The sequence below is a fragment of the Indicator indicator genome, chromosome 4 (assembly GCF_027791375.1).
Source record: "Indicator indicator isolate 239-I01 chromosome 4, UM_Iind_1.1, whole genome shotgun sequence".
Classification (NCBI taxonomy): Eukaryota; Metazoa; Chordata; class Aves; order Piciformes; family Indicatoridae; genus Indicator; species Indicator indicator.
In genome coordinates this window covers 20,530,339-20,602,427 of record NC_072013.1, presented here as the reverse complement: position 1 = coordinate 20,602,427, position 72,089 = coordinate 20,530,339, and the positions used below count along the sequence as shown (strand labels likewise).

The following is a 72,089-nucleotide window of genomic DNA, read 5'->3' as shown; positions in this document are numbered from 1 at the left end:
GTGAAAGAAACATGCTTCAGACACCATAATGGCCTTTCTCCAATCCTTTACTTACTGCCACAGGTAAGGAAGATCATGTGGGACCTGAACAAGCTGAGAGCAGTATTTAGGAGTCTGAACATAGGGCAACAATATCCTCTCTGCTCTGTCAATTCTCAATGTAGGCCAGAACGAAAGTCAAAGACCCCACAACACTATTAACAGGCAGCAAACTTGTGAATAGAAACAACTGAGAGAAATAAGGAGCCTTCCATTTGTATTTGACTATAACATTTCTCATCCATAGGCTGAGAGATTTTGTAAATTACACTGTTGTTTTCCCTGTTCTCCAGACAGATGAAAAATGTGACTTTTTCCAAGTCCTTGATCACCTCAGTAGCAATATCAGGAGACCAGATCTAGGAGCAGCAGTCTTCTGGCCAAACTGCTGAAATCCACTTGTTCCTCCTCAAAGAGTGATTTCTTGGCTATTCTAATCTCAACAGTGGACAAGGTCTCTGTGCTCCACACAGCACTGCAAAAAAAGCCTCAAACAAGCAAAGCCAGAAAAAATGAACAGGCTGACCATACCCTCTCTCTTCCCCTCTTCCTCTGAGGGCTTTGCTGAGTCCCTGCTGTGACTGGAGGAGCTGACCTTAATGGGAGGCACAACTGTCAGTCCTTCCTCACTCATCGCTTTCAACAGAAGTTATGCCCAGCCATGATGGGACATTGTGATAGTTTAAAACTGGGGTTTTTTTATTTTCCTTCTCACACTGACACAGACATCAAGGTGTTTTGTTGCTCAGCTAGCAAGGCTCCATGTCAGCCTTGACTGGTCCTACTGCCTAGTGGCACAGCAGGGCTGTACCACCTGTGATGCTCCATATCACCAAGGAGGACAGTCCCAGTCCTTGCCAAAATGCTGGCTATCCCTAAGCATGGGGAGCATACTCCCTTGGGCAAGCATGGGAAGTAGGAGCATCCACCAACCTTCAGCAACGAAGGTTGCATAGAGGGGCACTAAACAGTTGAGCGATGAAGACAGCACAAGCTTAGATGGAATCTGTCTCACCCAGTGGTGTAAATGCTGTCTGAAAGCCTGCCAAAAGTCACCCCCTCTTACAAGCTGACCTCTCACACCTCTAAGCTGTCATTTCCATTATGGGCATCTTTTTCTTGCCAGGCAATAGATTTTCAGCTTTAACACATCTTCATATTTCTGGCACAGCAGTACCTATATTTGGAGAAATGGTCCAAGGAGGGGATGTCACTCCTCAACCCATTTTTAGTAAATGGAAATATCAAAAGAAATGTGGCCAGCAGGTCAAGGTAGGAGATTCTCTCCCTTTGCTCTGGTGTGACCTCACCTGGAATACTGTGTGGAGTACTCTAAGTCCTCAGCACATGAATGCCATGAACCTATTGGAGTTGGACCAGGGAAAGGATATAAAAAATGGCTAGAGGGATGGAACATCTCTTCTGGTAAGAAAAGCTGGGAGAGTTGGTGCTGTTCATCTTGGAGAAGACAAGGCTCTGGGAAGACCTTATTGCATCCTTTCAGTACATAAAGAAAAGAGTTTTTGTTTTTTTTTTTTTTTACAATGAGGGTGGTGAAACACCAGCATAGATTGTCCAGAAAGGTGGCCCCATCCCTGGAAACATTCAAGATCAGGTTGGACAGGAACTCTGAGCAACATGACCTAGTTATGTTCCTGTGCACAGAAGGACAATTGGACTGGATGAACTTGAAAGATCCCTTCCAATCCAAAGTACTCTGATTTTATGAGTCTATCTGGTTACCATTGTCAGTAATTTCCACTGATAGTTACGGTCTGGAGAACTCAAAAAGAATTTTTTTTCCTCTCTCTTCTCTCTGGGCTCCAGTTCTAGCTCTTTTTGGTAATCTTCCCCAAAGCTGTTAGGACAAATGATTCCAGCTTTATCTACATTCCCCCGTATTAAATGAGTTAATTTGTATGTTGTAGAGTCACTGATAAAACAAAGCCACCAGACTGAAGATACGGTGCAGTACCACAGCATTTTCAGGCTAACCATTTCTTCTCAAAAATAATTCAGGAGGATTTGGACTGATATCTGGGTTAACTGAATTTAGATAATTCTGGCTCCCAAGGGATGGCTGGAATGATTCCTTTTGTCTTCAGGTATAAGAAAAAGAGAACGTTAGAAAGAAAATATAAGAAAATTAGAACTCTAGACACAGTGCACTGAGGGAAGGGCAACAGATAAGGCAGGTGATATGACTATTTTATCTTCTACCTGCTGACCTTCACAACAGCTTTAAACATAGATAGTGCAACAATTACCAGCATAAACCTTGCCTAAGAGGGCAATACACTTCACATGCTCAGTAAGTACCAGACTTCAAATTCCCATGTTTCTAATGACCACAAACAGTGTGAAAAACACAAGCAATTGCCCGAGCAGCAGGTCTCCTATTACACTTGTATGCTAGCCACAGCTACCTTTTCCAGGGCTGCAGTACAGATCCCAAGTCCTTACATCTGTTTGCTGTAGCTTTTTCCTGAGGCTCACCTTTATTTCCACTGTCACCCTACTTCTAGTATCACAGTTACCTGGCTGTGTCCAACTAGTCTGTGTTTTACCGCACAGCCCCTCACTGCAGAGTACACTTTGGTCTTCTTTTACTTGTGTCCACAGAGCCCCACAAATCTTGACAAGGAGGAACTGATATGTGCTGCTTCTATGTGTGTAGGCACAGACTGCCCTGGCTGTGGCTAGAATTGGGTTTCAAGTCAGTTAACCAGAAGTCAGCTTTTATCAGTGAGAAGGCAGGACATGAGGAACAGTATCTGAACAAGCAAAACTAGCTGGTATAACTCCTTGTGCTACAAGATAGCACTTCTAAGGAAACTGAATCCAACTAATTTTCAGTTTGTGCCTTTCATTCCTTTATTAAAGTAGTGAAACAAAAGACCAGGTGACTTTCTTTCTCAGCTGTACAGAATATTTCATGCTTTTATAGAGAAATTTGTTCTAAAATAGTTTGGTTCGATATTATTTCCACTGATGACTGGTTCCAGGGCTCTGTTGCATAATTCTGCACTCCTGGTTCTCTCTCTCACCTGGGGCTTTATTCTTCAGGGCTCCCCAGTCTACATTTCTCTCCTACTGCCAAAAAGGACATCCATCCTTCATCAAGGCTAGGACAAGTCAAAAAATAAAATGCTTCTTTTCTACACAAGTTCAAGTAAGTAGATTAAGATTTAATCACAAACAAGAGCTGATTATATTTTACATAGCATCTCCCCCAAAAGCCTTTTTCTCAGATTCAGCCATTTAAACCAGGGTTTACTTGGATAGGGTTCCAGATGGTCCAGTAGTCGCTGGCTCATCGCTATCAAGCTGCCTCTGCAGACAAGTCTTAAAACAATGCAAGTAGACATAAATGTAGTAGCCAAAAGCTTGCTATAATGGCCAGATTTCAGAGTGTGCACGAAGCAGGACATCTTGCAATGATGTTCTGAGGGACAAATGGGGCTTCTCTGAGCATGCCTCACATTGTGGCATTTTTCAAAAGGGACCCAAAGGCCCCAGTAGAGCTCTCTTATTTTCCTTTACATCCTTTAAGGATACTGAGAAAAGGCATTCTGAATGCGAAAAGGGGCTCCTTTCCCTTACTAGAGCAGTGAAAGAGGCAGAGAAACTGTGTAGCACTGGGAAATTGTAGTGCAAGGCCTTTTCCCTTTGCTCAAGGCAATCCTCAAGGGAACCACCACCTGAGGGGGTGGCCCAGAAAGCCACTGTGAGGAAATAGAATGCCTATTTGGAGGGAATCACATAGCTCATGCCTCTAAGAGAGGGTCCTACTAAAGTGTCCAAAGTCCAGCAGCTGGTAAATCCTGACACAGCCTGGTTGGGTCAGCCATGCAAGCCATCTCCAGCTGACGTAACTCTGGAGGTGACCACAGACTCCGACACAAAGAGAGTGTGGTTCACAGATGCATCCTCCCAAAGGGTAGGATCACAGTGGCACTACAAGGACACAGCTCTGCAGATGTAACCAAAGAGGGTGAGAAGGTAGTGCACAAGTGGGAGAACTGTGTGCACTTATGTTGGCTGTAGAGAATGTGCCAAAGCCATCTACACTGATTCATAGGACACATTTAAAGGTGCCACTGAGTGGGTCTGTCAGTGGGAAGCAAATCAGTGGGATAGGCCACACCCAGGTCTGGAATGCTGAAGACTGGCAAAGACTCTTAGAAATAGGTCAGTCAAGACCCATCAAAGTGGGATAGGTCAAAGGACATTCCAAGAAAGAAACCCCTGATGCAAAATGGAGCCATCAGGTTGACTTGGCACAAATCAATGTGGTGACTAACGAGTGGAAAGACAATGCAGGACAAGACAGCTGATCAAAGTACACCACTAAGCATAGGTAATCATGTTCTAAAGTTCTAAATGACAGCAAATAGTAATAGGAGAATCGTAAGAAAGGAATCCAAGCAGAATGTAGCATTGTGTTTCTTGCCCCACTACATTTCCAAACATGTCAGGGGTGGGGGTAGGGTTCTGTAACAAAAGACTTTTGGCCAAGGATCTCAAACCACATTGAGTAAACTAATGGTTTAATTTAAATACATTTGATCCACCCTTCACTGGAATGAAGTCACTAATGTCATTGAAGATCTGCAGCACTCAAACAATTAACGTGATAAAGCAGCATGTCAGAAGAAAAGGAATACTGCATGTAGTTAGTAAATCAGGAGAAAGCATTAGGTATGCTAAACACAATTACCTAAACTGATAGCTAGAAGGAGGACACCGCACATGTCCCTCTTCATACAAGTGATATGATAAGATGTCAATGCTAAAGGCACTGCCTTTGCTTCTCACAGAAACCAGCCAGAGTCCTTTCTGTGGTGGGGGAGAGTTAGCAGCTTCTGGTTGGGAAGAGTGCCATTGTTAAGCACCAAAACCAGCATGAATTTTCCCTGAAAGCCCTCTTCTCCCCGTCTACAGGTCATAATTTGAGGCAGTGCCACAACACCAGCCAATTTCAGCTTTGTTTTCCTGTGCTACAAATGTTCTGCCTTGCCATTTTTGACTATAATATTTATATCAGGAAAGAAACATGCATACATTCTTCACATTTGGAGGCATTACTTCTAAAATGACTCATTAAATAACTTATGGGCAAAATGAAAATATTCAGAGCCAGCAACCTGAAAGGTGTAAAAGAACTCCCCATGCTACTCTTGCTGCTATTTATTTTTAGAGACCACTTCTGAGCAAAGTTTGTTCATGACATTTCATAGTTAAGACCTCTATGCCAGCATTCACACTCTCACCTTCAAGACAGAAGGTCCTAGATCCATCTTGCATCAGACATCAGCTCACACTCAGCACTGACACTGCAAAGAAATATTAGAAAAGTGCTGTATTGAGCTTCACAGGGACAACCTAAGGGCACACTAAATGTCCTCCAACCATCAGAAAGATTGACTTTTTCTCCGCAGAAAAGGACATCTAACTCCAAGTACAGCTGCTCTTAGGGCATCTCGATAACTTTGGGTAGGTGGACACAGCAATGCTCTTTGTGGCTAGGAGAGCTCCAGCTATAGCAGCTCCAGATACATTATTTTCTTTCCTTTTGCACTAACTTAGTGAAAGAGAATGAAGCTGGGAAAGGATAAGCCTGACTTATTCTCTCTGCTAACCAGCTGTTCATATGGGGATGGGTGCTTGAAGCCCAGCTGCTTGCCCTCCCTTGAAGCACAGCTCCAGGTAAGGCCAAGCAGCACCTGGATCCTTTTGTCTGTCAAGCTCTGCCCTAGGCCCTGATGCTTCCCACCCACTCTGCATGCTGCTGGGAGTAGCAAGACATGTACTCTGCATGCCTTTGGCTACAACGAGGACACAGATGTGCCTGCACAGACCTCAGTGCACCTTCTTCCCTCTCCACTTCCATGAAAATTGCAGAAATTTTAAGGATATCACAATTAAAGTTTCTTTCCCAAACAAAAAGGTGAATTTTAGCACCCTGCCTCACAGCCTCTCCCCCTTCACCAAACCATCCTGTACCTCCATAATGGGTAGCTAACACCTCCTAACATAAGAAAAATTAAGTTGGTAGGGAGGCCCTAAGGAATGGCTCAAATCAGTCCTGGGCTGTCTGAGAGGTTGTTCCTGACAGGCAAGCTGTAACTCAAAATCCTTTGAACTGATATATGCCCTTAACTGCCGCTTAAAACTCACTGTGACAGTGTTATTCCAGTATCGCAGTGCCCTTAGCCTTCTGGTTGTCATTTTGTAGAAAGCACCCTTAGAAATACATATACATATGCATATACATATTTTATATATATGCATATATGTGACTCATGTCTTTAACAATGTGGCTGTGCAAGGCACAAAATATTTGACTTCCTATCCTAACACTTGTACCTGGAACTGCAGCCATTTAGTAGTAACAACCCCATCCCCTCAGTACTATACTAGCTTTTTCATGTCAGCAAAGACTTCCAGTAACCTTGTTAACTTCTGCTTCTCTACTACCTCTCTCACCCCTCCTTGGTGATGCTGTTCAGGTGTACCCATTTTTCCTCTGTAACATTTTTTATGTGTCAAGAGCAATTGCTGTAAACCTTTAAGTCGCTGTGCAAACAAAAATAAGTCTATTGCAAAACGTTTCCTTATGCCTTTACTCTTCAGTGGGTTTCCTTTAGCTCAAGAAAGTGAGTTTGCTTTCAGTAACACACATATTCCTGGCAATGCTCTGCTTTCTGTGCTGAACTCCTGAACACAGATGTCCCATTTGTGTTTCATTAGTACATCAGCCTCTCTGAGGCTTTCGACCTCTGCACTAGGCAATAATTACCTGGCGCAGACCCATTCCCTCACCAGCTGGCCTGGGAGCTGCTCTGCTCAGACCAGGGCTCTCTCTGCTGTCAGCCCTTTCCAGTCAACTGGACAGCTCAATCAGCAGAAAATATCAAATATGGTTGTTGTTTAAGCTCAGCCAGCATTATTTCTACTTGATCTGACAATGCCTCTACAAAGAAAGATTATGCTTCCCAAGGCCTAGACACAAGACAGAGGAGTTAAGGTGTCTGACAGGGTTTGTTGAGTTTCAGAGCTCTTTTGCAAGCAGTTTGGGCTGACCATGTTCTTCCCTTACTGCAAGTACTGTTGTAGAAACCACCTCCTCTCAGGCCCAATGACTGTTTAATTATTTGTACAAAGTGAAACAGCTACAAGGAGAGTGAGAAACTGACTACAGACTGACTACAGTCATGGGCTGATGGCACTTGCCTGGGATGTAAATAGGTGTTTTGCCTCTGATTTTTCCAAATTTTGTCCCCTCCCACATGTGTATTCAGGGTGGTAGGAACAATTTCACTTTTACAGATTTCAGGAGAGATGCAGATTTGTCTCAACACAGAAATGAAAATCTTGGAGCTGCTCCCAAGCAGTCCTTGCCTGCTTCGCCAGAAATCACACACTGCAGCAAAGGGAAAACCTGTGTCCAAAGCAGTGTCTCTGTCCCCCTTGCCACAGTTAACAGCATGGCAGCCCTTGCTTTGGGTGTTCTGCTATCTATACCAAGGGAACCCGGAGGAGTCAAAGTTGAAAATAATTTTTTATGCAACAGTTGTCATGTTTTGTGAAACATGACACTGTAGATTAAATAGAGATAGGAACAGATGAAAAGATGGGCTAGATAAAAGAGTCCTAAGTAAGTCTACTTTCCCAAGATATCTTCTCAGCATGTTTTAGAAAATAAGGGGCTGAGAAAAATCCAAAGACAGAATATGAACCATCAATGATAGAGGAAAGGGCAAAACAAGAAAAAAAGCAGTGGTGCTGACTGGTGACTCAGCTCAGAGAGTACAGTCAGGCATAACTCCAGTTCGGTTGAAGGACATAACAAGGCATGGTACTTCCTAACTTCCATAATAGCAGCCCTGCAAGAAGAGTTTCTGGATTAGGTGAAGTTTATAGAAATTCCCACAGATTCACTGCAGTCCATAGTACCAAAGAAAGGTTTCACAAACTCAAAGATAACTGTTAAAAGAAGAAAAAAAAAAACATTACACAAGATGATAATCAAACAGGAGAGAGGTATTTGAGACAGTTATGTGACTTCATACAAACCTGCTGAGGATGCTGTTTTCAGTAGGTAATGCAATAGCCTTTAAAGAAGATTTTACTTCAGATAAAGGAGCGGGAACTATCTATCACCTTGCTCAGTCTGCTGTGGACTCTAATTTTTAATATTAAAAAAAAAAGACGGGAGCATTCTGAAGCAAAAGGTGAATCCTTTATTTACAGGAACATGTGGTCTTATTTGTCTTTTCTCAAAAGCAGAAAGGTAGGAATAATCCAGAGGAACAAAAGGTAGAGCAAATGATGGATTATGTGATCTAATGGGCTTAATTGAAAAATGATAGGGTGAGATTTATAATTGAAATACTGATATTGATGAGTTCAATCTATGCAGGATAAGAACAACAATAATATTTAGCAATGATGCAGCACTTTTCATCTTTGGAGCTCATTAACTAATTAATCTTCACAACACCCCTGAGAGGCAGGTAAGTATTATCATTATTAGCCCATAAGAAAGATAAATCCATGATAGAAGCAGAGGAAGGTGGAATTAAGAGCTAGAAGTGACTTTGTAATAGGGAAGAGGGTGGGAAATAACTCCCTTGCTCAGTCACAGCAAGGGGCAATTCCATTACCAGAGGAAGATAGCCTGGCACAGGAAATGTTCATTAGGAGATCCATCCTTTCCTCCACACCAGAGTATAAGGCACAAAAGATAAAACAGGAACTCAATCATTGAAGTAAAATTCATGAAATGAAAAGCGAGTCAAAGGGCAGCAGAATGAGTTAATGCAAGCCAAGAATGGCAAAATGCAACAAGATGGTGAAACTTTGGAACCTAAAGCCAAAGCAGTGCTTTTTTTGTTTGGTTTGGGTTTTTTTGCTGGAACTGAACTATTGGACTGGATTTGAGTACGGAAAATAATAATATGTACTATGTTTGTAGACGATGAAGAATTAGAAAAGGCCTTGTTGATAAAGATAGTGATAAAACACAGGAACTTGGCTATGCTGAATGGTTGGCTGCCAGCAGGCTCAGACCACAGAAATCCCACACACTAGAAAGAGATAATTCTTGACATTTAATTCTCTTGTTCTCTCCTCTCATGTGCGAGAGAAAACAGAAATACTGAAGGAAAAGAAAATAAGAAGCAAGCATAATAATAATCTTCTAAAGAAGGTAGGAGATCATGTGGGCAGGATTGGGAAAAAGAATGTGGATCAAAGTATTTGAGAGTTGTCTTGATTTTTGTGTCTTGCACTGAAGGCTGTGTCAGAACATGCACAGACTCAGAAACAACAAAACTGTGTATTGCACAGAAATTTTGTTTGAGATCTGTCTAATTTTGGCAGTTAAAAAAAAATCACATTATTGTTCAGCCAGTTTGAAGAGATTGCCTGTATTATTCTCTGTACTTTCCTGACAGTAAACTGGAGAAAGTTCCAAGTTTAACAAGAAATATAACTTTATGTGTAACTGCAATGTTACTTTATGCCTGCAAATTGCCAGTTATTTATTTTTTTTAATGCAGAGACCTAAAACTTAAAAATTAGTATTTGCTCAGGCTAGGATCTCTGTTATGAATAACAAACCAGAGGGCTTAAAAACTGACAGATGTCCATAAGGATAAGAGAAAATCTAGAGGGAAAATTTCTCTCTACAAAGCTTGACAATGTTTAGTTTGTGGTTAAAAAGGAAAAGAAAAAAAAAAAAAAAAAGAAAAGAAAAAAGACCCCAACAATCCAAATCTTTTATTTCCCCCAGAGAGAAATCTTCTGCATATCAAGGTGACATGCAAAAATGATTTCTCACCACCTTTCTTCTGGCACACAGGGCTGACCTAAAAATCTGAGAGGAAGCAAATCTTTCCCTGAGACACATCCCAAAGCAGATGGAGTCTTTTGGACCAAGACACATACAGCCTACTAGTGAAGCCCACCAGATTTTTTCCTTTAGATCTAACAGTTTAGTTCTTGTACTCCTTTAACTTTCCCTTAATTTTGGAAGAAGCAAGAAGTATTGTTTTCTTTTCAAATGGCAGGTGACGAATTTTCTTCCCTTCATCCCTCTACGTGAGAAGAACAACCGCTAGGGCTACAATTGGAGGCTTGCATGAAAGCTGGAGCTTTTTGGCATGTTAAAGATGTGCCACCATGATGCACAGTGTCTTTAAAACTGTTTTAAGTTCATGAAGCACTCGCCACTGGCTGTATTCCCTGAGGTGGGTCACAGTCAGAGAAAAAAAGTTTAAAAGAACTTTTGTACTGTACCTTGTATGAGCTGAACTCAGGACACGAATCAGCATGAGGAGCACTTTGGCACCCTCACTACTGGACTGATCCCAGGGATGTGCACAGTTGCCTGCTTGGTCGTATTTGTGCCACAACATCTGCATAGCATCTGGAATGGGTTAATGATATAAAAAGCAGCTACACAATAGCAGTTCATGCAAACCATGTAGTTTCCACAAAGCATACTTTTAAATTGGGGGGGGGCAGGGGGGGGAAAGAGAAAATAAACTATCCTATATGCATCAGGAATGGCCCTCAGTGGGACATGATTAGTTCATTCCTATACCAAGCATGGGAAAGAAACCCTTTTGCCTTATTCTAAAATTTCCAGGCTTCTTACTCATTATGAGAAAGACTTTTTTTTTTTTTAAATAAGCTGTTTCCTCTCTGCAAAAGAAATCACACTTTCTCCTAAAGAAGCAGCACATTTTCTGTGCTTTTTATTAAGTAAACCACATGTAGGAAGATCTGAATGATCATGGGGAAGAAAAAAAAAAAAAAGGGGACATGAATTTCAGAGCATGTGCTTTTGTGTTATTCAATATGACTGATAGGGAAGGATAAGGTTGAAGTTCAAGGTAAGTATGGAAGTGTAATTTTTCTCTGCACAGTCACAAATAAAATGAATCATAGCTCTGCAGGATTAAATTAATTAAAGATAGATCTTGTGCTTGATGTTAGTTTGATAGAACTAGAGTTTGTAGTGGTTGTATCATGAACATAAGTGGATATCTCTAGTGGCTAGCCAGTATTTTCTTTATACTCATGAGTGTTTACTATGGCACACAAATGCTAACCGGTTTTATCACATAGTCATTATCATATCTTCTTCCCTTTCTCTCTACTATTCAGGTGTTGCTGCTACAAGATGATTTCATATCAATTAGGAATTCCATTTCCTTCAAGGGGCTACTGAAGAAACAGCCACCTGTAATGCATGCTGTTAAGCTTCATCTGCTCTGTATCTTTGCAGCATGAAGATGTTTTGTTTAGTTTCCTTTTTTTTAATCCATGTCTAGATATTTTGTCCTATTTTATATCTATCTATCTATCAGGGTTGTGTGTGTGTGTGTATGCATGCTACCTGGTTAGGGCTCCGGAAAATGTAGATGTTATGACACATGACTTGTATTACAAGAAAAATCTTCCAAAAGTGACTTTAAAGATAAAAGGGAAAGTTGAAAATATAGCAGATTTTTCATCTGAAATAAAAGTCAAACAATAGTAAGCAAGAACTATCAAGTTTCTGTGTTGCTGTTGAAAGAAAAGGCATTTCATTAAGCAAAATCTAAGGGCTATGGCTTCTTTTCCAAGGGACGGTGAGAAGTAACTTAACCAATGCAGACAACTTCCAACCTTTGTTTAGGGAAGAGGGCTCTAGTTTCTGTGTAATTTTATGAAGGAAAATATATTTTTCTTACACATGGACATGAAGTAACCATTTGAGAACAACAGTTTCAGCTGTAACTTTGCACGAATCACTAAGTAACATTAAGAGGATCTGGCATCTGGAAGGTTAATTTTCTTATAAAAACTATAGAAAATCCTAATTTTGCAGAGTAGCAATTTGAAAAAAAAAAAAAAAACCAGCAATGGGAAAATGTTGGTTATGCAGCACTAGACATTCAGTACTCAGGGGATCAATTATAAAAACACTCATTCAGCTATTTCTATTCAAATGAACACCTGAAGAGGAGGTCTCAATGGTTTTAAAAGTGTGTGGATATTACTGGATAAATGTTAGTCCAATAAAAGAGATCATCATCTGCTATTTGTGTGCATTTAAGTTGACACTAAAAAGATCTTTGTGGAATATTGCTGCTTCTTTTTCTTTTTGTGTGTGTGCATCTTTTATCTCATATTCCCTTAACACTTTGTAAACTGAAGAAAATAGACCAAATGAGCTGTTCTTTAAGATTAAAGGGGCAGCATTTAGTTGAACACACCTGAATGTGGAAGGAGTCTATTTTCCTCACACTTATGAATATGTAATGATGTGCTTGGAGGCACAGTCACGAACCCCTAATAAGAATTCACGAGTCTGTGTTTGAAAACAGACATTTGCATTTGCCCTCTGGTCACAGTACATGGGTCATTCTTATTCAAAAATTCATTTGCTTTATTTTTCTATTCCCCCTCCCTTTCCTTTTCATTTCAAAATATTTTCTCATTTCTGGGTTTTATTTAGAGAAAAATTAAAAAGGGAAGGCTAAGTCACTCCAGAGCATTCGGGACTCAGCTAGAGTGAGTTTATTCAGGGATATATACATGCATTTGTGCAAGTGTAAAACTCTATTGTCTTTTTTGAGGAAAGAGTATGATTCAATAATCTCACAAACACATTTGCTTTACCAAAAGCATTTGGCAGGATTTGAGAAGAAACAAAAAAAACTCTACATCTGTGAGCATCGTAACATTTTAAAAAGTGAAAATTTGGACTCAAGTAATAGAAACAAAGTTGTCTAGATTAGGGATATACTTCACTAATCCAAATGCATAAATACTTACGAAAAGCTACACAAAGAGAAAGAAAAAACAACAAAGCATCAGAAACACTAATACAAAGAGCTAATCAGTGTCATGTACCAGACTACTAGCTTTGAAGGCATGGTGTTCAGGTGGGAAAGAACAGGCTGTGGGGATCGGTACTTCACGAGACTATTGCATTTCCCTTAAAATTGCTGTTTAAAAAGCAGTTGGGGAGCTACTCCAAAACACACTCGGAATCATTTATCTTTTTTTCACTTTCTAAATAGTATTCTGTCATTTTAAATTAGGCACAGGGGGAGATTTTTCTTTTTTAAACCCCCTTTTTCTTTATAATTCTTTTTTTCTTAAGAAAAAAAAGATAACAAAAAGAGAAAAAAAAATAAAGAGTGGGTAAGAGAGAGCAAATTTGCAGCACTTTATTCATTATGTAAATAACAACCATGGAAGAATCAGGCCTGCTTACCCAGAGGGAGGAAAAAAAAAAAAGAAAAGAAAAAGAAAAAGGAAAAAAAAAAAGGAAAATAAAAGCCACAAACCCAAAAAAAACATAAATAAACCCAAGCAAATTCATTTGAAGAGAATGGAATTACTGAGCTACTGCAAATCACCAAAAACAATTTCAGATGATCACTATCAAATCCCATGTTAATGTTTATACATTCTACAGCTGTATTAAAGATTTCATCATCACTTTGCTAAGGGTCAGTGGAAGTTAAATACTCTCCCCAAAGCATGGGAGGATTTCAAAACATTCAGAGTAAAAGTTATAAGTCTAATTTGTAGTGATGTTAGAGCTTATTGCAAAGATGCTGAGATAGCTCTTGCTGAGGTGTGTATATGTGCAGCTATACACCTAAAGGATAGGTCCAGCCTCAGCACATACCATGCACACGGTCAGGGACACACTCACACAGAGCTTCAATTGATTACCGTTTACTACACATTTTCTAGCTTTTACTTTACTATCACAAGTGTGACTTCGGTAAGAAAGCAAAGAGTAAACCACGATTTCAGATCAAACAGTGACACCTGCAGCCGAGCTGCACACACTGACATGCAACCATCTCATTTAGAAAAACATCTTTTTTTTCCAGTTGTACATATCTCCTGCTTAATTATCCTTGTGTACCTCGAATTTGCCTCTCCCATTGGCAGTACAATCAGCTTCCACACCAGCGTGAATCAGCTTTTCTTCTTATAAAGCAAACAGCATGCCATAAAGTGTATAAATAGCTCAGAAAATCTTCCTTGAGCTGCTTGGTGGGAGTAGAGCTGCCCATGCATATACATAACACTCAGATCTCTGCTCCACAAGCAGGCATTTCAGGAGAACCATCTGCATGTCTGAAAGGCTCATCTTCACGTTTCAAAGATTTAATCACTTTTAATTGCAATATAAAGTGTTATATTTGGTATGAATAATGACTAGATAACCAAATGATTTTGATGAATTCCCTCTGCTTTCAGTGTGCCCTCCTCGGCTTTGCTACTAGCTTGTGAGTGCCAGTAATGTGGTCTTTCTGCTCCCCTTTGCTCTCAGATGGTTCAGGAGTTTTCACTGTTTCCACACTACTTAAAGTGCCAAGTTTTTAGGGTTTCTTTGTTTTGACTGTTTTTTTGAAGAAAGACAACGTTGTCCTTTGATTACTAGTCTGGAGGGTACTTTTAAGAGAACTGACTCTCAAGTTAAAGCAAATAATATGTGAAAGGCTCGATTTCATTTTTCCTTTCTAGTATTCTCACAACTTACTGTTTGTTCATCTTCCCCCTATATATTAGAAAACAAGCTCCTCTTTCTCTCTTAAAAGCAGAGATGGCAACTAAAATGCAGTTCGTTCTTTGCTGTGATATTATTATACTTTTTAAATCACCAATTCTTTTGATTCACTTCAACTACAACGGTTTCTAACCAAGATCAGTACTCTTTTTTCACCCAATTTACAGCTCTTGGAGCTACCTCTTTCATGATACAAGTATCTAGAACCTCATGCATAAGCCTGTGTTCATATGAACAAAAAGATTTCTTTATAACTTTTGTCAATATTCTGCTGATTGCTAGTTCAGTAGCAGATGTGCTATGCTTAATGGTGCATACACAAGAAGTATTTGCTAATCCCTAAATGAACTTCTTATCTCTAAATATATACAGGATAAACTATCTAAACTCAATTTAGCAACCACACTATTAAACCTACCAGAATCAATGATGAAAGAATATTGTAAAAGCCAGGCACCTGTAAGCAAAACCCAAAGAATCTTAATAACACAAAACACTGCTAACCTTAGATCAAAATAAATCAGGCAGAGTTCTACATAGATTAATTTTTATTATCAGTGCATCTTGATCCTCGATGTCTCCATTTCACAAGTGCATGCCTGCAGTTTTAAACCACTCTGGTTTTGTTAGTGCTACACTCTGTCAGTCACAATTCGTTGCAGAGAAATGAGTTGTCATCAGATCAGACTTTTCAACTGTGTATGAATACAGATGGAGCCATTATGGGATTTAAGAGAAAAAAAATCACAAAAGAAAAGAAGGTAGTGTCATCTGCTGGTTGGATTACAAATCTGGAAGAACAACTTGTGGTGCAGAGGTTCCTGCTGCATCACCAATTCCCTTTGTGGCCCTGGTACACATCTGGATGCAGCACCTGAATATCTTAATTTATGAAATGAGAGCATTTTCATCTTCATTCACAGACAGACTCATGCCTGGCCCATCAGCTCCTCAGCAATGATCCCTCCTGTCCCTAGACTTTGAAGAGGAGAAGCCAGGGATGCTCAAGGGCAAACCGGAAAAATCTCTCTTTATCACTCACCTGGTCTCTGGAACAGGTTCCCCCCCAAGAGGCTCCATGGCAGGCCATTGCCTTCCTATTTATCCCCCAGGGAGTGAGGTGAATCCTCAGAGTCATGTGCAAATTATTGCAGTCTTGAAACTGGATGGTCAGCAGGAACTCAAATTTGTTACACGAATGACCTCTTCCCATTTAATCTATGGGTTTAATCTATAGGCAAACTCTCCCAGCCTAAGAGGCTGAGGCAGAAAAGCATCCTTCCTTCTATTCCTCCTTGCATTTCTTTTTAATAGCACAGCAGGAGAATATCACAGGACCACAGCAATGAGAAGCCAGTTTCTCTTTTCTTTGGTGCTGAAAGCTGGTGCAAGGAAAAGCTTGTAAAGTCTTAGAACTACACACCACCTGTAAGATCTGGGAAATAAACATTGCCTACTTTGCAACCCTAAATGCATCTTGCATTTAATAGATACCTCACCAAAAATACCTAGACATCTTTTTTATTTCCACACACATATTTCTTAATATAGTTTGCTATCTGCAAAGGTGGTAAAGCTAAGTATATAGAGATCAAGAGGGAACAAGTTACACTGTGATCCACAGAGCAGATGACTCCTGATATTATCTGCATAGTGAATGCTTACCTTCTGTGGTGGACAACTGGACCATAGTGGGGAGAGTTCTCTTCTTTCCCCTGCAGTCCCTTGTCCACTCCTCCTTCTCTTCTCCTCAGAACAAGAAGATCATCCAGTATTAGATGCATACCATGGACTCCAAAAAATATCCACTTTTTTCAGCCTCTAGGAGCATCTTTAAAGAACTGTTAGCTTTGCACAGCTTGGTTTAAAGTATAACAAAATCTCAAACAAAATTGTTGATCAACTTGTCTGTTGCATGTGGAAGTAGACAATCCCAACTCAATCAAAGCAAAGGGCTATAGTTTGGGAGCAGAGGATGGACAGTTGCTACAGAGGTGCATTTTCAAGATGCATTTTGTGGCATCTGCTTACATTTTCCTCAGCTTGTGCTCATGTTATTGTCTTGTTACCTTGGGAAAGTTGTCACAAAATCAACACTTCTTTTTTCCTTTTCCTATTTTTATTTTTTTAAAGAAAAATTAAAAAAGAAAGAAAAAAACAAGAAAAAATATAATTTTAAAAGAAGAGACTATGCATATGCAAAGTTGATTCAAATGCTTTCAGACTGCACCATAGAAAAGCTGTGGCCTAGTTTTTGAAATACATATTTCACTTTATTTTGCACACAGCTGGGTTTATATTGGCACTCACACTAATATGCAAAATGCAGTATCTTGTATTCATGAATGACTCTTTATAAAATGCCAGGAGGGCACCTGCTTTCTTTTCTTTAAGTGTGTATCAAGACAAAGAAGAAGCCTGTATTAATGGCCAACTTCCAGCTCTGACCACAGCCTGGGGGGATTTATGCCAGCTGTACACAGGTTTGGAAGTAAACAACATGCCCCGGTCAAAAGGAGTTTCTTACACTCCACGGAAAGAGACTGCTAATGAGATGCAACATGCTGAAGGAGGGAGTGCACATCAACACTAAAGCTGTACAGAGCTCTTACAACTGCACACATCCTGTTCCTATCCAGTATATAAGCCCAGTATATTAAATGCATCATCTAGTCCCTGTAGCACTGCTGTAGACGCAGTAGCTAGATATTAAACATCTTCCCATTCTGAGTAGTTCTCAGGGCTCAGGCTCCATCGTTAGCAAGGCATTAGGCAAACTAAAGACACCCTGAGCAGATTGGTTTGTTTTTTTTTAATAAAAAAATTAAAAATTAATTGCATTTCAGTGGTTTAGTAGGCAGGCTATTGAAATGACAGCTCATCTTAAGTTGCTTTGTCTACCATCTAAATCTGTCAGGATGTGTGTGTGTGTTGCACTTCAGATTATGATAGAAAACTCACCTCTTAGGATTTAAATAAAAAAAGAAAATTAGAATAACATACGTGAAACAGCTCGATTGAGAAAGAATTTTCTTTAATGTAAAGTCAATTAAACATATACTTAAAAAAATTCTAAATGAGATATGGAAACCAAACATTAAATGAATTTCATAGACATTTACACTGATGCTTAGAACTTCAAATAGGATTTTTTTTTAATTAGACTGAGTTATACTCATTAGGTGGACATATTAAAAAAAAAAAAAAAAGCCTATGAGCCTGTTCAAAATGTATTTCAGGCTTCCTAAATCCTTATTCAACTTTGGCTAGACTGAGTTGCTCAAGGCCTCATCCAACTTAGCCTTGAGGGACACCTTCAGGGAGGGGGCAACCATTACTTCCCTGGGCAACCATTTCCAGTGTCTCACTACCCTTATTGTAAGGAATTTTTTTATATTATCCAGTCTAAATCTGCCCTCCTCAAGCTTAAAGCCACTCCCTTTCATCCTATTACTACAAACCCTTATAAAAAGTCCCTTCCCAGCTTTCTTGTAGGCCCCTTCAGGTACTGGAAGGCTGCTACAAGGTTTCCCCTGGAGCCTTCTTTTCCCTGGGCTGAACAGCCCCAACTTTTGGAAGCCTGTCCCCCTAGGACAGCCTTCTGATCATCTTTGTGGTCCTCCTCTGGACCTGCTCCAGCAGCTTGTCACAGGCAGTTGCTGTCTTTGACACAGCTCCACATCCTTCTGATGCTGGGGACACCAGTACTGGACTCAGTACTCCCCCCTCATTCTGCTGATCATGCTTCTTTTGATACAGCCCGGGACACAGTTGGCCTTCTGGGCTGCAAGCTCATATTGCCAACCCATGTTGAGTTTATCATCCACTGACACTCCCAAGTCCTTCTTGAGACTGCTTTCAACCCACTCATTGCCCTGCCTTGTATTTGTGCTTGGGATTGTCCTGACCCAGCTGTAGGACCTTGCAGTTGGCCTTGTTGAATTTTATTAGGTTGTCTTGGGCCCACCTCTCAAGCCTGTCCAAGTCCCTCTGGATCATATCCCTTTCTTCCAGCATGTCAACCAGACCACACAGCTTGGTGTCATCCACAAACTTGCTGAGGGTGCACTCAATCCCAATGTCTGTAACACCGACAAAGATGTTAAACAGCACTGGTGCCAGTACTGACCCCTGAGGGACATCACTTGTCACTGGTCTCCATTTAGACATTAAGCCATTGAATGCAACTCTCTGAGTGCAGCCATCCAGCCAATTCCTTATCCAGCAAGTGGTCCACCTCTCGAGTCCATACTTTTCCAACTTGGTGACCAGCATACCATGCAGGATATTGTCAATTGCTTTACACAAGTCCAGGTAGATGACATCAGCTGCTCTTCCCCTATCCACTGATGCTGTAACTGCATCATAGAAAGCCACCAAGTTCATCAGGCATGATTTGCCCTTGAAGCCATGTTGGTTAACACCAATCACCTCTTTTCATTTTTTGCATGCCTTAGCAAGGCATAATCTCCATAATCTTGTCAGGCACAGAGACTTGCCTATAGTTTCTGGGGTCTTAAAAGACATTAAGAGACATTAGGTAAACTCACGAAATATTAAACAAACAGAACTACAGTTTTGAGTAATGACTTTTTTTTTTTAATTAATTCTTTCACTGGGCTGGTTGCGTGAAGGAGATAGTCCTGTATTTTTGCAGACTAGTAACTACTCACACTTGTATAAAAGCTCTGGCCCTCATCAGAATACAACCTCAAACTATTTGCTGTATCTCACTTCTCAGGGTGAAAGCTTGCATTCATCTAGAAGCATCTGATTTAAACCTGGGAACTAGAAAAGGGAGTCAGGTAGTTAGTTTTCTACCTCTTAGCTTCCTCACTGAATTACGAGGCGACCTTGGGCAAGACAACTGCTCCGTATCTTCATTCACCCATCTAGACCACATCTATTATATTTATTTAGCTCATAGGGGCATCAAGAGGCTTAATTAATGTTTGCAAAAAGCTTTGAGATCATCAGATGAAAAGTGCAAAATACTATAAAGTCAATGAGAAAAAGAAATGGATAGGTGCCAGAGGAGGCAATTGACAAACAGCTTCTCCTATCAGCATTGTCCATATTTCAGTTTCTAGTTTATCAGTGGAAATATACACGGCTGTTTAAATAAAGTCTCATATGTGTTCCCCTGTGTACAGAACCAGTCACCACAGTTGTAGATTTGAAAACAGTTAGAAAGCAGTAAAAGAACTCTTGGGAAGACATATTATATTTCAGTTCCGACACAGAAGTAGTCCTACCTCCAGAGTGGATCTATATAGAAAAATTCCCAGTGGCAGAAGCATATACATGGAGTTTGATTTAACATTTTTAAATACTGTAATTTTTTGATCAATGGATATAGGGAAGGACCTTCCTTTGACTGCTTTATGAGGAAGAGCTTGAATTTAATATCTGCAAGCACAGAACTAGTGTCTAAATAAATAAAACAATCCCTTCTCTCCAAGGATCCTAATGCTATAGCATCTAGATCACTGCTATCAACCTCTTCCCTAAGGAATTAGAAATAATTCCAAGATCCCAAATAAACTCTATTCCTTGGCTTATGGGATCCCCATCAGAAGACGTTGTTTCCAGCACCTTCCACCTAACCTGGTGATAAGCAGTCTTGGCTTAAAAATACTCACAGAAGTTATCTAAGATACTGCACTATCCTACTCCAGCCAGGAACAGGCCAGCTGAAGATGAATTTGCTTGATACCCGGCCTACCCCTTCCCACCTACCCCATACAGCCTTGTATTCATGGGGTTTAATCAAAACCTGTCTCCTAGAAACCAAGGTTTTAAGCATGCTTGTGTGGGAAGGGAAAGCGCTGTGTGGACCTCTTCAACAAAAATCCACCTAAAGCAGAAGACGAGGCCAAGCTTTACTTACTTTTAAGGGCCTTTGCTACAGATGGGCTTAGATAACATGAAATAAAAATACATGGATAGCAATCAAAGCATTATTGGCAATTGTTCAGACTTGTTAATATAGCAGATAAAAGCGTTAACTCTAAGTTAGGTTTAGTCTTTGCTGCCTCAACTTAGCCCTCCAGCTGGAATAAAGTAGCAGGAGTTATTCCAAAATATCAAGATTACTTAAAAGTGTGCTGGAAGTAAACAACAAAACAACTGGAAGGTCTTCAGAAGATTTGAAGGAAAAGGGGATTACCACAGGGTACATCCTATTCACTAGTATATGGCTCTTCAAAATTTTTTCCTTAAAGAAAATAAAACCTTTACGCTTACCATTGTGAAGAACCTAAATGCAAACCATGAACAGAGTCATATGACAATGTCTCCCCCAGTTGTCAGACAAGGTTCCATATAAAAGCAACTGGAGCTTGGGCAACTAGGAAAATTCCTAAATTGTAAAGAAAAAGGCGGCAAGACTTCCAGTGATGTCCTCACCACTTTGTTTTTTGTTTACAGGGTGAGATAGACTACATTATTAGTTTGTACTGGCAGAAGGTGAACACTTTGTGCAGCCCAAATTTATTTCCAGGTATACTTAATACACACTGTACCAATATATCAGTGACCTAAAAAGCTTGCAGACAGAAAGAAGTCAACACGATTAAATAGCTGATAATCAGAAGAGCAAACAGCTACACAGCTTTTAGGATCTAAAACTCTATTTTTTCCAGGGGGGGGGGGGGGGGGGGGGGGAAAGCACCACACACATCTGTGTGTTTATATATTTAAAAAAAAAAAAAATTAAGAATGGGCAAAATAGGATGCAGTATGTCTCCAAATAAAAACAGCACCAAGTTGCCCAGTTTTGTTGTTTTCCTGTGCTGGAAGACACTTCTAATAGCATGTACAGGAACCTTTCCTCTTTCATGTGATGCCTTTAGAACTAATTTACAGCAGGATATAAAAATGATATATCTGATACAAAACAGAGATTGAAAAACTAGTGTGTTACATTCAAGTGGTGTGTGATTCATGCTTACAATAGAATCCAATGGAATAATTTTGAGGTATCTTCTATATGAAAATTTCAAGACATTCTCAAATGTTAGCAGTACTTGTGAAATGTCTGATAATCACTAATCTCATTTCATATACAAGAAGGTTGAAGCAGAGTCAATAGCCCTGCCAAGGTCATGTATACACAAGTCAGGATCAGAATTCATGTTTGGCTTTGCTGTGAGCCAGTCTTTGTAACAAAGACCTTCGTATCACAGCAATGAGTTATAGTAACGGTTGGTTTATTTGCTTATACATTAGATGTTATTTTTTTCTCATACAGCCACATAAAATTATCTTTGAAATAGTATGGTCGTAACTTCTTTCATGTTGAAGGAATTAAAACACTAGAATTATTTTATAACAGGAAACATAACATCAAAGATTTGTTACAGCTGAAGAAGGCACTGATAACTTGGCAAAGAAGATGGAATGGACAATTTAGTCTCACAATTCTCTGAAAAATTTTGTGTGTGGTCAGGTAAGGCATTCAGTTTGACACTTAACAGGGGGTACCGAAAATAAAAATGAATAATCTGAGGTAATCTAAAACGTTAATATACTAGAATATCAAATAGTAAAAATAGGTAAAGACACATAAATTTTAAGCAACAGTATAAATGTGCATCCATAATGAATGTTCAGATTATCTTCAAAAAACTAATGGGTCAGAAAGGGAAAATCAATACACTGCAAAGATTGCAGTAACTCAGAGTGTGACTTCCATGTATTTTTAAAAATACAGTCTATAGTAAATCAAATGCAATAGTATACTTTCAGCTAAAAAACCCAACCAACAAAACAAAAAACCCCAAACCAAACACCCCCCAAACCCACCACCAAACACCCCCCAGCCCCCACCAAACATAGTGGTACTAGATCAAACATGCCATTTTGACTTTATCTGCAAAGACAGAACATCTGGTGTGCTTCTGGCTACAAAGGTCCTATTCAGAGTAAACACTACTGAGACTGTGAACCAATTGCTATACCTTCAAAACAAACATGAATGAATTAGCTTATACTGCTACATTAAGAACAACAACAAAAAATAATTAGATCTTCTTAGATTCTTATAGCCACTTAATTGACAGCATCTCCAGAATGAAATCTCAACTTACACAAAATAAATTTTCAATTTTTCAAAGTAGCCTCAGTCAAGATGCAAAATTTAAAAATCAGTATTTCCTGTGTGCCTATAGCAACTACTGGAAAAATGTTACTACACCAGTACTTTAATTTACAGCGCTACTACAAAATCAGATTTCATCCCTACCTGGATCAAAAACTCGTAAGAGAACTCCTTCATATTTTGTTGGTTGGTGTTTTTTGGTTGGGTTTCTTTAAGAATGAGAAAGAATACATACATAGTGCTTTGCCTATAAATTAAATTCTTTATATATTTCAAACCGGTTAAAAAACATACCAGTATTTGTACAATTTGATCTAGCACCACCTAAAATGCGATCAGACCAAAAGGATTGATCTTTCTCTTGTAAGAACATTTAAAAACAAAACACTCAAGTGTGGGCTACTGAAATTGCTTTTTCTATCATTGTTCTTGATTTGGGTTGTGAGGATCTTTTTATTTCACTGGATTCACTGGATGCTAGAAGAGAAAAAAAAAATAAGTGCTCCAGGATGAGATACTGCATTTATTGGTCATAATGAACATTAGCATATAGAAAATCCACACAGTGTTCTCAAGAAACAGTAAGAATAATCACTAATAATTCTAAATACTGCATGAGCAGATGGCCTAAACTAGCAAATGTTTTATCAGTCTTAGTGGTTTTTACATTGTGATGGATAAAAATTATACATGATAAACTGTGGCTGAATGAGTGATTCCATTCATCACACCGTGCTTCTCTTATTCCAACCATGTGACTAAGCTGAATCAAGTTTATGACATCTTGGCAGGGAGAGATTCCTACAGAAGCTAATGTCTACACTGAGTACATGAATAATACATTTACTCGGCGTAAAAGCAAAAAATGTTAAGAACAAGGGATTTCTATTTCACTTCATTGAACCAGACCACAATGAAATATTTTTGAAGTCCTAGCAGATCATTCACAAAATTTCAGATCTACTTAAGCCTTCGTACTGCTGCTGAAATTGCAATTGATCAGAAGAGGCTGTAAAGTTTTTTTAAAATGGTGACAACCTTAAAAAAAGGAAATCTCACTCTGAGAACACAGGATAAAACCTAATAGAAATCCATACAAGCTGCAGACTCCTCTTCCCACTCACTGAACAGGCTTGGCACAGCGTCCAGGCATGGCCAGCTCTCTGCTGGGGGCAGCGTTCTTGGCTGTGAAGGCAGAGCATGCCCTCTGTCACTCATGGCGCGCAGTCCTGTCCAACTGTCTCTTTTCGACAACTTTATCATCAATCTCTTTATTAACAGCTCCACTGCAGACTGAGAATGCAAACAAGGGCAGTGCGCATGCCAGATTTCTGGAAGGCACGCAGCACCAGACACCATGCAGGGCAGGGCTTCTGTAATGCTGCAGCAGAAGCTGTAGCACAAAACCCTTGCACGCTGTTTTAAGAAGTACTATGTTTATGATATCTTCTTAGAATGAAACATCGAACTGGTGAGAGGTGAGGGAAAGTTACTCCTCAAATGTCAAGGATCCCTCCAGCCTTATTTAGTGCTGGTTGAAATGTCCAAGCAATGAAGGGTACATGATCTAATATTCCATTCAACTTTAATAATTGTATTAGCACATTAACCTAATTGAAGTGTCACAGAAAGAATCTCAGAAAAACTGAAAAGTTTGAACTGTAGATTTTAAGCATGTAAAACATTTAAATAGCCTTATTGAGGATATTTTATTTCTAAAAACACAGACTGCGTTTATGAAGTAGATGTGCTAGCTCACGAGACAGGCAAAAAGACACTTGCACTTCTAAAGGGGGTCCAGTATCTGTGTGGGCCACAATTATTGGGCAGTTTAAATGCATTGGCTATTTTCTTCAGTAAGTGTAGGTTTCCTTTCCCAACAAGTTGGAATTTTTATCCCCTTACATCAGTAGCAATTTTCCTCTTTATCCTTTCCTGTTACTTACCCAATTCCAGCTCTTATTGCAGGACAGTAATTTACTGCAAAACCCAAGCTTGGTAACATCAGAATGTACCATTTCACAGGTTGGAGAAACACCTGTTCAATTTGACTTTTTCTAAATTCAGTATCTTTGGAGCCTACGAGGTAAAAAATTAATAAAGTATGCAGGACATTGCCATTTTTAGTTAACTTTAAACATTCCATTACATTACACAGATCATAAAATGCTGATGTAATTAAGAAAAACAAGAAAACAAAACCAAACCCAGTGAACAAAACAGACATGCTAAAAAGGAACAGTGAGCAGGTTAACTCATTAAGTGCTGGAAAAAGGAAAGAAGTTACTTAAAGATGGCAATGAAGAATTTACTCAGAACAATACAAATGCCTAGACTTTATTAAAAAAAAACCATTTATATATCCAAAAAGCAGATGGGACATCCCACAGTGGTTAATCAAATTATCTTTTTAATAATATAACATGCCCTCTGAAGTTTGATATCCAAGTTTGCCTTCTTTTGGTGATAACAGCAGCAGATATTTGATGTTTGTAGGTATTTCAAATTACTAGTTTGAACTTTGTAGATATATCAAACTGCATCTGCCTCTATCAACAAATCCAAAATGGTTTGTTTCTATTGAACAGATCCTTAATTCCAAGAAAGGTATGAAAATTAGAAAGGCTTATTACTGAGGCTTTTCCAGTATGAACATGGGACCATTAAAAAAAGTGAATCTAGCTAGCCTTTAGCTTATATATGTATATACAAACATTTGTAGAGTGTACTACCAAGAACTGCATATTTTTAAGTGACAAAATTTTGGGCATTTTTCAGCCACAACGATGCTGGAGATTAAGCACAGCAAAGCTTTTTTAGTTTTTCTTGCATTTATGCTACTAATAGAGCTCAGTAATATTGAGTGTGTCCTTGCTACACTGAATTATTTGTAGTTACTCTAGTGAAAAACTCCATTTTACCTTTCACTGTTGATTAAAACTGGTTCTCTTATTAAGGTACATTTACTAACAATTAATATTCATCACTACACAGTTACAATATACTTTTAGGTACAAGTATCAAGATTTTGCAGTTCAAAAACAACAAAAAAAAAGTACCAAGGAAAAGCATGCATACAAACTACCTACAGCGAGAAGGACAACCAGCTAAAACTCATCAACTCAAATGTCTGATTCAAATCAGTATGTCTCAAGCCATCTGTTAGAAGCATGGTTTATTAATGTTAATTATTTGGCTACAACAGTAATTTTCAGCTTCTTGTTTGCAGATCCTCACAAGTCCGTGAACTTACTTCTGAAGGTTCATGACGGGTAACTCAGAAAAAAAACAACTACTGAAGCTTATTGCCAGTGGATTGAGAAACACTGAACAGAAATTTGTATATCTACTAGCAGATTTTTATTGGTCAGAGAAAATAAAAGAGGAATTAAAGTCATAAATAACATCAGCTGTGATGAAAGGGAGATGAAGCAGGTAAGTCATAAAGATGATGAATTTGTTCTAAACAAGACAAGCCATTGCATGCTGTGAAAAATATATACAACACAAAGGTTTATTGTTTTAGGCAGGGTAATTATAATGTGAGGACCATAATCATCAGTGGTTTTAGCAGTTAGACAAATTTTAGTCAAAAGGAAGCTACTTAAAGTTACTCACATCAAGCATTTGGAGGATTGGGCTCATGCTGATACAAAGATCAATCAAGTGATGCACAGCTACTTGCAATTTTTACTTTTATTTCAGGGCAAGCTTACACTATTTGACAAGAAGAGAAATAGTGCCATCTGGTGACATAAGAAACAGTCACTTGCAATAAAAGCAAGTGTAAGAAACCAAAACTGTTAATGTTTTTAAAAATGGAATACTAACTTCCAAAGAAACCAATCTAGCCTCAAATTTTTAATGCACATATTTAGTCTAGTTTTGTCAGCTTTTAAGAATTTTTAAATTTTGAAATGGACTCCTAATCAGGAGACAAGAAACGGACGATCTTAAGTTTAATTTTTTAATCTTTTTGGCAATAAAAACTCTGCCCCTGCCAAGCCACTGTACAATCCACCTTTTCTTTTAGCAGACTAGAACTCAACACCCAGATGAGTGTTACTTCCATTTCCTACATTTAACGTTATGTTTATTTAGAGAACATCTGTGTACGCACCATTTCTTTTAGGCCACACTGTATTTTATCTTAGTAGAAAATTTAAGAGCCAAGTTTGAATTAAGAGAGCAAAATCAATTTTGTACATTCAGAAAAATCAGACGACTATGGGATTGTGCTGTTTTTTATTGTGTTTTCAATGGAGAAATACATCATCTGTTTACAAAATAGCTCTTGAAAAATACAAGGAGTACAGATACTATAAAACAAAGCAAACTCCAGTCATGAGACACTACGTACATCATGCGAAAGCAACAGTCTGATCTCCAGGTTATGAAAACTAGAATTAAAAAGTCACTATACAGAAAGGTTCCAAGTTTCCAGCTTGGCAAAACTTGGGTGCAGTTACATGAAACGTTTAATAAAATGAAAAAGATCTTCTGATGTGTAAACAAAATGACAAGACTAAATTTGTGCCTGGCAATTTCGATCTAAACTCCATAGCTACACAAAATACACAGACACCTTGTACACTTCAACTGTTAATATAACCTTCTTTGGGGGGGTGGACAACAGCAGGCTGCACAGGGTAAGGAAAAGAGAAATATCATATACTAGACATCTTAGACAAATGGCAAAAAAACCCCTTCAGTTACTGCACAGCCTAAGTAAAAGATAAGCTACACTCTGACTTTGGAGAATTAATTTAGAAGGATAAGGGCAAGAGTGTAAGTAATTTAACATGAAAGATGCACGTGTAGTAGGATGAAGCACAATGGGAGGAGTTCATAAAACATGCTAATCAAAGTATGGGAAGTATGATTTGACATCCTACATATTTCAGACTTAAGTAATAGTAACATGAAGTTTGTTATCTACATGTGTTATTACTGTTGGTATCCTTCATGTTCCTCAAATACTGTTGTTCTTTGCCATCAGAGATTTAGTTCTTTCAAAAGAAAAGGTTGTTACTTTTTTTGATAGGACAACAACAACAAAAAAGTAGGAGTAAGAGTTTACTAGATGGCAAGTGCTTACTAGAAATGTGATTTTTAAAAATTCAGTGTTGTTCAGTATGTAAAATTATTTCTGATGAGCCATCTAAAAATAAAGAGGTTAAAATTCTTAGGGAAAACTTTTTTCCTTTATTTAAAATCTGAAACTTTTTAATGCATACAGGACTTTTACGGAGCGTACAAAAATCATCTTAGATTTAGTGACTCAAAGGCCATCAAGACAGGTGTTATATTTCACAGGCACACAGTATGTAAGCAACCACTTCAGTCAAGGGACAGAATTTTTCATTTGTGCCTACAGGCCACAAGGTATTATGATTAGGTAAGGGGGAACCCAAATGAGTACATGGCTTGCTTTTATTTTGTATAAATAACTACTGTCATATATGGTGGATACAAAGCTGCAAAAAACCTCTCAACAGTGAACGCAAAAGCTTTTCCCAATAAAAGGGGATGAAAAAGGGAATAAGGAGTTTGATTAGCTCAAAAGAAAGTTTATTTGCTGTTTGATTGCTGATCTGTATGCACTTTAAAACAATCCTATAAATAAAAGTAGAACACATCATGTCCCACTGACACCAGAACTTCCCAATTACTTCCTCAACTTATGTCTTATAACCTCAAGATTTGACATTTCATTTGAAAGGCTTACTGCTGCTTGATGACAGTTGAACTAGATATACTATACACTTTGTGTTCAATGTACAGTATATCACTGAACTTCATCCAATTTGCAGATTACTACTGAAGAGATTCTTCGATAAAACAAAAGTTTCAGTTGAAGATCTAAAATTAGTCCAATAAAAAAAAGTACATAAAAGTGCGTTTAAGGGATTCTTATGCCAGTTTTATCTCAATTTTGAAACAATGCATCAAACAAATTCAATCAGAATGTCGAATATGGCTACAAATAGTGTTCATGTTTTTAAAGGCAGTAATCCTTCAAAATATTTAATGCAACTGTTGCTAACACATTAATTGTACTCCTGGCTTCACATACTAACCTGGACTTCCAGTCAAGTGGTGGTATTAGTCCAGAAAGGGAAGTGCACAAAATATATCTAAATCCATTTGCGGTTATGTTCTAGTCTTGCACCCTCCGTTCTTTTTTTCTAGCATTAGAAGACAACAGGTTGAGTTGGCAGGTACTGTTTATGGACCCCTGAGGTTGTTTTTACCGGTTCAATCTCAATTTTATTGAATTCTTGATAACAGGAATAGGATTTGCAGGGAGAGCAGGAATATCTGAAAGGTCTGTACTGGGTGTTTTCTGAAAAGAGAAGAAGTTTGGTTGTACTTCAACTTTTAAAATATAGAAAGAAAAATCTTGTAGTAATTTGCACTAATTTTCACAACCAAGATCTTTCAAAGAGTTTTTAGCAATATACCAAGATAACAATAATTTCAAATTACAGAAAATTTATACAAGAGTCTTTTTCATGGTGTGCCTTTCCTTTTTCGACAACTAAGAAATTAGGAAGAGCTGCAGATAAGGCTGAGCCTACTAATAACCTGTATTACCATAAGACATATTATTCACATAATAAGGGTGTTTGATTGGTGCCCTCTATCTGATCTACATGTTTAGTATTAAAAAAATTCTTTGAACTATGCAGTGTTAAGCCTCAGTCCCTTACAGACAAATGATGAAAAACTGTCACCAATGTCAAGAATACAGTCATATTTCAGCCTGTTTAAAAGTTCTTTGTAGTCAAATTTACAACTTCCATACTGGTTTAGACATACATGGAAAAAGCATGATGAAATCTAAAACAGTGCTATACGACTGTGTTAGGAATTTCATAATCTGCACTTTTTTCCTCTCTTAGACTTAAATTCCATTCAGCATAAGTAAATTAAAAGCCAAATAAAAGAAACACAAAAGGAACACTCCCGGTATTCAATGCAATTCACTTATTTCTCACATGTTTAACAAGCCTTTATTGTTGGCCATTAGGGTGGCTTGTTCTGGTTGTTTTTTTGGTGGGGGGTGGGGTAGGGAGGAGGATGTTTTGGTTTTTTAAAACAGAAGTACTTCTCTTCCACTGGGACAGATTATTTACTATTCCAATAACCCACTTATTAAGCACTATTTCATGATTTATTGTAAAATATTTTCTGATGTTATAAATATCCAAAATCAATATAAAGTACATTTGAAGAATGGGGAAAACTCCATTAAAATGACTATTCCTGGTTGTTTTATTAAAAAGAAATCAATTGAGCTAACACTGACTGGTACAGTAGGAAAGCACAAGCCAAGAAGGACTCCCAGCAAAACAGCTTTAATCTCCCTCCTCGCCTCAGCCCAAGTAGCCTGCTCTGGTTGGTGCTGACCAGCATCAAGCTAGTTTCTATTAGTTGGTTTCCATTACTTCCTGCAATGTGAGCAGTGTTTCAAACAGAGCCAACAAGAATATTAAAAAAAACAACAGAAGAAGCCACCATTCTTTTGCAGTTTTCAGACTACTTGTAATAAATTTGTACTAGCTAGAAAGCTTTATATAATCATTTGTCAACAATAGATGAAATAAATTTGATGTATCAAATGACCTAAAAAATTTCCCTGAAGCAGTTTAGAGTGCCCATGTAACACCTGGTATTTTTCCCAAACAATTTTGGTACCTTTATTCAGTACTGTCCATAGTTTGGAAAGTTCGGTAACAAATACCATTAGTACTGTTGCGGTATCTCTTCCTTTTTCAAACAATACTCTTACTATATACAATTAAATGAGTATTCATAAAATGCCTTGTGATAGAGAAACATTGATCAGTGGAGTTCTAACAGAAGCCTATAAATGCTAGGAAAAACACAGATGTGTTCTCTAAAGTTGTTACAATATTAGGAACAAAAATTCAAGTGAATGCCACAGAATTCTTAACTTAATGTTTATTTTTCCAGTCCTCCTTACACTTTGTAATACCTACAGTGAAGCAACACAGTTGGCTAATAGAAAAGACTACAGCTTTTCTCTCACACCCAGTATCAGAATCTGAAGTTATGCTTCAGATTTTATCAACCTCTACTAGGATATCCTTTACCAGCAGCTATTTAAAGCATTTTTTTCCTTGTTAGAAAGGATTATTCTGTGATGTGCAAAGCACAAAGGAATAAACCAAGCCCCTTACTTTGAAGGCACAATTCAGAAGAGCGAATCCAGCTTCGGTCAGTTTGTATGGAAAGCCATACATGTTTAGCTACAATGCACATTCAATAAGATCAATGACCATCTAAAACACAAAAATTGTGACAGTAACAACAAGCAGCTTTCCATACAGTGGATTTATATTTTAAATTATACATTTATTTTTAATATCTGGACTCATTTTAATTTCAATGTTTTCACCATACATTAGTGTGCATAGAGAGGTGGTGTTTTTAAAAAACATACCTGAGGAGATTGCAGAGTTGTCTGAGGAGTTTCTGTTTGAGAATTAACATTTGCTTCCGTCTCAAGTTGCTCCTAAAAACCCAAAAGCATTAACACAGTTAGAGCACTTCCAATTACAAAAACTGTTCATACAGAACTCTATTAAGCAGAATGCCTTAAATTTTGCTTATTCAGCAAAATTAAAAGGCAAGTATTTTGTATATGCTGTGTTGATACCCCTTCATTTCTAACACAGAAATCACCACACTAGAGAATGTAGGAATTTGACATCAACACAAAATATATCACTTCTGGTTGTCACTTGTTCAACCACTAAACACCTATAGGAAAACACTGCATGTCATTCAGCTCATTAAAGAAAAAAAAAAAAAAAGTCTAGTGTCACAGACATGAAAAAGCTACTGCTGCAAATTCAGTTGCTTTTCCACATCTTTTAACACTCTGCCTGAAAAGCTTTTGTGTTATTTTAATGGGCTGAATTAGTTTCCTAGATGAGCAGATTAATGTCAGAGGCAGTTTCAGGTAAAACAGAGACTTCATGGATAAAGCAGGACAGTGGCACATTTTAATGAACAAGGCCTGTTAGTTAAAGTTGTACTATTTAGTAAACCATACCCTAATGAAAAGGCATGGAATTCAATGGAGATATGCCCATGGTTATGTCGAAGAAGTTAATTCCTCCACTTCCTTCCATTGTATTCAGGCTGCAAGATTTAGAGGAGGCTGACAACAAAAGCTAACAGGATCATCTAAGTCTTTTAAAATCATCTGTACCCAGAGGATCTATTTTCGGTGTTAGGGTTACAAGATACTAGAAGGGTGTGCTGGAATCTCTGGTAGCCCCCAAGAAGAATGCTCTAACTTCATACTAATTTCATTGTCAGAAAATACTTATTTACCATTATTTGATTTTTTTTTTTGAATCTCAAAAGTTAACAAGAGAGCACCTGACTTTAGGATTCTCAGCCCAACATGCAAAAGTCCCAATGAAATACATAGGATAACTGCTCAGCTAAGTAACATACATTGAAATTGAAATGCAAAGAGTTTTGTTTTTTAAATACAGACAAATCCCTCATCTGACTTACAAAATTTAATAGTAACTACAGTAACTAAATTATTAGCTATACATAATACTGTGTGAATGACCAGTAAAGAAATCACTGTCCTAAGTGACCATAGGCTCAGCATCACTAGTACTGCAATTGTTTTGTACCGTAGCTATATAAACACTTAGTCACTTCTAGAGAAAGAAACAAAGAAGAGTCCCAATTAATATAAGAAAAATGCTATGGTATAGGCATAGATACCTTAGTTTCCATTTTCTCATGCTCATTCAAATCTATGCAGCTTGGCTCTTCACTCATTTCATCCTGCTGAAATGCAAACCCAAAAAGACAATTAGTTGTAAGACTTTGCACCAACCAACCAACCATCAACACCAACAACAAAATCACTTTTCAGACAAGAATTAAGAATCTAGGCGTTTATGCTTCTGTAGTACATCTGTCATGTGATGACTATCAGCATAATAAAAGCACTAACACCTAAGCAAGTTGAATACAAAAAGCAGTAATTCAATCAGAATAGAAAATATGTATTTCATTTAACAAAATATTTGAAACCTAAAATATGAGAATCAGCACTCTGCACCTGAAATAATGTTCAGTTTTGGACGTTGCTGTAATATGATCTCAAAATCTCAAATACCTCTTCAATTTTCATTTTCTTGGGAGAATCTTCTTTATGGGGAGAAGATGTCCTTTTCACTGCTGTGACAGGGCTAGGCATTTTTGTTGCAACATTTCCTGAAGTTCTCGGTGATGGATTTAATAGATACACTGGGGAAACAACTCTAGAGATGGTAGGCTTTGGTGGTGGAGAAATGGCTGGTTGTGTGGCAGTTTGAGGAATGCTTTCATTTGAAGTACCTGTGGATAAATAATTTTTTAAAACTTCAGTACCAAGTAGACAACTGTTTCATTACAGTCACTGGTATTTAGAACCACTGGTTTCAAGTAGGCATCAAATGGTACAGTAGAGGTATAAACATCATGTTTGGAATAGCAGGTCTGCATACACAGTACCCATGTGACACTCTGCTTGGTCTAATTAACCTTGCTTAATAGCAGAATATACTAGTCCAGACAAAGATCTGTACTAATATAGCTATTATTATTCTAGGTACTCAAAAAGGCTTTTCTATTTCAGTACTCAGCCATATATATGCACTGATTAAAATTGCCTTAAATCAAATCCAAGAGTAATCTGATACTCTCTTTTTTATTCGCAAAGTTTGTAATTTCTCAGGCTCAGGTTATGCAATGACAGCTATAAAGTCATCACAGAACATCAGACAGAGATCTGATATTCCACACATCCTTTTGAAAAATGACAAATATAAATCCCTAAGAACAAAAGAATAAAACACTGCAGCACAAGATATTCTGCCATGATTTCTGAAGTCCTAAAGAAATTAGTTACATCTGTGTATCAAGAAGAATATGTTACAGCATGTGTTAGAAGTCCTTGAACTCGAAGACATTGTTTTATAAATGTAAAAGTAAACCAGTAGAAAATATTCTATGACAATTTCCTTACCCCCTGAGCTTTCACTGGAATTTATTTGTGGCACAGTGACTTCAGAAGCCTGTATGTTGGTCACAGATGCTGCTGTTACAGCTGGCGCAGGACTGCTTCTGCTAAAACAGGGAAAAAACAAGAAAATGATGAACATTAGTAAAGCTATGATGTTGTATGACCTGCCTTTCATTACATCATATGCGTGGCCAGTAACCATAGCTGATAGGATTTTACCTACATTACAGAGCAGTACTTACAATACTACGTTACAGGAGGAGACAGAAATGAGCGCTGACAATCTACTATCAAAACTGAGCAAAGGAAGCCATTTTGAGTATTTCATCTGAATCACTTCAGAGAGTTTTTTAGATCAGTAAGAAGCTGCATAAAAAAAGGTAAAACTTAAAGGCAACATCTACCTAAATAAAGTCCAAGGGAAATTTTAGCAGTTTGTCTGAAGGATGGTATAAATCCAGCCTGGAAGAACTAGAATAGAAAGCCAGTTTACAATCTATGCACACTCTTAGGGTTATTTCAGTCTGGATTTCACAATGAAAAGCCTGGGATTACACATGACAAAAACACCACTTTTTTTTTTTCCACTATCAAGGAACAGGGATGCAGTATGTACCTAAAATCAACGCAGGGTTAATTTCCACTTCAGGTGTGACATCCTAGATGTCATAGACTTGTTTTAATAGCATGGTCTGTGGCATCAACTATTGGAATGAAATCACCAAGGAAGACTAACTAAAAGAACACTTGTCAAAATGAGTAAGTTTACAGAACTTAAGTATTTTATCCTACATGACATCCCATAATATACTTCTAATATTGCACACTTGCAGGAGACTGATGTTAACTTCTCTGTGTATCAAATAGACAAACATGAGACTCTTGATGTAGATTTTGATACAAAACTGGAATAACTATTCCTTGCTCTCACACCTCAATTGGCTATGAGAGGTTCACCACCTCTCAACACCCTCCCTCCTACTGCAGTGCTATTAATTTTTCATGTTGACTCTTCCTCATCAGCATCTTTATGCAACTTCCTAACTCCTTATCTGAAACCCAATGCCATGTTCCCTATTCTCAAAATTGAGCCCTGCTCTAGTGCTCAAACTGAAAATAAGAGTTGCTACAAGCTCAAACGTTCACACTTTGGTAACTGTAGCATCTCACGTATGCAGCATTTGCTAAGCTTTTAACACAAGTAATTCAAAACCAGAAAGCACCAACAGGACTGAAAGTCTTCAATCAATACTCACCCCTGAGAACTTCCGGAACTGTTCAATGGACTCGTCTTCATAGCACTAGTAGGCGAAGGCACAGACGTGCTGTTATCACTGTCCATAGACAAGTCTAGGCTGCTGTCATTCAGCGCAGTCAACCTGATCCCTTCTGTCGAATGCTGCAATCCACAAAAAAAAAATTAATCTTTAAAAAACTCAATAACGATTCAGATTATTTAATATTTCATTTATGCAAAATGTTAGCTGTAAAATCTGCAAAGGAAAACCAAAGAAGCGATTTAACAGCAATAAGCTTTCACTGTGAACCAACAATGTATACGCCTTAAACGAAGCTACATTTAAGTAGTTTTTAGGGAAAAAAAACCCACCCTCTGAAAGTAAGACCATTTAAAAATGTAAAACATAAATGAACAATTTTTGAAGACTTTTACATGTAAATAATTCACTACCTTTTCACTAAAAGCATTTAAATTTCCACATTCAGATTTGTCTGCAGCAATGATGTTCAAAAACTAAGACAAACTGTCACTATATTTAATGATTGTCTTTTCAGCTTTATTTCAAGTTTCCTTGGTTTTGTGGGCTTACAGATACTGCTTTCCTAAACTTCAAAGTAATCCCGATCAAACCCACAATTTATACAAAGAATTAACATACTGGTTTGCACTTAGTGGATAAGAAAAACCCTTCTCTGACATACTACCACTTAAAGAGATGCATTATTTAATATTTACATTATCCTCTGAAATGTATTACAAGCAGATTTACTCTTGGTTTCAACACAAGGCTTCCTATTCTTTCAAAAAGCAGTTGAAAAAAAACCAGTTTTAGTAATAAAACATGTTATTTGGATATATCTAAAACTGAGTATACAGGTGGTTTAGCTATTCACAGAAACAAGCCAACCAGTATTTGCTCTCAGATTACACTAACATGAAAGACCAGGAATTCTGAAATACAGACTACATTGCTAAATTCAATGCTCTACCTTATTCTTCCTGCCTTCAGCGAAAGTAAATCGCATCCAAAGCAACAGCTTAATTAAAAATGTTGCCACCATTTGTATGTATGGCCACATAAGTAAACTACACAGAGAGAAAATAATATGGCTAGGCAATGGACAACTTTCTGATACTAGAACTTAAAAAGAGAATACCAGAAGCTGCCAGGTTTCAGGTTGAAGAATATTTTTCCTTAAATTATCCTCAAAGTATTCAACCTCAGTTACGGGAACAGAGTACTGTCTGAGATACAAACAGGCAGCAACAAGTCCAACACTCTATTCTGCTTCTACATGAACACATGCAGTCTAAGCAATAACAAGAGGGGAAAGGTGGAGATAGCAAGAATTGAGTGATTGTTCTATTGGTATCATTACAGATGGCTTCCTTTAGGTGACCTGCATGCTAAAATAGCAAGAGAGCTTTAAAACCTTATTATTACTCTGTTTGAAATGCATAGATGCTCTGGAAAATCTATTATTATATGTAGCACATCTAGTAATACTGTTAACAGTTCAGTGAGACCACAATACTTGTACAGGTAAAACTCAGCTTTTGAAACGTGATTTTAGTTCTTGGATTGGTAAACCTAAGAAGCCAAGGAATAATTTCTCAGTGGTATTTTTACTACTCTCAAATATTAGTCAAGTTTACCTTTTTCTTTTTCTGAAGCACATGATTAGGTAGTAGTTGGTGAAGTTGCTTACGTTTCACATGCCTTGCAGCAATCTTCATATCCATCTCAAACATCTTGCTGTTTATTGCTTGCCTATAAACTACATAATTAGAATAACATTAAGACATATTGAAGCATTTTGGACAGTCCACTTACCTGCCCAGGCATAAGCAATTTGCATTTCATGTTTATTACCCTCAAGAAAAAAAAAAAAAAACCAAAAACACCACGTATTCCTGTTCCAGCACAACAACGTGAACTACCTGCTATGGCAGGACTGACACTACAAATGCTACAATGTTACTCTGGAAACAGGTGACCTGTTTCCAAAGAAAAATATCTCACAAGCATGCTATTCACTAAACTCCATTGTTAACAAGTTTTAGCAGTAACAGCTCTGAAGTGAATTCTACATTTCGTCTCAAAGAGACTAAAGACAGAAATAAGATTTCCTTCTAAGAATTACAGTATTTACATAAAACTGTTTGCTTCACAGTTGATTCAGCTTTTATTATGCAGCTCCCGCAACAAATGGGTTTTCATTCTTGAGTTGCATGCCTGTGTGCCAGCTAATATAACACAAATCATTCTGGCAACTCAGATACCACTACATTTTATACACAAGTGATTTATGTTTATGTTTGCTTTTTTTTCTGCTGTGTGCTGAGGTTGGTTGGTTTGCCCTGTGGTTTTTGTGGGGTTTTGTTTTGTTTGGATTGGGCAATTTTTTTCTTGTCATTGGGATAGGTTGTTTGTTTTGTTTTAACTACATCTATTATAATAATCTATTCCTCTATCTCAGAAATTTGATTCTGGTGAGTCAAAACTAAGAGCTAATAAAGGACTAGCACATGATCTTGGGGTCAAGTAAAGACAAAAAAATGAAAAAATCTTTCAGTGTTCTTTCACACTGACTTTCTACACAAAGTTGAATACTGTGGCAGACATTTATAAAAATCTGTAGATTTTCAATACAAAAATTTAAGAGGTATCTCACTTATTCACTGACTGTTCTGCAAACTTGAAAGGAAATCTCACTGAATAGTCTGTGAACGTATAATTAACTTGGTTAAGAGACAGACACATCAAAAGGTCAATGAATACTGCATACTGAAGAGCCTATTACACTAATTCTAGGTATTGAAGAAGTTCATAAAGTCCTTGTGTAAAGATTGTACAAGTTACAGCTAAGGTAGGGCACATTCACTAAAGCCAGACATTGTTAAAGCATTCCATATTCCTGGCATTAGGTCTTACTAAAGATTCACTACCAGGAAAACCTAGCCCACTTTTTCAGTCTCTTTTCCTACCCCTGTTCCCACTAAGAAGCAAGCTATTCCCCAATTTAATCCTTGAAATTACTCCAGTGATTATGATAACATCTTATGATCGATTCCAAAAAACAAGACAAACATGAGTTTTCAGGATGGATTAAAAACAGTGACGATATACCCACATTAATTTGAAGTGACAAAGAAACTTACACCATATAAACACAAATAGTTTGCTAGCTGCCTACCTCTGGAGGTGTATTTACAAACTGAACAGAATACCGTATCATAGTCTACAGTGATTTTGATGAAATACTACTTCATTTAAAATTGCAACTATTTAGACAAACTTCAGATTTGATTGTAGCGCAAGTAAATCAGATTTGGAGCAAGTCCAAGTTTTAGTATTTTCGTACCAAAAATGTAACTATTGAAATACCTGCTTAAAGACCTAAGAAACTGCAATTCATAGGTTCTTCACTCCTTCAAAGCTTCAGCCACACTGTTATACCTTTTGTAAATTCTCAAAAATTAAGATGTATCTATAGTTGCAATTTCAATCCATATAGCCCAGAAGAAATATAGCCCCTCCCAAGAAAACAGAAATGCCTTTGATTGATAAAGGGCATAGACAAACAGAGAACCACTCCTCACACCCCACAGCTCTGCATGACAATAAAGGCTTTCAAACCTTGGCATGATTTACTTAGAAATAAACGTGTATATATATATTCTATTCACGCATACACCAACACCAGGGGAGTGGAAGTGTACAGTTTCCTCACTTCCAGTCTTATTGAGGCCTAGAAATCCGGAGACAAAGGCTGCAATTGGTAGCCCTTCAATTTATTCTTTTAGCCCCGTAAACATGTAACACATGATTAACCGTCAATTGTTTAAAAAGGATATTGCAAATTTCTTAAGTACTGTTCCTTTTGTAACCTCTGGAGAGTTACACTCTCCAGCTGTTACAACTCCATGCTTCAAAATTTGTATATGTGTTCACAAGATTACAGGGTGTTAGGGTTTGGAAGGGACCGCCGGAGATCATCAAGTCTAATCCCCTTGCCAGAGCAAGACCATAGAACCTAGCACAGGTCACACAGGAATGCGTCCAGATAGGTCTCGAAAGTCTGCAGAGAAGGAGACTCCACAACCTCTCTGAGGAGCCTGTTCCAATGATCTGCGACCCTCACAGTGAAGAAGTTCCTCCTCATGTTAAGGTGGAACCTCCTGCGCTGTAGTTTATATCCACTGCCCCTTGTCCTATCCCAGGGTGTGACAGAGAAGAGCTTGCCCCCTCCCTCTTTACACCCAGCCCTCAGATACTTATAAACATTTAGTAAATCCCCTCTCAGTCTTCTCTTCTCCAGACTAAAAAGGCCCAGGTCTCTCAGTCTCCCCTCACAGGTCACATGCTCCAGTCCCTTCATCATCCTCGTACCCATCTGTTGGACACTCTTGAGCAGATCCCTGTCCCTCTTGAACTGGGGGCCCACAACTGGACACAATATTCCAGGTGAAGTCTCACCAGGGCAGAGGGGGAGGAGAATCTCCCTTGATCTGCTGGACACACTCCTCTTAGTGCACCCCAGGATACCATTGGCCCCCTTGGATCAAAAGAAAAACACTGGAAAAAGTGAAAATGGTTTCTTGCACTGAGTGCTGGACATGAAAGTAAAAGTTACTCTGGTAACTAGCTAGTACGAAATACTATGCAATAAAGGGCATTTTGTTCTAAAAATCTACTAGATACTCAGTTTTAATCCACTGATAAATTCAGTTTCATAAAGTAATAAAACCATTTAAACTATACACACACTGTCAAAATGAGATTAAGCTAGGTAGTTTACATGTAATTTTGTCAGTTTAATAAGGATCACAACACAATGTATTGAGATGAGAGATGTCTGATTCATTTTAATCAGTTTCAATGAAAACAAACCAAAAACAATTAGTCAGAAGTGTCTAGAAACATCAAACTCCTTAGCTGAATCCTTATACTCTGTCTAGATACAATTCTACTACTGAAACAGAGCAGATTATGAGCAAAGACAGGAGCTTCAACATATTTATTAATATCAGAACATCTAGAAGGCAAAACTCACCTGTGTCTGTAAATGACTGAATATCATAGGTAAGATCAACACTTAAATTTTCAGAATTTTCAGTTTTCTTAAACACCAACCCAATCACCCACATTGTACGGTATTCTTCCCTGAAAAAAAATTTATACAAGGAAGTTACACAACAGTGAAACAAGAACTGAATAGTAAATTATCTGCCACAAAGAGATAATGGGGAGATAGCCATAAAAATGCAAAAAGCTAAAGCTGAATATCAAACATTAGCTTTGCCATACAAGAAGTCATGAAACACTGACACATCTATCTTCAACAAACAATGAATTAAAATCATCAGTAGATTACTTGATTCAACTGTGCTTCTGTATAGATTCTCTCATTTTTAGCAGCTACAATTAGCCTACTGCAAAGGAAATATATTTGAAACAGGACAGATTTTTAGCACCCAACTCTGAATACACTTAGAGTAATCCCTAATTAAATAACTGCACCCTCAACTCATATTCAACTCTCAAATTTCTTAGCTGTAACTGACCACAAAAATGCAGATTCTCAGGTAAGAAGAGCCTCCCTTTGACAGCTCACCTTCACACAGAATATACTAGTTCATCTTACATATATATATTATTAACAGAACACTGTGTAACACTTCCATTGCAGTTGAAGATGTTTTATGTTTTAATTCAAATGTCTTTTCCCAGTGAGGCTGTTTAAGAACAGTTTTCCATTCAGTCAATGAACAAATTCAGGACAGCAGGTGAAGAAAATACATGGTTTACATTGGGAAGATGACCTTTCCTGAAAGTACTGTCCTTTCAAGGAAGAGCTAATAGAAGCTTGTGATCATGCAGCAGTTCTAGCTGCCCTCACTCACTAAAGCAGTGATGAAGAGGTATTGCCTGCTTTTGTCCAATTTCACTTGGGACACGCATGTAATTTATACATACAGCTTTAAGAAAAAAAAAAAGTCATATCATCTCTTGAAGCAGTTGATGTTTATAAAAGCTATGTGGGAGGTAAACAAGGGTCTTCTCATATTCCCAGTGAAGACCAAAATTTCTTCTTCATTCTCAGACTTCACAAAAAAATATGATTCCTTACAATTTAATTACAGCACTACCTAGAAATATAACATCTTAAAAAGTGTTTCTAAGCCCCACACCTGCAATCCTTGTTTTGAGCCAGGAGGAAGGACAGGCAGAGGCGGGGAAGGAACTGAAAAACCTATATAATCCTGAACTATTTGTAGTGCTAGGTATTTCCTCTAGTGTTTGCACATCCCAAGGGATTCTAGTATAAGCCCCTACCAAGTTTAAATGATAACGCATCTCAACTGCTAGATTTACTGTACCCTATGTTCTACCTGATTCTCAGTGCTTCCTCGTAATTAAAACTATCTTGCAATTTGAATCTAGACGATCAAGCAACAACAGCTAAGACACACTAGCTAACATGCACTAATGGCAAGAAATTATGCAAAAATATATTCTTATAGTTATTTTCTGGCCCTGAAGCATTCTCATACAGAATAAAAAATACTTAGCTTTACAAAGAGTATTTGAAAAGAGCTTAAAACTGTTTGCCTTTAGATGCTGTCATTAAAAAATGATCTATTTAAGAGTTTATGAAAATGCTAATTGATTAGTGAACTGGCATTTTAGTTATTTCCTCACCATTACATGAAAAAGTAGTTTTGCTTACTTATCAGGATTCTCCTTGGGTGCTGGGAATGACTGTGGATTCACATGAGCCAGTGTAATGAATTCGTTCTTCTCCAGGTTTCCAACTAGAATACGGATTTTTGATTCCACCAAACCCACCCTGCATAAATGTGTCACTAATTAGCAAGTTCTCATAAACACAAAATAGTAGAAGTACATAAATGCCATGATAAAATCCTAAGCATTACTCTTATACTAATATTTGAGACTGCAAATGAAAAAGTTTGCTATACATGAGAGAGAGATTCTGATCAGTAAATGAAGAGAACGCATTCCAAAAACTGAGGCAAGGGAAGCTTAAAAATAATGCCCTGAAGCTCTCCTTATGGCCAGATTTTACAAAGGGCATTAAATAGAAAGATGTTATGCAACAAGTAAAATGCAGTCACCAAGAAACTCCTACATACTTCTCCGATACTGGATTCAAATGATAAATTTTGAAGTTGAAAAAATTCCTGTATCTGACAATCTTAAAACTTCTCTAAGAAAAGACAGCAGAAACAAGGGCGAGGCATTTAAGAAATAGTATTTCAAGAGACTGTAAACATCTCCTCATTTTGCTTGTTAAGCAAAGCACATAAGACTTAATAAAGTAAGATTTGTGAAGTGAACCTGACAGTGCCATAAATAACTAAAATCGATGCAACAGCCTTCATTCACTTTTTTCCACTGTTTTTCAGAAGCAGACCATCTCCATCAATTCAATTTTGAAACACTGAAGCACCACTTTCATCAAAATGACACTAGATATACCCTTGCATCTGAATCAGACAGATTTGAGTTTTGTTGGTGTTGTTTTTCTTTTAAATAGTAAGCATTATACTCACCATTCTAGTCGCTGCTTTTCTGTCGGTGCACTTGCTAGAAGTACAATATAATGCCTTTGGAGATAAAGACAATATGCTATTCTATTTATACTTCTACAACTAAACATTCAAACCTTAACATTAAAATTTTGCAGTAAATTCTACATTGCAAACTACCAATTACTATCTTAAATATACACCCTACAGTAAAATGCAGCATTGTTAAGTAGATAAAGTGGCTATGTCCCCCAAACATGCGACTCACTTCTCAAACCATTTAAGATTTCAGGGACATTTACAACTGTGTTTTAATACCACAAACCCTAATAAAAAGCTAGGAAGATAGCACTAGTTGGAAAATAATACAGGTATTTCAACATCTAATGATATCGGAGATTTAACTGACTACTAGAGATTCTGTGCAGCAAAAAATTGTTCACAAACATTTAATATGTCAGCTGGCTTAGTCACAACAACACTACTGCAGTGTTAGAAGAGTGGTTAGCACATACACATTTGTTTCGAGTTAAAAATACAACCATCCATGTGGCTTAAAAAACATTGTATCTGCATTTTGGAATGGTCTGAAGACACTTATCTGAAACTTCACAAGGAATTTTTCCTCTGATGATAATTCTCAAGCTCTCTATATTCCAGGATAATCAGTGTATACCCACTGTAAGCAAATTTCAAAGAAACAGTACACAAAGCAAGGAAGGGATTCTAAACAAAGAAACCAAAGGACAGTGGAATGGGAGATGATTACTTTCAAAGTGAGTTCATCATGAGGGAGGTGGGAGAACCTTACTTGCCAAGTTTTTCAGAAGTTTAGGTGGGAAGGCTATTTTAACATCCTAACTCACCCAACTTAGCATTACGCTACACTGATAAAGCATATTTAGGCATTTTCAGAGCAGGATTTTTAAAAAAGTAGTAATATGAAGGATTAGACTCCAGTACATATGCCACAGAATATAATGGAAGGTCAATGACGGTGAAAAATTATGGTGCAAAAAAAAAGATTTCAGATGCTACCAGCCTTCTTCAAATTGTAACAGTAAATCAAGATCAACAGATCACATCAGTAACTACTGGAAGTTTCTGAACTTCCAGTAGCAAGAGAAAAAAACCCAAACCTGCTCAATGATACAATTCTTTGAATTCAGTCAGAGAATGTCAGTAAGACTGGAAAAGAGATTTGGAGAAACTTTTCCCCTTCTGAATAAGACATTTTATCTACTTTTTTTTTTGCATTTCATCACCATTAACTTTACCGTTTCAAATGAGCATTTCAATTAACCTCATTTTAGTTACTTGTCAGATACCATGAATGAATCACTTAGATTTGGGGGAAGGTCGCTGATTTCTACTATTGAATTTTTCTAAGTAGTACTACATGGGCAACAACATGTCAGATTCCAACATCCTACATATGCTTGCAGGCTATTTCATTTAGATAAGAGAGAGAACCTAAGCTTTCCACCCCCCACCCCCACCCCCAATGCATAAGCTGAGACAAATGTCCAGTCTGCAAATATTTGAAGAAACTAATCTTCCAGTTACTTATTCAAAGCAGCTCTTTGAAATGAACTTTGAAGATCAATTTTAAAAAAGGTAATTTGTGTATTTTTAAAATCCTCAGCCAGCTGGAATCTAGGAAAAACCTCTAAACCTTTTTTTATGAAAGTTAAGTATAACGATTAGCTATTTTTGCTCAGGTTGTGCTAGCTGCTAGGTAAAACAAAACAAAACCAAAAACAACCAACCAAGAAATGAGACCATCACTCCCATCACCAACTGACTAAAAGGAATTAAACACTAGCAATCAGCTATTACTAATTTCAGTAAAACTCAAAAGTAGCATAAAGCTGCTGAAAATTAAGATGCTCAGTTTTAGAGCCCAGGATCTCACTGATAAATTTTACAGTGAAATTTTTTATCAATTCTTCACTCAATTTTATGACAAATAACACATCTAACTCAGAAATATCCATTACTTTACAATAAAGAAAATATTCTTAAGCTTCTGTCTCTAAGTGTATGAAGTATACAGGTTTGTTCTGTTTTGTCTTGATTTTTTTGGTTATGTTTTCATAAAAATAACCTAATGTAGATATTATGGAATTGTCTCACACCATTAACACCTGTACCTACAAAAGACCCCTAAGTATTTTGAAGTCATACTACTTTCTGAAAAAAATCTGAGAACCTGAACATGTTCATTTTGATTTTTCTTTTAAAACTGTCCAAGATTCACACTTCAAATTACCCAGGACTTTGCTTAAAGTCCTATCAGGCAAATGTTCAAAGCACCTTCCTAAAAAGTATGTTGATGTTTTAACAGGCTGCGTTTGTAACAGAAAAACAATATGCTAGACCTCATAAAATGAATTATTCCTCTGATTGCCATACTTCACTCTTGCTTTTACGATCTAATAATTTCATTCTTATGTAACATTTCATACTACTATTATTTTTATCATTTCCCTGTAAAGCACCATAACCAGCAAGTGTATGTTCTTCATTGTTGTTTCCATCTAAAAAATTTAAACCTACACAAAGAACAGATAACCCATGTTGAAATTCCTTAAATGGCAAGTAATTGTTGACATTTTAAAATTAATACTATACAGATTTCTCCATTTTCTAATCTGCTCCTGCCATCCAAGTATTCTGTAATCTCCAGATTCCCTTACTCGCATATCACTGAACTCTATTTTAAACACGAGATACCAAGTCAAAAGTGTTCATGATCCATGTGTGTTATCATAGATGTTTAACAGCTATGTGCCAGTGAGAGTGATACAAAATATTACAGCTATGCTTTCAGAGAAGAAATGTTTATAAAATTATGTCTCAGAGCAAGGATCAGATCTTATGTGGCAGGGCACTATACACTGCTTTGAAATTCAGCAGGAACAGGTCAAGGCATCTATAATTTAAACTAGAGTGTGAAGAAAGGAAAAAAATCTGAAGCATCTATGTTTCAGATGGAGATTTTACCAACAGATACAGATTTACTATATTGATAACTGCATATAATTATTTTATTTAATAAAGATTTCTAAGCAAAGTTTTAAATTAACTTTCTAAAACCCAAGAAAATGGTGGGTAATTTAAAGCACACTCCATAACATCATTACACAGTTTAGTAACAAAATAAAACAAATCAAGGATTAAGAGCAAAAACATTTTGCAAAAAAAATGGATATTAGAAGTTGCAAACATGAGATTTTCTTGCTAAAACGGCCACACAAAAAGCTATATTAAAATGGAGATTATTTCTAATGACATTAAATTTTTGTTTTGTTTCCCTAGTTCTGAAGGAAACAAAGAAAATGTACTAGAGAACTTACTAGCAACCTCTTGAGCAGAAACAGATTTGTCTGCAGCCTATTTTTAACTAAAAAAATTATTTAACTTTACAGTAATCTTGTGTTTTCAAACTTAATTCTCCAAGGCACAATATAAAAGCCATTCAAGTATTTTAAAGCTTTTATCATGCAAAAGGTATACAAACAAAACACAGACACATTATGAAGGTCATCAGTCTCTTTTAATGGGGGAACTGCATATTTCAGTCTCGTTTAGATTAGTACATAACCAATCAACCACCCAACACAGGAACAACTGTAAAATATATTTGATTGTGATTCAAGAAAAATGGGTTTCCAATTTCAACTGAGGGCAAAGAAGATGTAGTCCGTATTTTAATAATCCATATTTATTATAAAAATACAACTTTCACCAAGTCCATATACATTTAACAAGCTTCTGCCCCACAAGCATGTTACTAGAAAACCCTAAAAAAGTGAAGTGTGAACTTCAGTACTTTCCTCAGAGACACTGTAAAATTAAAGAAGCTATGTGTCCGAGTATTAATAGTCAGAAGCCTTGAGCTTTAATTAAAAAAAAAAAAACTAGCACATCTGGCAGTTAGTCAATATAAGTGCAAAACTACCTTTTATTGTCAGACTGAACTGTTAACTATATTGACAGAAGAAAACATGCAGTTTCAAGTATTTGAAATATTGACCTTCAGAATTAGTTATTTTAATACATTGTTTCCTGGGAGGCAAGACCCATTTTTAGAATGCCTACTGACACCACTAAAAAACATTGTTAGTCAAACCAGATGACATGAATTTTACTTGTAGTTACTTAGTGACATTCTAAATACCTGGTCAGGGACTAACTGGTTTCTGAAATGTATGCTAAAGACCCCAAAATACCAGAAGTTATCTAAGGAAATTATTCATAAGAGAAAGGACAATAGAATATTAACTCCCCCTCCATATAGAAAAATCTGAACAAAACATTTTTAATAGGTCTAATGTATGTATATTTCAGATCCTGTGCCATAGAGCATCATTAGATATGTTAACTGATAAACTTAAAATATTCTGCCATGCCATAAAATACATACTTGTACTTTTGAAAGAAGTTTGGAGCTTCAAAAAGTTTGGACCACTCTGCCTTACTCAGCAAAATTTCATCTGTGATAGCAAGACCTAAATTATAAGAACACGTTTAAGCTTTTTTTTAAAAATGCAGTTTAGTAGCCAGAGTAAAACCAGCTAACTTAGCATGTTACTATGAATTACTTCCCCCCTTCATATTCAAAGGAATTCATCAACAAGTTTTATATTCCAGTCATACCTTAAGTTCTCATTAGTTATACAAATTATACTATTAAAAATGAAACTCAATACATTTAGAAGTATATGTTAATTGATTAGACTAGTGATTTCACGTATATTTGCTCAGTTTAATGTTTTGTGTATGCCATAGTAACTACTCAATCCAAAGCCAAACATCTTTATCCTTGCAGTATCTAAATCATTTCTTGTGCAAAGCACTGTACAACAAGGCAAAGAAACAATGAGACAATGAGGTATTGCTCTGCCAGAGATCATAGATTACTAAGACAAACCCAGAGGACACATCTCTGAGTAACTGCATTGTCTTACGTTAGGCCTAGAAATGGTCATAAAGTGGGATTATTACACTAATCTTACATGCGGCATAACACAATTGAAAGGCACTGAAGTAAACAAAGATACTGCACCTTTAATTCTCATTTTCAGAGCACAAGGCATTCTGGTTAATTACCTTCAGTTTCTAAAAACAAATGACAGATCTGCAGAAGTCTCTACTAAATTTGGGACTCCATGTAAACATAACAGGCCAAGTTCTACCTCCCTCAGAAGAGTCTTGTATCAAGGAACTAATATCCACCCACCTCCCACTTCACAAAGCATATCCACAATGGAACTACTTTAAATCTCTTTGAAAACATTTATATAGAGAGCTTAAGATAAACTTACCTTGTTTAAATTCCTCAACCATGACCATCCGTGTGGAAACGGACACATTGTAGGTAGAGTTCTGCTGTGGGTATGCTGGTGTAATTATAGGCATAAGATGGTACCTATCACTGGGGTTTACCTATGTATAACAACAGCCAATCAGTTTTCTTCAAGCACAGACATGAGTTAACAAATTTGGATTTCTCCCTTTACTACAACTGAGTTCTACATTCTAAAAGACTTCAGTTGGGAGACCAAGTATTTTTACGAACAGTTCAGAAAAAGTTTAGAAAAAAAAAGATAATGCTTTCACAATGGACATCATTCTGAATCACAGTGATGTGAGAGGGCGGTAACCTGCCAGCACATCAAAAAGTTATAGTAATTTCTCAGTCCAAAAAACATTAACAAACAACTTCTCTAATAGAAATTAGCTTGTTATCACATCAAACGAAGAATCTCTTATCACTACAAGAGCACCTTCTGAAGAATGACTGTCTTCAGATATTGCAAAAAATATTTTATACTTTATTCCTGTGACATTACTGAAAATAAAGACTTGGGCTGGGATAAGAGGCTCTAGGGAACCTGACAGAAGCATCACCCACATGAACATATTTTTTATTAAACAGGGAAACAAAAAAGGGACAAAACACAGAAAACCTATTTTAAATAGCATTATGGAAGCAATTTTGTAGATAGTAAATTAAAAAGAAAACCCTGTCATTAACTTACCCCACTTGGTTTAGCTACTACAACTGACAGTTCCATCTCACACTGACTTCAACCCCCCCAATGTCAGGAATAACAGTAATACTCAAGAACACTTTTTCGACTGTCTCACGTTATTTAAATGTGGACTTTGTCAACCAGAAAAAGAGGTATCAAGTACAGAACAGCATATAACTCAACTTCTAGTGCCTACACCATTCACTGAAAAAAATTACTTGAACATCAGCTATTCCAGAACTGACATAGAAGCACTGAACACATTCACACTATGCCTCACGGAGACCTCAGAATGTGAGCTTTCTATCTGTTACAATCTCTTTTATTGACTGCCTGAAGGATTTTAATATCCAACGTTCCTAATATAAGTGTTAGAAAAGTCAGATCAGGTGCTATAAGTAATAAAACAACATAAAGACTTCAAGTCATGATCTTCTTTGGTCCAAGATGAAAAGATATTACTACAACTACACAGAACCGAACCTAGGCATCCGTAACTGTTGCACCGAGTTCAATACACTTGCAAAAGTTCCAAGTTTTCAGTCAGAAGCAAACTGTTTTAAGAAAAGCTGTTTTTAAAAGATGTATTGCTTTAAAGGCTTCGATGTAATTACACTGAACAGCTATTAAGACCTATTTGCTTTCACTCTCAGCTTTTGCAATAATAAGCACACTATTTGGAGAGTATGCTTCAAGCAGTCAGGTCAGAAAATTAAGCTAACTTTGTTCCACGCTCAGAAGAACTAGAAGTTATCTAGAGAGAAGGCATAATACCAAAATATTTAGTTTAATAAACCCGAAATTAAGCTCACCTATTATTTTTTTAAGCAACTGAATTTATTGTACAGTGTGACTTAGATGGGAAAAAATAACACACTAACCCTTGGGTCCCATACAGGCAAATTAAGATTGCATTCTTCTGGCTGTTTCAATAGCACTGGATTTGGCCATTCCCTGTTCAAAAAGATTGTAGCACTGAATAAGACTATTGGATACAACCATACATGTTCAACAAACAATACTATTGAATGTGATCCCTCTTAACGGTGCTCTCACAGTAAAAGTATCATTATCTCAAGATTAAGCCCGTCTAACTGGGGTTGTTTCAATAAGCTGTATTGCTAAACTACAGTACAGTTGCAATTAGCATCTCCAAAGCATCTGAACAGTGAATTTTCTGTAGTCTTGGAGCTTTATAACCACTAGTTGAGTATCTAAGTAAAATTCTCTACATTTTTCTTGAAATAAACCTATCAAAGAGAAATTCCTCTATGAAGATTGACATTGTGTCCATCTTGAAGCTAGCTGTTTCATGGACAAACTACAGAAGAAACAGTCAGCATGATTACAGCATCTTTACAATACATATGTATTAAGCAAAAAAATTCCAATCACGACAAAAAGAAGCCATTCGGAAAAAAAAGGAAAGTAACACTTGTGTTTTTCAAGTTGTGTCTACTCCCATGAGTATACAAAGAGAAGTCAGTTATGTCTTGCTATTTACAAATAGGAAACGGACAGCAGTATAGAGAACACATTAAACAGAGCTTGCAACCAATTTTCCTCTATTAGTTTGTGTGGCAACACTACCTCAAAGAGGCTATAAAGCCTATGGATTCATGGTGGAATTGTAGAAACTATCTTCATGTTAGGAAGGAAAGACACTGCACTTGAAATTAAATACTGACTTGGTGCAATGATTCTTAAAATCTGTCAACGTCTCATGAAGAATGTAAGTATCCAGACATGCTCTTTCAAGAAAAAGTAATCTGCAAAGTACAGTTTTGTTCATTTATTCTGAATTTACTGGGAAAGTTCACATCCTTCCCAGGATTATTCAGACCATCTTTCTGAGGTTACTATCTCAGGAGTATAAAACCATATGTAATTCCAAAACATCTATCTCTCTGTACTGACAAGGGTAAAAAGCACACTTTTGCCACTGGTTCTCTTAAACTGTGTTTAAACTATATGCCTAAACTAGATACTTCTTTTTCCCATCATCCCAGTATTCAAATGTTAAGACTTAAAACTTTGGGGTGTCTGCTCTTATTTTGCACTATGAAAGTATTTTATCTGAAGTTACAACAAATAGCTAAGAAAATTTTAACTAAAATCTGGGTAGTTTTGATTTGGATATTTTAGGAACAATATATGTTGGATGACTTATTGAAAGATTCTAACACCTTTCTGGCAGGAAGAACAACACTTATAACTACCATCTTACTCTGGTAATAGTTGAAAATGATACCATAAAAACAGGACTAAAATTTAGTGTCTACAAACAATTTTATTTTAGTGTAATCTAAATTTTAAAAAGAAAAACAAACAACGACAACAAAAAAAAAAACACAACATACCATTTAGAAAATACCAAGAAAAATTTATGTACAAGAGTTGATGCTATTGCATTTGGATAAAGCTGGCAGGTTCTTGCTACTAGCATAGCCCAGGAAACACCACCCAGGAAACCTAGTATATTGGAATAGATGTTGTGGCCTGTGGATTGAAAAGGAAAGAGACAAAAGAAGAGAGTTATCAGTAACTTTAAGAGTTAATGAAAAATTAAACAATTTTGGAATAAAACTGCTTACGTTTTGCCCACAGTTTGATAGCTCTCAGTGTTAACCTGAAGTTGTCAATGTTTGGTACTAGATGCAGAATTTCATCGGTTACCCGGCAACCTGCCAAAAGAAAGAATCCATTACTCTTGCTGCCTTCAAAGCTTTTTGCTTACTTATCCTCCCTCACCTTCAAAGCTATTAAAATTTTTAGATCTGCACACTGGAAATTAATTTTGTATTTCAATCACTTCTGTTTTGAATTAGAAAGCTTGTATTTTCATTTGGTTGTTGTCATTTGTTGCCTTTTATTCCCTTTTACAACTGTTTCACAGCAGAGCTCAGAAAGAGAATTCACATATGTGTACTTTCAGACTGTTACTTGATTTTGTGTACAAGCTGTTTCATAAACAGTTTTAAGTTCTGCTATCATGGACCTACAGAAAACCTGGAAGTCACAGGGCAATGCTTTGTTTGAATTTATGAAATTATGAGAACACGCTAAACAGGGTAGTTTTGCAACATATGAGTTATATCATTACTTTGATGGGATATTTTCAGGCTTAAGAACAACATTTCAGACAACAAAACTAACTGCCCCCCCTTTTTTTATGTCAAGAACAAGTAGTTTATTGTTACTAAATAGTTGGAGAGCTGATTGCAAAAAAATAGTATTATCTAAGACTATGTTCAAAGCAAACAAAAAGCAAGTATAAATTACAGAGACTGATCAAATGTGAATTTCACAAAACACTACAAGTTGCTGCAGTAAGTCTCAAGTTATCAATTTTTCACCTCATAAAAGAAAACAGGGATCTCTCAGATATTCCTCATCCCTGTCAAGTTGCACACGGGCTGAAGTCCTCGTTGTTACATAGGAAAGTAATTTTTTAAACTGCCATTAAGCATTACACAAAATAGTAAGCTACTGAAGACTTGACCTGAAACTGACAGTATTTTGATATCTCTAGCATTCATGAAATTGCTTCAGTGATGTGTTCATGCATATTAAAACATAGCATAAAAAAAATATGCACACATCTTTATTTATAACAGTAGACACCGCTCGACACAAAATTCTTGACTCTGTTTTTTGACAGCATCATTTACTACCAAAATACATGAAAAAAAAATCCAGCTCACACGAAACAAGCCTTCTATGGAAAATGTAACACTGGCTATGATTTCACTTCCACACATCAAACTGCAGTATTTTCAGACAAGTCCTCAACTGAACTACTGTATCAAACAATCTAGCATATTCTTCAAGAGATTAGACAAGATGTTTATATGAACAGCTGCATATACATACCATTAAGACTTCGTATGCATCTAATGTCTAAATTTTTAAGTAGGCTATCATCTCGTAGGTCTAAGTCCTCAGGAATAGTTTGCAGTGCTAATCTTGCAAACAAAATATCAATCTTAAAAAAGAGAGAGAAGACATTAGTTTGCTAATAATAACAACAGCAGTCTTCCTAGTAAGAAGAATCTCCTTAAACAACAGTTCAGACATACTGAAGTAACATTTTCAGATTATAAAATAGAGTAACATCAATTCAGAACCAGCACGCAAACTCTTCACATTCAGTTAAAAATAATTCAGGAACAAGTGTCATCTTTTAGGTCCAGGATACAAAATCCCACTCAGTCAGAGCAAGTAGTGAAAACATAACCTAGTTTTAACCTAAATATTCTCAAAAGTATCACTAAATTACAGAAAAAGTAGGAGACCTTTCCCATCTAGCGCTACACACATACAACTAGGACCAGCATCAGTGGAAAGTCTAACTGTCGGACTACAGAAAACATGAAGTTCTGAAAATCCAGCAAACTACTGCGCAAGTGTATAAGCGTTGAAATGATGTCAGATTACTCTGCTATTGCTTCTGCAGTAACTTATCATAGCTCTTCTAAGTCAAGAACCTAAGACTGTTCAACACCAAACTTGAGTTTTACGTCATGAAACACACAGTGAGAACATTACACAGAAGAGGTCAGTTTGCATTTCTCGTCTTAGGTTATATTCTCATCATACTGACTGATACCTAAAGCGAGTATCAGCAGCTGATCTGCTAGACAACAAGTCTCCTTCATCAGTTGAGGCTTTTATTCAGTATAAATTGTTAGCACATCACCTACAAGACAATTAAACACCTAATGCTATTTCACCGAGAAAAAAAAGTAGTTTTAGTTACATTAAAATTATTTCAAATAAAACAAAGCTGAAAATATCTTAAAATACAGACCTCTTTGTAGGTGCTTAAAACTTAGCATCCATCTGTTTTAAATCTCTGAAGTATTTGGTGCACTTTTGATTTTAAAGTATTTAATGGCTGGTCTTAACACTCTGTACCATGAGAAGAAGTTTCTACTTAAATCAAAAGCACTATTTTTCAATGTAAAACAAGTTCAAAATTAACTTCAGCCTGAAGTTCTATTCCTATCTTTAGAAGGTGTCACACTTCTAATGATACAAAGGTCACTGACACTAAAAGGATTTTTCAAATTAATAAATTAATAGCCTGTCCTATGTAATTTTTTTGGAGGGGAATGAGGAATCATTTTTTTCTACAGGAAGAACATTACCAAAAACCCTAAAAAAAATACAATCTAGTCACTTGTTCTTGCTTAAAATGAACATAAAATGCATATGTAAAAATTAGCATTGGAAGAAACGTCAAGTTTAACTGACAGGATTGCCACAAAACTAGAGTTCTGAGGCTTTCTTTACAGAGGGAATAACTTCTGACACCTTTTGCCTAGACTAGGAAAAGAAAAATTAAGAATCTTCTGATACTGGCATATGGGGCACAAAGAAAAACATCAAAATCATGGCCTAACAACACCTGCATACATAAAAAAGAGTGCTTATCATAAGTTAGTGCTCAAGATGAAATAGCTCTCATGTGCCATGAGCAACATGGGTTAAGTATCAGTCACAGCCCTAAGATACCAGGACCCATCACAAATTACTGTGTTGGAGCAAGATACTACTCCTCTTACAGGGATATAAAAGGATTATCAGCTATTTAGGCTTGCATTTTAAATTTCACTTTAAAAAAAGGTAGAGACAAGACTGGCTTGAACATAAATGATTAAGAAAAAAAGAATATATAGAAAAACCCAAACTAACCAGAAGATGCCTTAAGGCAAATTTCAGTATTTAGAATCAATACCAAAGCTATGTAAACAAACTAGAGATTCTCCTGGAAAGCGTTCCCAATACTCAACTGTACACAGAGAGCAATGAAACAGCTGACACAGGTGTGAAGTGACAGGTTAGCTTACTGCATAGTTTATCACATCTCTGTACATCTCTCTCAACTGGAGAAAATGTATCTCTGCCCAAGCCTCAACTGACACAAATGTCAGTGAAAATAAGTAAAGCTAAGGTTCATCTACCAAAGACTCAAAAATCAACAGTACCCTAACTAATGACCACAGTAATTGCAAAGCAGCTCTTCAAGTCACACCACGTGTCATAAGATCAGCATGGGAATTCCTGCCCACCAGTTAACAGCTAACATAAAACACCTACAAGTCTGATGAACTGTATGTATAAATAGTCATATGGGTTTGTCTTGTCACCAAAAACCAAAAAGATGGCAAGTTGAGTATCAAGCAGTCTGAGAAAGATTAAGAAACTATCTTCTGAAAGCAGTGTTTCTGTTTTCTCAGCAACTTCTTCCAAAACGATAAAAAACAAGTTAAGGAACTTTGTAACTCCAAGTCATCTGATCCACCAGACTAGAGACACCAAATCCATTGTTTTGGTCATCCATTTACAGACATCCAAAGAGATCAAGGCAATAGTAATACTGAGTTTGTTTTCAGCAAAACTCTTTTGAGAACTGATCAAAGATCACACAACTTCCTACAGTATAATGTATTAAAGTACATCTGAATTTAAGATTTGGACAGTTAATCATTAGCAGACAAACAATTACTGAAACCACATTATTTATCCATATATTTTCTATTAAATGTTAAGCCTTAATAATGCCAATACTGGTATTCTACAGGTCAATAAACTGATCAGTAAAAGTCAGTAGCAGTGCCTAAAAGAAAAGGACCGAGAGTTGTTTGACATGCAACCTTCAGTACATCAAGAAAATCTTGTTTCAGTCTTATAAAAGTTCAGAAATACAACTGAGGACTATTGCCAAGGACTTGGGTATGAACTTGGGAGAGTCACTTTAACATCATTCATATCAATGTATAATTACATAAGTTAGCAAGATTTTGAAGTATCTTAACCATATTCTACCAAAACAAAATAGAAGATGATCTTTACCTCTATTCCATCAAAACAAAGTTTAATAACTGGGACAAAAGCTTCTTCAACAGCCTGGGAGGAAAAAGATAAATTTTCAGTATAGACAAGAACATTTACAAGCAATAGTTAGTAGCTGTGAACAATCACAATGAAATGCTATTTATACAGATGTTTTTCTATCTTTACCTTGATTTTTGTCATCAATGTCTTTACCCAACACTGAAGATACAAGCATTAAATACTGACCTATTACATGCTGCAGCTGTCTATATGTTAATCGTAACCCAAGCTTATGGCAACCAGCTCTGAGGATGTTACCTCAAGGTCCATACAGCAGATGGTCGAGCACCCTTTACTGCTCACAGCATCTCTAAGAACACTAAGACCAACTTATGAGGATTCTTACTCTAAGAGGCCTCTTACTTCTATAGTTTCTGCAGCCAATATTTTAGGAGAAACAACAAGGAGACAATTGTAACTACACAGTCTGATTTCACCTAAAGTAGTTGTGAGTCACCAGTCTCCAGAGCTCAAGCATCTTTTCCAACAGCAGTCATTAAGGTACTTTGACAAACAGTATCCATAATGAAACTATGGAACTTGATGTCTACTGTGCAACCAGCTACAAAGATCACCTTCCTGAGCTAAGCATCTTAATTAAACACAGATATGCAGAACACTGCTTTCATAAAAGAGCACTATATACTTCCAAAAAACAGATGTTAGAATGTACACACTACCCTGGAAATTACCAACTAAAAGAGGCACAAAGCATAAGAAAGCTGCAGAGATAGTTCCATTTATTTTATGGGAGGAGGACTAAACCAAACAAAGTTTAAGACTTGTCAGCAGCTGTTAAAAAAAAATACAAACAAAAAAAACCCCACAAAACTGCAGCAGTGAACATTTACTCTGAGCCTATATTAAGTAAATTATAGCTTCCACCAGGTGACCTAGGGAGGCATATCACTTAGGCATAACAGAAAGAAAATACCATACACACGTGTGCCTTCCAACAAAGGAAAAGTTCCTCTTCGTGTGCTAAAAACCTCCCACAAGCATCTACTAATGACACACTAAAATGGTAACTTCAGCTTTCAAATGCACAGTTGACAGCCAATATAGAAAGTTCAGTTAATATCAACTATTGTAATTGTTTATATAAACAATTGAAATTATAAATTAATAAACTGAATGAAACTATAAAACCAGCAACATAATTGAAAACCTTCATTAAAAACACAACCTTGGTCCTGATCTTTAAGCAAACATACTTGCATCTGACTGCTACTAGAGAACAAGAACTTTTGCAATGCTAAACACATGCTAAAGTATCATTCCGTTTTCCCTATTTTAAAAGAGTGTCTTTAAGTGGGAACAGATAATATCTGGAAGAATCTATATCAGTTATTGCAATAGGCTTTACTGCAGGTTAACTACAAATGCACTGCACGTTTTAACAGTAAAGATACATCTTAATTAATACATCATCTTTCATTACTAACTTTTGAGCATCATTTTTGTTAGCTGCATCAGGCAATACACATACCCTCAGATCTTTTACTTCCTCTTGTTGTTTCAGTTTTTCATAAAACGACGTGAAAAAATCACTTCTTTCAACATGTCTTGGTGCAACACACAGGGCATCAATATCAGCACCTGAAATTGTTTATTGGCACAAGTTATTCATATCTGACACACATGAAAGTGCAGAATCGCAGAATGACAGGGATTAGAAAGGATCTCTGGAAATCACCTAGTCTGATCCCTCAACGAGGTTCACCTTAGAGCATGCTGCACAGGAACACATCAGGCAGCTTTTGAACAACTCCAGAGATGAAGAATCCACCCCATCTCTAGGCAGCCTGTTCTAGTGTTCTAACACTTCCTCAGGCTTTGATAGAATTGGCCCCGTCTTCCTTACAGGCACCCTTTCAGCATTTATAAGCTTCAGTAAGATCCCCCCCACGCTCAGTCTTCTCCAGGCTAAAATTCCCCATGTCCCTCAACTGATTTTGATTCAAAGCGCATCCTCACCTACTTTTATTCTGGAGACTGCGTATGTCATTAGAGACCTTAAATTCTTTACCTTAAGGTTCATGGACTTACAAGACAGGAAATAAAGTGAATATCTATTATTTCCCACAACCATTAATTTGGCATTGGAGAACTAAAAAAAAAAAATTAGAAGTGTGTGGACACTAAGCATACTGAATACATACATATATTCTTCTTTAAATTATGGAATATTTGTAATTTTGAAAGCACCATGAGAATCTGAGTACAGAACTTTCTCTATTTTTAAATATTTTCCAGCTTTTTTCCTGTTTCCAAACCCACAACAAAACCAAAATATATTTCTTGTAGTTACAATACAGACTGGAGATGGCTGACAAAAACACAAAACAAAACCAAAACACAACAACAAAAACTAACCAACCAAAAAACTCCCCCCCAAAAGAACAACAAAACAAGACAAATAAACCCCACCTCAAGACATCAAGTTTTAGTTACTTCAATGTGACATATACAGATACATCATCATGGTACAAAACGTGTCAGCTAAATATTTTTGCATTATAAAAGTAAATGTTACCTTTTGTATGAACCCCTAATCTATAGGATCCAAATGTAAAAATCTTTCCACCAACATTTTCTATTACAGACTGTGGAAGATTCTAAATGGAGCAAATAAAATTGGTTATTTTAGCATAACAAATTCTAACAACACACAATTTATTTTAAAACAATATATTCCACAGAATTTATGTTTAAGGTGTACTTGCTAGTGAAATAATAATCTTAGTCTTTAAAGAAAATGTAGAGGCACACTGTCCACTTGGGACCTATTTGTAGTATTTTAACTACATTACACATTATCCCCTCAAACTTGGTAATTGTTCCAGCAGCTCTACATTTCAGGTGCAACAGCTTTTAAAAAATATTATGGTTAGCACTTAATAATCATGCTTACATATTTTGCTTCACACTCAGGTATTTTAGAGTAACTTAGAAATTGATTATGGATTCAATTTAGAGCAACAGAAAAATACTATTTATACCCATATTACATTCTTCAGTTGAAAGTTTGGTTTGGGGAGAGATATTTATCTTTGTAAAGTTTTTCAGGTATATCTACTAAAGTTCCTAGATTTGTATCCTTAAAAAAACTCCAGAACCAACAGTACTGTGGGCAAAGACTACAACATGGCAAAGACACTACTATCAGAGTCCACAAAAGTAGCATTACGGGACTTAAATTAAAAAATATCATAAAACTGAGGAGTCTGTTTTAAGATCTAGCACTGGTTCCCAAAGCCAAACCATCAAAGTATATAATTAACATACTACTACACATAAATATTTTGACAAGAAGTCAAGCTATAGGGAGCAGAGAGAACAATTGAAAATTACTATTTCAACTACCATGACTTTTTCCAGCATTTATCAGTTTGTTTCTTCAACAAGGCTCTACTTTGAAGGGGTGATGCTATCTGGAAACAAAAGAAGCTACACAAATGTGGTATTTGTTTTACAATTTGAACACATTTGATCCCCAAATCTATGATTCATCCTATTTACACTGGGAACATATTCTGGAATTATCTTCCCTAAAGCAGTTCTAGCATGAGCGTTTTCATGTAAAATACATCCATACCTTGCTTTCGCTGATTTCTCGTATCCATTCCTTCACCAAGTTATTTAACTTGCCCAAAATTAGAATCCTATTGATAAAACAACAGAATCAGAAGCCATTAACTTAAAAAATACTATGTTTGATCTAAGAGCATCATACCACAGAAAGTCAATTACAGTAACATTGTAGATCTAATTACAGATGATCTTATACATATGCACTGAAACAAATACACTCTCAAAACATTCCTATGACTTTTCACTCCTTCCAAGATGGATCAAGTGATTGAAGCTCAGAAAAACAGCACGCATGTAAAGCCTACACATTTTTAGGTGTGTAACTTCTACTCACTTTTGAAATAAAATCTTAATTCATAAAACTCATGTACCTAAAAGAACAGTGAGAAGCAGAACTGAGAGCTAAACTCTAGAAAACATTAATAATAAGGATGGAAGTATAGGGACCAGTACAACAGACCAGTTATGGGGGAGGAGAGGAAATATGGAAGCCAGCCTCCAAAATTTAAAGGTAATTAACTCCTTTCTGTGTACTGAGGTATTTCCCTTAAGACGAGGAAAATTAAAAACAAAACAAACAACACAAGTGTAATATTCCACTATGCTTCTAAGCAAGCATTTAAAAGAACAGAAACATGCTTAGGTTTCAGAAGTCAACATATAAAGCTCAAGATAGAAGAAAAATCACTGCTAGCCTGGTTACTCACCTACGTTGCAGTTCTTCTTCCTCTTCAAACACACCATAAGGTTTTAGGGTTTCAATTAATTTCTGGGTAAGCATGCAGTCAAACTCCTTGGGGGCAGCTAAACTGATAGGTGAGGTAATGCCATAATGCTTCTGCAGTTGCTGTGTTTGTGATCCCTGGGTTGTAACGGGACTAATAAAGGCAATTAGATAACATTACTGACAGAAACAAAACAATGCAAAAATTATTTTCTTCTTATCAGAGCAGCAGATGAGACACATACTAAGAAAATAAAAAGTTAAACTCACTGTTAGCATTTACATTCCAGATCAACCTGTGTTACTAAGGACAGTAATAGAACTGCCTTTCTCCCAATTCTAAATACTGATTTACAGGGTTAGAAGGTGCTGTGAGTCATGATCCTTTACATGAGCTGACTTCATACAAAACATGCACCTAAGTAAGGAGGCATCATACAATTAGCTTTAAGCTGACTTCTCTGCTGGCTAGCATAACAGAACAATGTCAGCTCAATCTATATTGGCAATATTACATATAGACTTGCTTCATGAAGGGGGTGGTGGGAGAATATAAAACTTGTGCTAGACTTGACCTAGCACAAGTACTGAGGATGTAAGTAGTACTCACTCCACAACCCATATGTTTTCTTAATGTGACATTTTACTTCAAGTATTTCACTAAATAGAAAAGTCTAAAGTAAACCTAACCCACCACAAGGGTTAAATTTGCAAGCACATCATTCACTAGTAAACAGTCCAGTAATAAGTGCCCATAGCACTCTTGCCTTGCACTTTTCAAGGTACGTAGATAAGGAGCGTGACTTCATGCAAAAAGATGCTACTCTCAAGTCAATCCCCTGTATTTCAACATTGCAAGAAAGAAGACCATGCAAAGAACTTCAGGAGAAACACAAAAGCAAAGTTATCATAATATGATATGATAACCAACAGCAGCTTTCCCAGATGAGCATCCCAAGTGAAAAACTGCCATGCAGGGTTTTTTTTTAATAATGGGCATTTTTTTTGGTGATGTTCACATTTAAACCAGACATTTTCAGAACAGTTACTAGTCTGGAAGTTCAAGCTATGTTAGTTTTGATCATTATATTCTTCACAGTTAAAAAAAAAATCCACTACTTAAATCTGTATTTTAAAAGCTCTAAACGTTACTTGCAGCATTAAATATTAATTTTACATTGGTAACTTTCCTCTAAATGTTGAGTGTTTCTTTAATGTCAAATTGATTGTTTTTAAGCATAGTGAAAAATTTCTTTTCTGAAACCAACTTGTTACTTAATTTTTCATTACATTATGATCTCTCATCTAAAAAACACATTTCAGAAAACATGGCTATTTTATCAGCAGCTACTCAAAAAGCCTTCCCATCAATGAAAGCGAGTATTACCTGAAAGCTAAGGAAATGCTTCTATAAAAGCAGTACATTTGGATTATTTAAATTATATTATTACTAGATTAAGATTACTCCCTTTCAAAGTTTTGCTTAATACCATATGTATAACCAGTACTTTTAATTCCATTATTCATACTACTAGGGCAAAAGCTATATGATCAGTTTGGTCTCCTTCAAGTAAAATCTTAAAAAAAAAAAAAAAAAATCCTCCATGTCAAAAACTCAAGATGACAGCTTGTGTGAAAGTCCCATCTTTGGCAAGTAAAACATTCCCCTGTATGCTGCTGTATTATTTACAATCAATCAGTTTAAACTTCATATTTACACAAGTTATATGCTGTTTCTATCATACAAAATAAGAAACAAGTTTTCAGGCTAACTACGTATTATGTATAAAAAACCATTACAGTACAACTTCACTTTTACTTCCATAATCTGCTGTCATCATCTCCTCAGGATTTCATTCCACCTTTCCCTGAAGACCAGGTATGGGAATCATACCTAGGTATGGGAACCTAGGTACCATACATAGGTATGGGAATTTTGATGGGAATCATCAAAACCTAATATAATTTTCCACACATTAAACCCATTTAAAAACTATTCTAAGTACTACAATTTGTTTGAAATTAAGAATTCAGTCACAATGCAATTTTCTCATAAAGCAAGTTCTATCACATTTGCAAAAGGCAAAAAAAGGTGAAAAAGTACACTGAGAAAAGAGCTAAGAGGTATTAATCATCTAATGAAGAATTTGGTAGAAACTGGACAAATCATACAGACCTTAAGACTTTTGTGTAAATTAATTTTTTTTTTAAAAGCTGATGAGTTATATAAATCAGTCATTCAAATTAAGGACAAAGGAAGCCACTAAAAACGATTTTAATTTTTTTTTTTAAGGAATGGGGAAAAAAAAGGAAAAAAAAAGAAATTTAGGAACGCCAGCACAATTAGCAGCTTTAGCATCTTTGTTTCAACTTCAAGTAGTCAACCCCCCTGAATTTCTGAATAGATAAATATCATGAAAATTTTTACTTATGCCACAAAGCAAGTACTTAAATTTGACTACAATTTCTCCCATTTTGTCAACTGTTACTTTAAAAAAAAAAAAAAAAATTTCTTTTAAGATTTTTCAGTTTATTTGTACAGGTTTATGAAAGCAGTAATACAAAGCAATCAACATCTGAGTTGTATGTAACAATTTCCCAAAGGTCTGACTGTAATCTTCACCCATCCATACGTAGAAACTGTACTCAATTCAACAAACACTAGACTTCATTGAAAAATTTGGCAAAACATAGCCTGGCAGGTTTCAAAAGAAGGAGTCTAAGTCACTCATCACCCAGATTTTGTGAGGCAGGCTCGTGAACTTAGTAATACTGATGGAGCCCTCTGGCTTCCACCTGCATGCAAGGGCCATGCCTCACCAATTCACCAAGAACTAGTAACTTCAAGATAATCCATCACCTTGTCAGCAAAATTACAGCACATAAAAACTAACCAAACATCAAGTCAATTCTCTCATTTGTGTTCCAGCACAACCCTGGCAGTACAAAGTGCAGCTCTGCCTTTAAAAAAACATGTTGACCTGCATTTGGCTTGATATCAACCCTGAAGAAAAGGACTTGGGGGTGCTGGTGGATGACAAGCTCAACATGAGCCACCAGTTGTGTACTTCCAGCCCAGAAAGCCAATCATATCCTGGGCTGCATCAAGAGAAGCATAGCCAGCAGGCTGAAGGAAGTGATTCTCCCTCTCTACTCTGGTGTGACCCCACCTGGAGTACTGTATCCAGTTCTGGAGCCCTATTACAAGAAGGATATGGATGTGCTGGAAGGTGTCCAGAGAAAGGCCATGATCAGAGGGCTGAAGCTCCTCTCTTATGGAGACAGAGAGCTGGGCATGTTCAGTCTGAAGAAAGCTCTGAGGAGACCTTATTGTGACCTTCCAGGATCTGAAGAGGGCCTACAAGAAAGCTGGGGAGGGACTTTCCAGGGTGTTGGGTACTGACAGGACTAGGGGGAATGGGGCAAAACTAGAAATGGGTAGATTCAGATTGGATCTTAGAAAGTAGTTCTCCACCATGAGGGTGGTGACACTGGAACAGGTTGCCAAGGGAGGTTGCAGAAGCCCCATCCCTGGCAGTTTTTAAGGTCAGGCTGGATGCGGTTGAGCAACCTCATTTAGTGTGAGGTGTTCCTGCCTATGGCAGGGGGGTGGAACTAGGTGATCCTTGAGGTCCCTTCCAAGCCTGACAATTCTATGATTCTATGACTTAAACCAGTGTTACCTCCAGTCTCTAGAGGAACATGAGAGCATGGCTATAGAGCACAAAACCAGCTTAAAAACTGTCTTTTTAGTGACCAGTTTCAAACAGCCTATTAAATCGATCACCTGATATACATCTTTGGGAACTGTTATGCAGAAACAGAAGTTTTAGAGTTACTGCTTTTATATTCATGTTAGGTCAGCACAGGACCTAACTACACAAATGTTTTTGCCTGTGAAGGTTGAGGAGTTAGTAAAAACACTTTTACTGGAATGGTATGTAGCAGTTCTCAGCTCAGGTGCCTCCTACAAGATTTTATAATTCCAAAAAATGCAATGAAATTTACATTTTAACATGTACTAGTACTGAAGAAAATATTGGTCATTTCCAGCTAAAAGCATTTAAGTTGAAGTTCAACTATTTACACCTGATGAAGGTTAAGGCTATTCTAAGGTTTCTACAGCACATAAGATAGCAGAAAGCTGCTCTTGTAAAATGACAGAGAAAGATGGTATTTGGCAGGAAAATTTCTAAAGCTCATTGAAGGATGCAATAAACTAATGCTAGGTAAGCCACATTCATTCACTTAAGTGACAACCAGTCATGAAAGTTACTACAAAACAAAGTCATAAAGATGTACCCTCTCACCACCAGAAATAAGCATTAAGTGTCCATTTTTCTACTCTGATGTTGCATTTACATGTCACATTTTAAACAGAAAACACCATGAGCAATACTCCTGGACTTTTACTTTTTCCTAAGATCAGGAAAATCACACACTCTGCTCCAAAATGTTCTCTATTGGAAAGACACGGACATTCTGCTTTCTACCTGTTAAAAGTCATGATTTATGACTTTTGGAATCCTCTCAAGTATCCAATTTCTTCAAAGGGAAAGAACAAGTAAGAATTAATGGTAGCCTTTTACCCAAGAGGATCAAGGAAGTTAAGGCCTCAGGAGGGTGGGTGTCAACACCTTGATAGTATGTCATCTGCTAGTCACTGAAGTTAAGCATTAACAAAAATCAGCATTAAACAACAGCAGAAAGTCCCATTCCAGCTGTTCAGTCTTGACAAAAGCAAAGAGAATTTTGGCAGACCTTGTCAAGGTCTGGCACTCAACTGAAACCATGTTCAGAGCTTTTAATTTTTTGTTTGTTTTAGGAGTTTGTTTGTTTTTTAAAGAAAAAACATCAAGATAAAACTTTGAACTTTTTGGGGGTTATTTTTTTCTAGTCAACCACATATACATATGAAGATCTTGCTCTCACTCTCATATGAATATGAACTACCTGTCAACAGCACAAGTGTAAAATAAAGCTGCAGAAAACATAGAGTTAAATTTAATGTGCTATTGTTGTTGCTCTGGTTTGACCTGAGTTTTGAAAAATGTACGCTGACAGTTTAAATAATCGGCAAATTGGGTAACAGCTACAGTGGCTTAATTCTGAATGGTGTAATCCAGTATTTCATACTCAAATATGAATTAATCTCATCTCTCAGAGATCTACATTTTCCCTCATGTAAAAACACAGACACAAGGTTCTAGTGTGTACTAGGCTAAAACCAGTACAGCTAAATAACTTTTTTTCCCTTCAGAACTCAAAGTTTTGGTACACCTTTAAAATACTTCAAATGGATGTGCTACGCTGTTCTAAGGTAGAGAGGGGAAGATTGTGAGATGAGGGGAAAACTTCCAGACCCATCTTTTGAAGGTCAGGTTACACCCTGAAGACATATCCCACTTCAACTGAAAATACACATAAAGCAAATACAGGTGTATCTACATATATAACTAAGAGTTAGATACAATTTCTAAGCACTGTATAAATGTTTTCTTTTATAACTTTGGAACCATTCTCCATCCTCAGAAGCAACAAGAATCCTGCCACAAACTTCTTCAGACATGTTTTGTATTTAATGCTCCTCCTACTCTGACTTTAAAATTCCTGTCTTCATCTTCTTCACTCCTTGTATTCTTCCTCAGTTCTAAGGGTAATGCCTTAATGAAAAAAACACCACCAGTTGCAATCAGCACTGCATTATCTAAACATACTAGTGAAACTTGGCATGTTTCACAGAAATAACAGACCAAGAAGAACCAAAATATTAATAATAGATATACAATATTCAACAAATTATAACAGGTTGAATTCCATATGAGCTTAAAACATCTCTGAACCACCTTTAAATATATCTTGAACACTGAAGACCTAACCCTTCTAAATGTATGACAAGTGCATGCAAAAATCCTTTCCATCTTTTGGCCATCAAGACCTGCTTTTGCTGGGAGTCCTATGGTCCCTTTTATGTACCACTAAACCTCATCTGAGGATTAGGTTTGTCCAGACAGACATGCACAATAAGGCCAGAATTAACGAAGCAAGAAAAACAATGAGCTGTTAACTGCCTTAAAATAGTGCCAACAACCCACAAAACATTAACTTTAGACTTAACTTCAATAAGGACCTTTGGCTCATTTAGTCTTGTCTTCGGATACCAAGACAGGATAGACAAGCAATCTCAGTGTCGACCCTCTCTTCTCTGTCTTTACTGATTACTTCAGCAAAATTCAGCCTCTCTTATTTACTAATGCAAGACATTCAAGTCAGATTCCTGAAGCAATACTGGTCATCACAGCACCTAGTCAATTGATCGGGGCTAAATTAACGAAGTTCAAGCTCTATTATGTCTGATTTCAGAGGAAGCATTTTGAAGGGTTTTATATACTTGTTTTAAAGTCTCAAGGACTTTGTCTAATTTTCTTGTAGCCTCAAGGAGCAACTTTGGCAATTTCAGGCTAAAGTGTCTGACTTTATCTTAATTCCAACACTCCACATAAAAGTTCAGAAATCTAGACAGGAAATCTTAATGAAGCTTGTGCAAATGGGGTACCAGGGAGTACGTTTTATATGGTTAAGATACATATCTCCTTCCCAGACAAAAGCTTTAATATCTATCAGAAAACTGCTGGATTATTTAGACCATAAATTACATTTTGACTGCCAGTATGAGATGTTCAAGATACTCAAAAGAGATTTGAACATGGGTATTGAAGCAATGACAGGCAACACACCTGTGAAAGAGCCTCACCTAAGGCCAAAATAAACAAACCCCACACTGACACCCAAAACCAAACAAAACAAAAACGAACCCCCAAAAGATCGTGCATACACATTCTATTAACTTTTGACTCAATCCTAAGTACTCTCAGGCTCTTCCGTTTGTACATTAGAACAGCAAAGGCAGTGTGTACAAACACCCATCCACAACATTCTTACTAAGAGCAGTTTCAGAAGCCTCAAGTTTGAACAAAAGAAATTTCTACTCATCTCTGCAGGCAGCACTTGAACCAAAAATAAGGTTTATTGGTATTCTGGAGACAAGAAACACCAGAGGCGGCAATTTAAGAAATTCAATAAGATTGAATCAAAAAGATAACAGAAAACACCAAAATAAGAATTAGGAAACCAATGAAGTTTTTCGCTGCAACAGATTAATTTGCCTCGGTGGTAAAGTCTGCTTACCCCAAAATAACTGAGTTTCCAAGTTCTGGGTAGCATCTCCTCCATGTTAACATTGTCAGTCATGTTTGGAGTAACACTGGAAGTCCAAAAGCTATAGTAAACCCATGTATTTTCACTATCTGCTTCCTCTGTACTTAATCCTGCGTACAGATTTTTTCATTCATCACTTGAAATTAAGGGAATTATTCTAAAGTTAAGAATAATTTTAGAATAACAGTCCATAAAAAACAGAGCACTCTGTTCACAAACATACTGTTTATCCACTCACAATCAGTACAACCCATTTTAAATACAGTGTTGTACTTCTGGCATACAGGTTGACAGTTGCTAATTACAAGTCAAGAAAAAAATGACTCTGCATATTTAAAGCAAAGTTCAGTGAAAGAAAAAAAAACAACGAAAAGTTTTACTTCAGAAGCTAAAGTAAGCTTCACTGCCTTCAATAAAGCTGAAAAATAATTAACAACATTCCAAAATTCTTAACATGAAAATTACCAATATCATGTTAAAATTTATGGCACTTTTAAGTGTTCAGATACGATTCAATGAACTTTTCAACTTCTGGGTAAAATACGACAACAGTAACTTTTGCAGCAATTTCACCAAACACTGAAGTTCAGCATAGAAGCTGCAAGTGTAATAGTATCAATATCTTAACAAGAAACAGATTCATGCTGCTATTTTTGCTATCTTGAGGGTCAGAAAGGTCCAGATTACATAAAAAGACTGTATCAACTCACATAAACATAGCTGCCACTTCACTCACTGAGTCCGTTGCCTTTCTGAATAAAAACAAGCCCTAACTGCAACACATGAACAGCTTAATGTGCTTAATTTCTCTCCAGAATCTTACTTCAGGTAATGCAAAGGAATATTCTGCACTTAGTTTGCTAAAATATATCTTTGTAATAAATATTCACCTTTGTTTCTAATCAGCTTTTTTTAAATAATTGAAACTTAAGAGTTTTTCCCTTATGTGGCTGCTACATCTTCACACAAGATGTAAGTAAAAGTCACATAAACTACTGGAATAATGTAGAGATTTAGTTGTTTTTTTTTTTTTAATATTAAAAGGCTTTTATGAATGACAGCTACCAGCAGAACTCGAGTTTGCTCTTGTACTACTGATGTGCCTTGTACACAGAGAATTTGCTTTGGTTTATAGTTTTTTAACGTTCTGCTAAGAGAAATATACACACCCAGTGCAGTACTAATACTATACACCTTTTGATAAATCTGAACTAATGCTTTTCAAGTAAAGAGTGATGACAATCTCCAGCATATGGGAAATCAGCTCTGACTAGGCCTCTTAATTGTAAACACAGCCCCAAAAACCCAAACAAAAAATAATCACGTTTAAAGGAGTTCAGAAAGAAAGTAAAAATTCCCCCCATGCCAAAACCAAACAAAACCCAACCAACAACAACACTGCTTGTCATCTTGAAAGTTTGGCAGTGACATAAATTATCTCCCTCAGATTATCATCCAAAAGAGGAAAGAATCAACTGCAAAGAATTAAATGCAAAAGGAACTTCTTAAGACCACTTTTTCCCCCCACCAAAACTTAAGTCGGAAGTATCCTGTCTTAAACCCAAGAATTAACATTACTAGCACTGCAAATTACTAGTGTTACATTTGCTTTTAAGTCTTGCCTGAATAGTATCATCATTCAAAGCACACAAATGACAGAACAAACAAAATCTGAGGAACCTTTTCCTACCTAAACCTCCTGTATTAGTGAAGTTACCAAATAATGTTTATTTTGAAAATTGCAATATATTAGTGCAAATATGTTATTTAAGATTTTCTAGTTAAAGTATCCTAAGTACCTACATTAATAAAAATGCTCACATCATTCCAAACTCGTCAAAGTTGAAGATTGCTACTACTGCAACTCCTAAAGCAGCCTTAACTTTAAAATGTTATTAAGCATTTGGAAGTTATGTAGTCACAACTAAATAAACTAAGAATGAAAGTATGCAGAATAAACACCCTCCCATTTTCCTGAGGCAAAAAAGCTTAGCCAACTTCAAAGACGGTTTTTGGTATTTTTTTCATTGTTATAATGAACATGTGCAAAACTTATCTACAGACATTGCAGCCTCCTTATACACGCATCAAAGGCTACCTGGCACAACCATTTTATTTTCCGCATTCACACACTGTGTTTTTCCTGCCATAAATTCTTTTTTGTCCCATGCTATCTACCCCAGGACTAATTTAACAGTATTTTAGACTGACTAAAACAAGCACAATAGGCAAATACAGTTATTCTCCCCAAAGTTTATACATTTAAACAACCGTCAATAATCGCTAATAATAATAGTGGAGCAGTAATAAAAAAATCCCAATTTTTTTATATTTCTTTGTCAAACAAACCAACGAACCAACCCACTCTTAGCACATAACCATGTCTTAAAAGCCACCTGACCACCTACTCATGGCTGGTTCCCTGGACTTACAGTGAATAATAACATTATGTACTACGGAACTAAGGAGCTGGAATTTTTGTCGTCTCAACTCATAACCCTCAAAACGTCAGGGAGAAAAATAAAAGGAAGCGGGGGATGGGCGAAAGAAATCGGCTAAGAAATGCAGATGAAATTATGTTCTACTTCGTTATTGATGACTATCAGCTGAGTTGCAGCATGGCAGGTCTAAAGCATAAGGACTACTTTTCCAGCGAGAAAGACTCTCGGCAATCCAAAGACAAAATGGGGAGGGCGAGAGGGGTAGGAGAGCGGCGAGGGCCGCCGGCCGATGCTGCCGGCCGGGGGCGCTGCCTGCACCTGCGCCGACCTCCGCGGGCACTCCGCAGTGGCTCGGCACCCCGGAGCCACCGAGCACCGTGTGTGTTTTGTAAGGACATAAGGTTCAGTGCAGGTCGTCTGTTAAAAACCAGCGCCTGTGTCTCTCCTGCCCCCGGAAGAAGGGAAAACCGTTGGCGTGGCCACTGAGGAAAGGCTTTGTAGAAACTCTTAAGAATGAAAGCTTCATCTTTCGCGGCCGGGGCGAGCAAAGGATAAACATGCGGCACCCTGCCACTTCATATAGCTTGATTCAACAGTGGGTCGAAGTGAGCCACTGCAGACATCCGCCCCGTGGCCGCCAGGCCTCTCACGCTTGCCGTTATGAGGTCGTGAAGAAGACGACAACAAAAACAAAGCCACATCAGAATCTCTTTCGGGACTCACAGCGATGGGTGGGGGGACGAGACAGCAAGCAAGTAGCTCCTCACAGGCCGGGCGGAGAGCAGTGCTTCCACAGCCTCTCACACTGCGGCACCGGAAGAGGCCAGGACCAGAGAAGGAACAGACATGCGGGGGGGAAGGGCGAAAGCTAGCAGAAAGGGCCCGAGCGGATAAGGAGCACGGGGTGCTATGAAAAGAGCGCTAAGGGCCGGCAAAACACAGGCCTTTAAGACACTCCGCGAGCTTTCCAACTTACAACGGCATCGTCTCTCCGGCCCCTCCTCCTCCTCCTCCGCCGTCGCCGCCACCACCACCACCGCGTCGTCCCCTTCTCCCTCCTCTTCTTCTTTTTCTTCGTCCTCCCCCACCACTGCCGCCTCTGGGCCGGTCACTCGTCCCGCCAAGAAGCGGGAATCGTGACCATGGTACAGGCCGGCGTCAGGCCTTGGAGAGAGGAGAAAGCCTTTCGCTAGGCCCGGCCGCCGCCGCTTCACTTTCCTCTTCCCCTCCGGCCTTCTAACATGGCGCCCAGACGGTACCACAGCAACGTTCCAGACCGGGGGGTGGAGGGGGCTGACGCAGCAGCGCAGCCACCCCCGCACGCCGTGCACGCTAGCTAGCTCACGCAGGCTCTGGTGGCCCCGAGGCCGAAGGGCACCCTGGGGGCTGCAGTTCCGGCGGGACAGCAACCCGGCGTTTGAAAACAAAGCGCTAACGGCTGCGGGGCCGCGCCTGCGCGCGGCGCACACGGGTTCACGCCGAGTGCGGCTGGAGGCCGTCGTACTTTGGGGGAAAGATTCGGCGCAACTGCCGGTGTGCTGGGCATTGGGGGACTCCGAGCGAGGGAAATTGGGAACTTTAAGTTGCTATAGGAACTAAAGTGGCGAGACCGTCCTCACGTTACCCCTACAAACCGCCCCAAAAGTCTTGTAATCGGCCCGCTCCTGGCTGCTCCCCGTCCCAGAGGCCCTGGCGACGGTATCAGCGGCTAGCTGGCTACACGCGGGAAGTCCCGGGGAGCGAGGCGGCTGCGGCCGGCGGACCTCCGCTTCTAGGGTGGAAGGGGCCGCTGCCGCGCCGATAGCCCCAAGCAGGCACGGCGGGGTTTGTAATCGCTTCACACGGCCGAGCGCAACCTGCCTGGGTGCCCCGTTGTCCACCTGAGAAATCAAGGGTTTCGGTTAAAAAAGCGCCCGTTTATTTGTACGTACTTGCATTGGGCTGCTTGTGATTTTTATGCCTCACACAGGAAAAAGATCCTTTTCTAATAATTGTTTCTGAAAGCTCGGCCTGTAATAGACTGTGTAAGTTGAAGAAAATGGTAAAAAAAGAAACTTCAGAGATCAGCTCAAAACTTTATTGTTAGTAAAGCTTAGTATTACAGAACTATATGCAAAACCTTCCCTTGCTTTATCTCTTTAGTGTCCTATTTTCATCTTCTGAAAAAGTTTTCAAACATTTATCTAAAAGTACTTATTATTTGGTTTTCAACTCCCTTCCATGCTAAATGGTAACTTGGTCTGGCAGCATATAGAATGCGTTTTTTTCAAATATGTTTCTTCATTGACAGTACTTGTTTTACACCAAATATGCTATCAGTTCAGCTCAGTCAGCATAGATATTGACAGTTTCTGTCAATAGAAAAATAGAAAAAAGAAATGGTGGAAATTTTAGACTGGAATCTTCAAGACTATAAAAACACATTAAATGAGAAGGAGAATTACATGGGAACTATACTAATTTGTTTGATACCAAATGAAATGCAGGTTTTAAGGCTGCTAGGAAAGTCTTTAGTGCAGCACAAGAAGGCTATGTTGTGTGAATTTTTGCCTCTTGGTAGCTGGGAGGGGAAA

The 72,089-nt window shown here is 37.4% G+C and overlaps 1 protein-coding gene across 5 annotated transcripts; it reads right to left on the bottom strand.

The window, feature by feature from the left end:
* Positions 1–26,974: 26,974 nt before the first annotated feature.
* PAPOLA (poly(A) polymerase alpha) lies at positions 26,975–70,735 on the bottom strand. 5 transcript variants are annotated; one of them, XM_054400839.1, is made up of 22 exons: positions 70,493–70,735; positions 59,841–60,011; positions 59,138–59,204; positions 58,076–58,157; positions 57,029–57,138; positions 55,498–55,551; positions 52,513–52,624; positions 51,234–51,323; positions 51,000–51,138; positions 49,521–49,593; positions 47,929–48,049; positions 47,028–47,112; positions 42,623–42,676; positions 41,776–41,895; positions 40,099–40,208; positions 36,698–36,819; positions 35,058–35,200; positions 33,805–33,905; positions 32,914–33,134; positions 32,514–32,579; positions 31,204–31,275; positions 26,975–29,079 (listed from the first exon to the last, which is right to left on the bottom strand). In XM_054400839.1, the coding sequence occupies exons 1-22, from the start codon at positions 70,498–70,500 to the stop codon at positions 28,984–28,986; spliced, it is 2,217 nt and encodes a 738-aa protein (XP_054256814.1). In that variant the 5' UTR covers positions 70,501–70,735; the 3' UTR covers positions 26,975–28,983. The 5 variants fall into 5 exon arrangements, with proteins under 5 accessions (XP_054256814.1, XP_054256816.1, XP_054256817.1 ...); XM_054400841.1 differs by having other exon boundaries at positions 32,514–32,576; XM_054400842.1 differs by having other exon boundaries at positions 33,805–33,902.
* Positions 70,736–72,089: the final 1,354 nt, after the last annotated feature.

Excerpts from the sequence above, each read along its gene's own strand:
- PAPOLA (XM_054400838.1), bottom strand. The coding sequence starts at position 69,200 with ATGCGGAAAATAAAATGGTTGTGCCAGGTAGCCTTTGATGCGTGTATA. Across the intron at positions 55,552-57,028 it reads AGGAAGTAAAAGATCTGAGG|GCTGTTGAAGAAGCTTTTGT; the intron begins GTATGTGTATTG and ends TTTTCCTCCCAG. Across the intron at positions 32,580-32,913 it reads AGAAAATGAAAATTGAAGAG|CAGGATGAAATGAGTGAAGA; the intron begins GTATTTGAGATT and ends TTTGCATTTCAG.